We start from the raw sequence: 71,097 nt of genomic DNA, 5'->3' as shown, positions 1-71,097 counted from the left end.
CTAGGACAAACGGCCAAGTAGAGCGTACCAACGGCATGATCCTACAAGGCCTCAAGCCAAGAATATACAACTGGTTGAAGAAATTTGGCAAGAAATGGCTTGCCGAACTCCCATCGGTCATCTGGAGCCTGAGGAACACCCCAAGCCGAGCCACGAGGTTCACACCGTTCTTCCTGGTCTATGGAGCCGAGGCCATCCTCCCCACTGACTTGGAGTACGGTTCCCCGAGGCTACAGGCCTACAACGAGCAAAGCAACCGCACTGCCCGTGAAGATGCCCTCGACCAACTAGAGGAAGCCCGAGACGTCGCGCTGCTACACTTGGCTAGGTACCAGCAAGCCCTACGATGCTATCAAACCCAGCGCATTCGAAGCCAAGACCTGAAGGTGGGTGACCTGGTGCTGAGACTGAGGCAGAGCAACAAGGGCCACCACAAGCTGACCTCGCCATGGGAAGGGTCATACATCATCGCTCAAGTGCTAAAGCCCGGGACCTACAAGCTAGCCAACGAGAAGGGCGAAATCCTTACCAATGCTTGGAACATAGAATAGCTACATCGCTTCTACCCTTAAATTTCTAAGCATCGTATACATTGTTTCTCGAAATACAATAAAGAAGCATTCTTTAGTTGTTCTAATTTTTTGAGAAACCCCCTAAGCCCATCGTGGGGCTCAGCATTACGATAACACCATAGGGGCGACTCGGCTCTGCCTCTACAGAGGTACCCACCGCGGGACTCGAACAAGACTCAGCTCTGCCTCTACAGAACTGAGCCTCCCTCGGGGGCTAGAAGGGGGGACCCCCCAAGTCCCAGGCACCATTTTTTAATCATTTTTTAAATAAATTTCTATGACAAACTTTCTATCATGTTCTGACAAATCGATTGTAAAAAACCTAAGGACCGAAAGTCTGTCTCAGGGCCAAAAGGCCGACTGAGCCGCGAGACGGCCTACGCCTCTGGGCTACGGCACTCCCTCACCACCTTTTTTCCCGAGGGGCAGCTTAGGTTCCGAGGAAGTTTTTTGCAAGAGATATGTTTAGGAACGAGACAGAGGGCAGAGGCTCGGAAATACCATAAAAAACGATTAGAAAGCGTAGACGCATAAGTATTTTAAAAAAGGCCTCGACGGCCACAAACGTCACGGTACGATAATAATCTTGATCTGTTTACATGGCCCCTTTGGCCCAGGTCAAGGCTCAGGGTCTCCTGCATCGGTGGACGGCGTGGGAGCAACCACCTCCTCTTCGAACAGCTTGGCCAGAGCCGTGCTGGGGCCCTTAGCCGCCTCCATCAGCTTCGTGACCTCCTCATCGGCCTCCTCATCATCCTCAGCCAAGACGTAGCCGTCACTGATGGCCTCGAGGTCGACGCCGGCGTAGTGCGAGGAGACGATGGCCAGGGCGTGCTTGATGCCCGTGTGTAGCGCTCCCCGGAGTTGCTCGCGTACTTGGCCGCTCAACGCGGTCAAGCGGCTCCTAAGGGAGCTACTCAACTCGACCCCCTCAACCTCCAAGGCCTCGTAGACGGTACGGGCGGCACTCTGCAGCGCGTTGTGCTCCCCGATTTCAGCCTCGAGCATCGCCTGCACTGCGACAGAGGCCTCAACTGCCTGGGAGACCTCCTTCTCCAACCCTACGCCAAAACAAGTAGGATAGGGTTAAGCGCAAAAGAAAATAAGCTAAACAGGGGCAAAGGCCTACGGGACTCACCCTCGGCTTTCTCTTTCCAACGCTGGACCTCGACCCAAGAGGCCTCGGCTTTCTCTTTCCAGCGCTGAACCTCGGCCCGAGAGGCCTCGGCCGCCCTAGAAGCCCCTTTCTCCAGCTCTGCATCACACCAGGGAGTTAGGGGTCGAATACAACAAAAACAAATAAAACAAGTGAAACATGACTCACCCTCGGCCTTTCCCTTCCAAACCAAAGCCTCGGTCCGGGAGGCCTCGGCCACCTTGAGGGCCTCCGCCAGGGCGCCTTTCGTTAGCAGGTGCGCACCCTACTCCGCCCCCAGCTGCCCAGCGATGGCCCTGGCAGAGGCCGTCGCTTCTTCAGCCTAGGACCTGAAGGTGTCCCGCTCACCGGCCACCCGGGTCAGCTCCTTGATCCGCGCCGCCAAAGGGGCGGCCTGCTCCCGAGCCATGGCCGCCTCGGCCTTCATATCAGCACAGCGAAGGCGGAGGTCATCCACCTCTGCACTCCGCGCCGATAGAAGCTCGTTGGCATTGGCGAGCAGGTCCTTCTGCTGCCAAAGCTGGTCCCAGACGTCCCTCTCCTGCCGGAGGAACAACGACTTCCCAAGGGACCGGGCCTCGAGCTCCTGATATGCAAAACCGATGTCAAGCGCTGTGAGAAAACTCAGAAAAAAGACGACACCGCACGAGAAAAGAAGGCACGTACTTGGGTGACTCCGGGCAGATCGTCAGCCACAATGGACAGCACTGTCCGCAGTGACTGCTCCGCCAGACGGCGGTATTGCGCGAAGGTGTCCCAACGCCCCCCTCGGCCGCATCCTCGAGGGCGAACAGAGGCTCCCCCTCAGGGTCGTCCTAGCTCCGCCACAAGACACGTGGATGATCCCACCCGCGGGGCTTGGGTTGTACCCGCACGAGGGCCGAGCTTCCCTCGCCAGAGGTCGGAGCCAGCTGCTCCACGGAGCTGGTCGCCCTGGCATCCGCCCCCTCCTTCCCCCGGGAAGCATCGTCGGAGGAGATCGAATGGACCTCCACTTCCCGGGTGCTCTCCTACAATGGCGGCGGGCCTTGGACCGAGGGCGGTATTGAAGCTTGCCCCACCTCCATCTCGGCCCCATCTGACTCGCGGGCCTCGGCCTCGCAGGGCGTAGGCTCGTCCTCCTCCTCTGCTTGCTTCGTGGCCGCCTCGGTAGCCTCTCCCTGGACCACCGGCTCCTTTGGGTTAGCCCTCGCCAACGTCGCGCCATGTTGTATGGCGGCTTGCGCCTCCACCACCCATTGGGCGGTAGAGCTGGTGCTCACCTTGAGCGCCTTACGTGGCGCCAGGGCGAGCACTTTCGCCTGACGCTTTTGGCTGAAGGCAAAACATCGACAAGGTCAGCATATGACCAAGGAACGAATGGGAGATGCTGCCTACTCCACCAAAAAAACACTCACCTCGAACGGGGACACAACCGCTTCGGCACTGCGTCCCTCCTCTGCAACGGCGGTGGCGGCGGTGGTGGCATGGCCTCCATGTCCGCCGGTGCCGGCCGGCCCTCACCAGACTCCAGTGCCCCCCCCCCCCGACACTCTACGGGGGTAGATGCGCCGCCCCTACCACCGCCTGCTCCACCTCCATCGTTGAGCCCACCGGGCTGACAGCGCGCTTCCCTAACACCCATGCCTCGGGCGTGTCGGCCTCGACCTCGGGGCGGGCGATCACTGGCCCCGAGGTGTCCTCTCCTCCTCCTCCTAGAAATGCCAGGCTGCTCACTGACGCCCCAAGCGCCGTCCCCCTAACGTCAGGGAGATGGTCTAGGGGACCCTGCCCCGCCTCACTCTCGTCATCTTCGTCCGAAGAGTCCATCGGTAGTGATGGCGACGGAGACGCCTCCACCGGGAGACCGTCGTGCCTCTGCTGCCGGCGGCGTTTCTCTAGCTCCTCGCGCTCAAGGATCTTCCTCTTGCGTTTTGCCTTCTCGACGTCCTTTCGCTTCTTCTGCGCCTCGGCGTACGCCCGGTTCACCGCCCGCCGCTCTACGTCCTCAAGAACGGGCGGCAGGGAGGCTCGCACATCCCTCATGGGCTAGCCCGTACATGGACAAGGCCCGAGCAAGCAATCGCTTGGGATGCCCCAAGTCGTGTCTGAGACCAGCAGAGACGTCTCCGAATGGGATCCCACCGAAGCCAGGCATCGAGCCCCCAGGGCCAATCGAACGGCCCTGGGACCCACTAGAGAAGCCCTCTGGTACTTTTGGAGTGCGTCTCTGGACCATCAGCCGACCCCTATCGAATGGGGCACGGGCCTCCACTCGAACTTACCCGATAACAACTCACCGGAGGTGTCACTGCTCGCGCCCACCGAGGGTAGCCTGGCATACTCCACCCCTCCTTCTGAACAAAAAGGATGTGCGAGGGTCGCACAAAAAAGTCAGGGGAACTCCTGATCGCCCTCTTGCTCCGTGTAGAGGCTCGGGGGCTCCTCCTGCAACCAAGCCGAGACCCAGCGACCCAAATTCGCACTCGAGGGCTCAGCAAACAAACCCTCCTTCCGAACAAAAAGGATATGCGAGGGTCGCACAAAAAAGCCAGGGGAACTCCTAATCGCCCTCTCGCTCCTTGCAGAGGCTCGGGGGCTCCTCCTAGAACCAAGCCGAGACCCAGTGACCCAAATTCGCACTCGAGGGCTCAGCAAACAAACCCTCCTTCCGAACGAAAAGGATGCGCGAGGGTCGCACAAAAAAGCCAGGGGAACTCCTGATCGCCCTCTCGCTCCTTATAGAGGCTCGGGGGCTCCTCCTGCAACCAAGCCGAGACCCAGCGACCCAAATTCGCACTCGAGGGCTCAGCAAACAAACCCTTCTTCCGAACAAAAAGGATGCGCGAGGGTCGCACAAAAAAGCCAGGGGAACTCCTGATCGCCCTCTCGCTCCGTGCGGAGGCTCAGGGGCTCTTTTGGCAACCAAGTCGAATACCAGCGACCCGAGCTCGCACTCGAGGGCTCAGCAAACAACCCCTCCTTCCGAACAAAAAGGATGCGCGAGGGTCGCACAAAAAAGACAGGGAAACTCCTGATCGCCCTCCCGCTCCGTGCGGAGGCTCGGGGGCTCTTTCGGCAACCAAGTCAAATACCAGCGACCCGAGCTCGCACTCGGAGGCTCGGCAAAACGCGATAAAGGGCATCGAGCCCGTTACGGTCTAGGGGTTCGAAGGCTAGGCCCCCGAGGGTCTCGACAGTCGCCTCAGGACAACAGAGTTAGGGATGACTATGGGCGAGCCCGTACATGGACGAGGCCCGAGCAAGCGATCGCTTGGGATGCCCCAAGTCGTGTCTGAGACCAGCAGGGACATCTCTGAATGGGATCCCATCGAAGCGAGGCATTGAGCCCCTGGGGCCAATTGAACAGCCCTGGGACCCACTAGAGAAGCCCTCTGGTACTTTTGGAGTGCTTCTCTGGACCACCAGCCGACCCCTATCGAATGGGGCACAGGCCTCCACTCAGACTTACCTAATAACAGCTCACCGGATGTGTCACTGCTCGCGCCCGCCGAGGGTAGCCTGGCATACTCCACCCCTCCTTCCGAACGAAAAGGATGCACGAGGGTCGCATAAAAAAGTTAGGGGAACTCCTGATCGCACTCTCGCTCCGTGTAGAGGCTCAGGGGCTCCTCCTGCATCCAAGCCAAGACCCAGCAACCCAAATTCGCACTTGAGGGCTCGGCAAACAAACCCTCCTTCCGAACGAAAAGGATGCACGAGGGTCGCACAAAAAAGCCAGGAGAACTCCTGATCGCCCTCTCGCTCCTTGCAGAGGCTCGGGGGCTCCTCCTACAACCAAGCCGAGACCCAGCGACCCAAATTCGCACTCGAGGGCTCGGCAAACAAACCCTTCTTTTGAACAAAAAGGATGCATGAGGGTCGCACAAAAAAACCAGGGGAACTCCTGATCACCCTCTCGCTCCGTGCAGAGGCTCGGGGCCTCTTCCTGCAACCAAGTCGAATACCAGCGACCCGAGCTCACACTCGAGGGCTCGACAAACAACCCCTCCTTCCGAACAAAAAGGATGCGCGAGGGTCGCACAAAAAAGACAAGGAAACTCCTGATCGCCCTCCCGCTCCGTGCGGAGGCTCAGGGGCTCTTTTGGCAACCAAGTCGAATACCAGCGACCCGAGCTCGCACTCGGAGGCTCGGCAAAACGCGATAAAGGGCATCAAGCCTGTTACGGTCTAGGGGTTCGAAGGCTGGGCCCCCGAGGGTCTCAACAGCTGCCCTAGGAAAACAGAGTCAGGGATGACTATGGGCGAGCCCGTACATGGCCGAGGCCTGAGCAAGCGATCACTTGGGATGCCCCAAGTTGTGTCCGAGACCAGCAGGGAGGTCTCCGAATGGGATCCCACCGAAGGGAGGCATCGAGCCCCCGGGGCCAATCGAACGGCCCTGAGACCCACTAGAGAAGCACTCTGGTACTTTTGGAGTGCATCTCTGGACCACCAGACGACCCCTATCGAATGGGGCACGAGCCTCCACTCGGACTTACCCGATAACAGCTCACCGGAGGTGTCACTGCTCGCGCCCACTGAGGGTAGCCTGGCATACTCCACCCCTCCTTCCTAACGAAAAGGATGCGCGAGGGTCGCTCAAAAAAGTCAGGGGAACTCCTGATCGCCCTCTCGCTCCATGTAGAGGCTCGAGGGCTCCTCCTGTAACCAGGCCAAGTCCCAGCTACCCAAATTCGCACTCGAGGGCTCGGCAAACAAACCCTCCTTCCGAACGAAAAGGATGCGCGAGGGTCGCACAAAAAAGCTAGGGGAACTCCTGATTGCCCTCTCGCTCCTTGCAGAGGCTCGGGGGCTCCTCCTGCAACCAAGCCGAGACCCAGCGACCCAAATTCGCACTCGAGGGCTCGGCAAACAAACCCTCCTTCTGAACGAAAAGGATGCGCGAGGGTCGCACAAAAAAGCCAGGGGAACTCCTGATCGCCCTCTCGCTCCGTGTAGAGTCTCGGGGGCTCTTCCTGCAACCAAGCCGAGACCCAGCGACCCAAACTTGCACTTGAGGGCTCAGCAAACAACCCCTCCTTCCGAACAAAACGGATGCGCGAGGGTCGCACAAAAAAGATAGGGAAACTCCTGATCGCCCTCCCGCTCCGCGCAGAGGCTCGGGGGCCCTTCCTGCAACCAAGCCGAAGACCCAGTGACCCGAACTCGCACTCATGGGCTCGTTAAACACAATAAAACCCCTCGCATGACATTAGAAAAGCCCCTGAAGGAATAAATCCACTCCTCTAGGGCCTCGGGGGCTACACCCAGCGGGTGCGCTCGCATGCACCCACTGAGACCTCGAGTATGAAACACCATCCTGCCAGGAGCTGCCGCGAGCCAAGTCTCATCAAAACCTCAGGGAGAGCGCTCACACTCTCCCCAAGGCTCGGGGGCTACTGTCGGGTACCATAAAAAGGGGTCCCCTAAGTGAAAACCAAAAAACCGCTTAGACCCTGTCAAAATCAAAGCCAAGAGACAACTACTGACCAACCCCTGCCTTGTCCAAGGCTATCGATTCTCCGCCTCGCTCGAGGCCTCGCACGTAATGCCTCGGATGAGGTATCGATTCTCCGTCTCGCTCGAGGCCTCACGTGTAAGGCCTCGGACGACAAACCAATTCTCCATCTCACTCGAGGCCTCGCACGTAAGGCCTCGGACGGGGGACCGATTCTCCATCTTGCTCGAGGCCCTGCGCGTAAAGCCTCGGACGAGGTGCCGATTCTCTGCCTCGCTCGAGGCTGGCTCGACAACAACCCCGTCGCCTCCGCGTCGACCGATCTCCCTAACAGAACGTCACGTCCAACTAACGCGACCAACCACTCCCGCGATGTCAGCCGGACGATGGCTCGACACAGCGGAGTGACCGACGAGATGGGAAGTCGCATCAACACCATACCGTCCGGGACAGGGCGGGGTAGGGGTTACTGGCCGCTGTGCTCGGTACTGTGCCCACGACTGACGCCCGCGCTCAAAGAACAACGCGGTGTGGGGAGTCAAGTCTGGGTTACTGTAGCCTCGGAATCAGTGTACAGGACCAATTGCTCCCTTCGAGCCTCGGCAATCCACTTTAGGATCTCGGTAGCCTCGGGATTCGCGCCCGTCGAGCCCCCCACGATGGCTTGGCCTTGGTACCAACTGAGCCTTGGCTCTTTACGCTGTCGACATACAGCGACCGGCACGTCGTCCGCCATGCCCTGCGTTAAGCTATCACTGGAGCTCCCACGTCGCACAGGATCGGGCGTGACCGACGCGTCGCTCCAGTGCATCAAGGACAAAGACCGCTCCGTCGACCATGCCACCACAGTGACAAGCTATAGGGCTCAGAAACGCCACCTCCGCTCACAGGACACCACGTAGCGAATGCATGTATCACCCTATCCCCCTTCAACTATAAAAGGGAGAGACCGGGGCTGTTTCTAGGGGGGACAAACGGACAGAGGGTCACGGACAGAAGGTAGACTTAGACGCTCAGACGAACACACGCCCTACACTCTGTAACACGCACGCTTCCCCACTACCTGAGATCAACATCTCAAGCAATCCACACCGCTCCACGCAGAGACCAGGGACTAGCTCCCTCTCTTGCCCTGCTTGTACCCCCTACTACAAGCACTTCGGTGCAAGGAATACAAGATCGATCTCTCAGACTAGATATAGGGCATCTATCGCCTGAACCAGTATAAACCTTGTGTCTCTTTGCATCACCATTCAGGATTAGGGGCACGCAGTATATTTTCACTAGTTGGTTGAGGGCCCGCCGGTCCAAAACACCGACAAGTAGTCACTGAGTGACTCAAGCAGCGAATCGGTGGAGCGCTAGTGCCGTCGCCGGCCCCCTCGCTGGCGTGCGCGCTCCCTAGCGGGTAAGCGCGCCGCTGTCGAGTGGCCTGGCCACGGCGTCCTTTGGCTGGAGACCGGTGAGCTGCGCCCCGGCTCGGTCTTCTTTTCCCCACGCACCGGCGTAACAGCTGTGCTGCGCAGCGGCAAGGTAGGCCACCCCTTTCCCCTTCTTTCCCCTTTGGATTTTCTTCATTTGTTCAGATTCAACCGATTTGGGGATTAGGGATCGAAGTTAGGGTTAGGGTTTTACTATTTTGCTTCCCCGTTAGGGTTAGGGTTCAACCGAAACCCTCCTTTCTTTAACCCAATTAGGGTTAGGGCTCGGCTTTCTTTCGAGACCCCTACTTTTCTCAGATCCGAAAGGATCAAAGTTAGGGTTCAACCGAACCCTTTGTCGGCCAAAACCCTCCTTTCTTTTCTTAGACCCACACTAGATCTAATTTACTTTTTCCTTTTCTAATCGGTTTACTCGTTCTAGATCTAAGATCCTGGAAACCGATGGCTCTGGTACCATTGTTAGAACCATAGGATCAAAGGGATCATAGATCTAGCCATAGACTGACTCTATTCAGGATAAAAGACGTAGTACTTCCTAATGCATGTAGAACTAGAGAGAAGGGAGAGGTAGAAGATGGTTGTGTCAGACCTGAGACCACAGTGAAAGGAAATCCACTTGTGTCCGCCATGGGGTCGACGTCTGCGCTAAGGCAGCGACGGTCAGTGAAGATGTGTCGGAGATGTGGTGCCGGTGGTGAAGATGATGATGGCGTAGTGCTGTGGCGGAGGTACTTCCCGTCACTGGCTGTGCCCCTCACTTAGATCGGGTTTTGGGTTTGTCGGTGGGAAGGTCGGCTCAGGTCAACCTCGTGATTAGAGTCGTCGGCCCCCACCTCTTTTTATAGCGCAGGGTGACAGGGGCCGTCCAGCCATGGTGTGTTGGGCGCCCCCGATTAGGACGCAAATCAAAGGCCCAACTGGATCGTTGGGTCTAGTTAGGTTAGAGATCAATCTAACAGCATGGCCCTGAACACTCTCAGCGCATACTCTATGTTTCCACACCGTGAATACATATCAAGAACCCCATTCTCCACAACCAGGTCCACCAGTGCACGCGGGCTCATCTTGACCACACTGGCATGGATCTCCTTCCCGTGAACAAGTGCGCTCCTGCCAACACCGGCACAGGCTAGCAGTCCACCGGATAGGGAGTAGCCGTTGGGCTCGACACCAGACCCCACCATGCGCCGGAGCAGCGCGAGGGAGTCACGGTGTAGCCACTGGTGCGCGTGTCTGGTGACGAGGGATGTCCAGGAGACCACGTCCCGGCGGGGCATCTCGTCGAACAGCTCCCGCGCGTACCGCGGAAGCCCGCTCCGTAGTGCCATGTGCGCCACGGAGGTGGCGAGGATCACAGAGGCGAAGAGGCCGAGCTTGAGGAGCACGGCGTGGAGTGGCCCGACGTGGGCCGCGGAGCGGTGGGCGGCCGCGGCCTTCAGGGCAGAGGCGAGGGACGTGGCGTCCCACGCCATCGGGGTCGGGCTCTGCCATGAGGCGGCGCATGGAGGTGGCATGCCCGTGGCCATGTCCGTCTAGAAGATCCTCTTGTTCAGACAAGGAGGACAGGAAGGATGGGCGGCGCAATTGAGTTCGCTGGCGGCGGCGCTGTGAGAAATCGTGAACGCGGTGGCATGGAGATGGCAGGTTTTTACCGCTCTCCAAGAGTCTGTCACATTAGAATGTACTCCCCCGTTCTAAAATTACAGTTATTCCAAGAATCGTCAAAGCATTTCAAATTTAATCAAAATTATAGAGTGAATTATAAAGATTTGTAACATCAAATTGATATATAATGAAAATATAATTAACAAAGAATCTAATAATACTTAGTTAGCATCATAAATATTATTATGTTATCATATAAATTTGGTCAAACTTAAGATGCTTTGACTCTTCAAGATTCTTAAAATGACTTATAATCTAGGAAGGAGAGAGTTACTTTGGTTTTCATATCTGTTAAAGTTATCCAAATGGTACCATTAAGACGTCGAAAGGCTGGATGTCCCGCTCTACTCACTGCCGCACACGCTGTTCGTCTAAAAAATAAAATCAACTCCCACATAACTCGCTTCACTCCACTGCCACCCTTACCCCTTCCGCGCTCCTCATCCCCTACCGCAGCATACCAACGCCCTATGTCCCCCCCCCACCGGGAGCCCGCAACGCACGCAAATCCGATGGCCCTCTGCCCACTCCGGTGAGATTCACTCACCTCCAACAAAATCCATACAGGTGCGCGGTGGTGTTGCAGGGAAGTGGGCGGCTCTCCTTCACCTCGGCATGGCGCCCTCTCCACCCCCAGCGGTGCCCTCTCTCACCCCGACGACTGAACTCCTGAAAGGACCTAGGATGCCGCCTAGAGGGGGGTGAATAGGCGTTTCTAAAAAATCAACACCTTTAAAAGTGGAAACGATTAGTAATAGGAGTTTCCAAAATGGAAACTCCAAATCAGAGTAATACCACCCCTCACAAATTAGCCACAAAGTATATAAAAGATACTAGATAAACCTAGGGAGCCAAACAGCTGCAACCAAAGAGTTGAATCAAAATGCACTAGTCAGTTAATGTTGGAAGTCCCGATAGTTTGGGTCAGAACTTCTGACGTGTCAGAAGTCCCGACGTTTGGGTCAGAACTTCCGACGTGTTAGAAGTCCCGACAGTTTGGGTCAGAACTTCCGACGCAAACTGTCAGCACTTCCGACCCCTACGGGAAATGAACTACAAGTGCTAAAATGAACTTTGTGATGCCGATAACTTACAAACCCACTTCCTAGTGGTAAGGTAAGGTGTTGGGTCACTCTCTTGACGTTGATAAGCCACCACTCCGTAGATCGAGTCCCAAACCCTAAGAAATAGCTAGAGAGAGGGAGACAACCAAATATAAGTAATTTCGAGCAAATCACAACAACAACAAGCACGCGGGAGACAAGAATTTATCCCGAGGTTCGGCAGCCCCACAAAGGAGCTCCTATGTCCTCGTTGTTGAGGTGACCACTTTGGTCAGAGTCTCTTCCACCTCCTTGCCTCACTCAAGGATACCACAAAGGTCACTTGAGTTTCTTCACTAGAAATCAAGGGTAATACAAACTTCCCAAGGCTCTTACACAAGATGAAAGCTCTTGGGCGACGCCTAGCCAGCTAGGGGAAAATCCCCAAGAGTAACAAATGCAAATCAAACCGGCTTGACGAAGAAATCAAGTGCTCAAGCTTGCTCAAAGTGATTTTCTCACTCAATCCACTCTCCAACCACTCAAACTCTTTAGGAATCGAAGTTGGAAGCAAAGGAGAGAAGAGTGGCGAGCCTAGAATGCTTGGGGGCTATTTTGGCCGAGTGTTCGTCACAATGAAATGAGTGGGCCATGGTTAGAAGAAAGGAGAGGGGTATATATACTCCAAGGCAAAATCTAACCGTTCAGATCTACGTCGGGAGTTCCGACGCAGATCTTGGGACTTCCGACGTATGAAGAAAACACTGTTCATGCGAGGTCAAAGTCCACTCGAGACAGCCAACGTCGGAACTTCCGACGAACGTCGGGACTTCTGATGGGCACAGACAGCAGGTCAGTAGAACCATCGATGCCAGGACTCCCGGCTTGGGTCGGGACTTCCGACTGTCGGGAGTTCTGACTCACGTCGGGACTTCCGACGTCCACAGTCACCGCGTAGGCTGTGACTGGGAGTCAGCACTTCCGGCAAGAGTCATGACTTCCGACTGTCGGGAGTTCTAGCTTACGTCGGGACTTCTGACACCGAGAGTCACAGAAAATTATTCTATGTGCTCGTGAAGTGCTAGAATGTCTCTCTTTTGATTTAATTATTATGCTTGAGCACTCTATCTTCCTCAGACCACCTAAACTTGCATCCCCCTTAATAGTACAGCATACCTATTAACTCAAGATCAAAAGAAAAACAAAATTAAACCTTTTGAGTTGATCCATTTTTAAATTGATGCCGTGTCTTTCAATCTTCATCAAGTGAGGATGCCAACATGTCAATATTGATCTTGTCACTTGAGCATAGCCATCTTGAGCACATGACTTGATTCCATTCATCAAATATGAATAACTCCAAATACATCAAGTCACTTTAATCAACTTGTCCAATATAGATTTGATCATCCACATTAATATGACCATCATAGCTTGATTAGTACCTCAACTAAATGCAAGTACTTTCTTCTTCACCCTGGCTAGGTTCCTCGGCCATCAAGCCGTCGCTTGCCCTTCACCCTTGTTTAGTACCTCGAAGCCTTTTCTTGCTATCTTCACCATCTCAAGCCATCAAGTCACATCTTGTATTAAATCAACCATTCATTTGTATTGTTGCCTTTTTCATTTCAATTTAGCAAGCTTCAAATATGAGACCATTCCATATGCAATCCCTCATGTCTCATTAATTAACTCTTATCGTGCTTGCTTTCACATAGATCATTGAAATCCCACAATAAATAAGCCTTTGCATGAATTCCATTTGCATTGTTGTCTTGTGCTTGAACTAGATTGTTTATACAACAATACATCATTTTGGCTTTATACAATTTCATCAAGTATCTGTGAGATAATTAATTTCCTGTCTAACACTTAGCAAACATGTTAGTCCTTTAATCGTGTTGTCATTCAATCATCCAAAACTCACTAAAGGGCTAGATGCACTTTCAACTCCCCCCCCCCCCCACCCGGCGCCCATGGCGCTCCTCGTCCCCATCCCCCACCGCCGTCGTCGAGCCAAGCCAGGTACTGGTGGCGTTGGTGATGGTGGTGCTCATGTGCCGCCGCCCGCCGCTCACCACTGGCCCCGACTGAGACGGTTGGAATCGACCGGCCTAGGCTTCCCTTCTTCTATGTTGCAAATGTATGCTTAAGTGTTTTAGTCGTTTCAAATATATGTTGCAGTTATTTCTTATGGATGTTGCAAAATTAGACCGGTGGATGTCGCATACGTAGCAAGTGTTTCAGAAGCATGTTGCAAGCGTTTGTTCAAAATGTTTCATCTATTTCCAGACATATGTTGCAATCGTTTTTATCTAGATGTTGCATATGTTTTTACACATATGTTGCAACAGTATGTTTCAAATGTTTCAGCTGTTTCAATTTTATGTTGCAGTTAGTGTTTTTTTATGTTGCAGTTGTTTTATCTGAATGTCTCATATATCCTAAATGTTTCATCTGTTTCAAATATATGTTTCATTCGAGTGTTTCATGTTGCAAGTGCAGACCGCCGGCATCGGTGTCCATGAGGGCGGCAGGGCCAAGCCGCAGCCACCGATGCGCAGAGGAGGCGTAGGCCGCCACCGGCGGTGTGGGAAGTAGGCATAGGCTCCGCGGTGCTGTTGTGGAAGAGGCGGGGCGAGTCTTTCCGGCGGTCTAGAAGAGACAGGCGCCGCAACGGCGTGGGCTGTAGATCTGAAGCGGCCGGTTTAGATGCGAGCGCGGGAAACAGAGCTAACGCAAGCAACGTGCAAATCCGAGCGGATAGGGCGGAGCAGCCGCGGGTGTCCAGACGCTAGTGCTGCAGTTATCCAAATTTTACCAAATTTAAAGTAAATAGTATTCACATTTATGTCTCCAAACCAATATATTAAGAAAAGTATATTTCATAATAAATCTAATTATATTTATTTTGTATCATTAGTATTTATATTATTTGATATAAATTTGGTTAAATTTAAAAGCATCCGGGTTTATCGAAACACGAGAATTGCATTCGGATGGAGGGAGTAAGTAAAATATTGTGCAATGGTGAACCTTCCGCGGTGGCCCACGTCACAGTGACAGGGGTCTACGAACTCTTGGTCCACCCTCATGTACCATACTGTTCTTGGCGGTGTTATGTAATACGTATATCAGTATATCTGTATATATGTAGCCACTCCCTTCTCTTCCGTCAACTTCGAGAAGACAGGGGCAGCTTCACCTCGGAAGCTCAGACTCGCAGGATGCAACAAGAACATACCCAAGCTTCAGTAACCCTCTCTCTCTCTCTCTCTCTCTCTCTCTCTCTCTCTCTCTCTCTCTCTCTCTCTCTCTCTGCGTATAATCCTGCCAAATATGAGTGCTGTGACACTGACAGTGTTTGTGTGACTGCGTTTTGGCAGATGGTTGAGAAGGGGTGTGAGAGATGCAGGGAATGGAAGGAGCACTACTACTGGGAGCACATGGATGTGAGCAAGATCCGCTTCTTCAAGCTCATGACTGGGGATTTCGCCCGGGGCATTGTAAGTTTCTAAGCCCTTGTTTAGTTCCACCCTAACTTCTAAAAAGTTGCTACAGTACCTGTCACATCGAATGTTTGCGGCCCGTGCATGGAGCATTAAATATAGACGAAAAGAAAAACTAATTGCACAGTTTGGTGAAAAATTGCGAGACGAACGTTTTGAGCCTAATTAGTCCATGTTTGAACACTATTTGCTAAATAAAAACGAACGTGCTACAGTAGCCCCAAAATCCAAATTTCTCCGACTAAACAAGGGCTAACTGTCCAAAGCCCACTGTTCTTTGTTCTTTGTTCCGGCGAATATCCCACTGCCATGTGAAGTCAATACTAGTGTTCGTTTTCTATAAATGTTGGTCTAGAAAACATGCAGTTAAACTTTTACAAAAGTTTTGGTTGTGCTGAGCACTATTGAGCTATCCCTGTAAAAGTGTAAAGGAGATATGTTACAGCAAGGAGCTTAAGCAGGAAAAGGAGTAAAGGTCAAAGGACACAAGCTTTAAATCTCATGTCTGGATCTAAATATTAATCTTACATTCGCAAAAAAAAAAAAATATTAATCTTACCTAGGAGCACCTATTATGTGGCAGATATGCTGTAAGTAACATAAATGTGATCTTAATCTTATGTCCACTTGCCAAGTTTAAAGCTTCTTTATCAAAAAAAAAAAAAAATACTGGCAGGAACTCTACCGTGCATAATAACTGAAAGCAAATTCTCTTCTACTACTATGCATTATTATAGTACAAGAAAATTTGCTAAAGTTATTTTGAAGATATTTTGTTCTTCTTTAGGGATCAAGATTACTATTTTTAGCTGATTATGAAGCGATATTTGCCCTGTTACTACATTATCATCATCTGAAAATTAACTTTATAAGCAAAGAGTTGTCACTCATCTGCTTTCATCTTAGAGGATACCGGACAAGTTTGCAAAGAATTTCAAGGGACAGATCACAGAAGAGGTTCAGCTGAAATCACCTAGTAGTGCTGAAACATGGCACATCGGTGTAGAGAAGCATGGTGATGAGCTGTTCTTCATGTCAGGATGGAAGGATTTTGCCAAGGCTCATGAACTGCAGGAGAACGATCTCGTGCTCTTCACTTGCTGTGGAAACTCTTCCTTTGAGGTCCTAGTCTTCGAAGCGAGTGGCTGTGAGAAAGTGTCTTCCCTGTTTGGCAATGGAATTAGTCCTGATATGTGCAAACAATTCAATGATATAGTGGGTCAACATGGTGAGCATCACTCTGTGACTGTGAGCGATTCTGAGGATACCATTGCGCCGTCGCAGCTGGTTGGATCCCCTCACAACGCTTCTCCTTTGAAGGAACCCAGTGGGAAGGCTAGACCAAGTGAGTAAAAGTACTATAAGTTTGCAGTGCAACACTAGGCATTGTTAGTTCTGAATAAATTAGTACATGGCATGTCTTAATATGTTTATCTTTCAAGGTAGTATATAAATAATATACCTGAAACTATGCATCATCAATACTGTTGGAGTTGATCATTTTCAGTATATATAAAACAATATACATAATGTAGATCTTTCTTGTCAGGTGAATATGAATCACCAAACGCCAACAACTTTATTGTCAAGCATGTGGCAACTGGCGAAGAGGATAGTGATGATGGATATGCTAACTCTAACTACTACTCGAAGTTTGCCAATCGACTAAGAGATGAGGAAAAGGAGGAAATAATAGGTTTGGCTTCCATCCGACCAAACAATCCTGTATTTGTGACAGTTCTGATGAAAAACCATGTTCAGCGCAGAAACAACCATCTGGTGAGTTTATTCATATAGCTAAAGAAAATGAAAATGATTGAATATTTAATTTGTTTATTTACTTTTGAAACGAATTGAATATTTAATTTAGGCATGTGAGATCTTTGCAAGTTAGGTTTTGATTTGTTAATAGGTACTACAAAAAAGCTTTCCTCTTTCAAATGTTGCTATTATGGTGGAAATTTGCTGGCAGCCACTCAAATGGTGCTCTGTTTTTATATCTGAAGGTACCAAATGGTAGCTATTTCTGTAGTCTGTGTCCTGCCAATCTGGCAATGTCCAATGCTGAAAACACTCAGCTGCCTAAAAGCAGCTAACTGTATATACCAAGGAATGAATATAACCAACCCTAACATTCTGCTTTTAAGGAAAATTAAATCTCACAGTAGTGTTTATATTACCTCATATATTGATGGTGGTACCTTCATCTCCACAATAGAATTCAGTGAATATCAGATTCAAAAAAAAAAAGAATTATGTGAATATCTTCATATTATACTCTTTCCGATACAATGTTAAACTAGCTGATTTTATTGCACAGGTCATCCCAAGTAAATTTGCTGCTGATCATCTTGGGGAAAGAGCACATGATATCATACTTCGTAGGCCAAATAGGAAAGAGAAATGGCTTGTCAGCTACTATTACTCATGCCGCACCCGGTGTTTCCACAACTTACCGTTGTTTAAGTTTATGAGCGAAAACAAGCTTCGTGAGGGTGACATCTGCGTCTTTGAGCTGATGAAAGGCAAAAGCAGAGTGACGATGACTGTCCATGCCATCAGAAAGGCCAATGACCGGTTTATTCTGGTAGGCTAATCTGATGTAGTGCACTTGTACTGTTGTAGTTTCTGCAGTATGTACTATGCAGGGGTAGCATTGTGAACTGAAACTGGAAGTGCCTAGTGATGCTTGCAAGGAATGCAAGTGTAATTTTGTATCATGTCGTGATCAGCAGTCTGGCAACTAGAACAAGGTGTGGCCTATGTAATGTAAATGTTTCTAAGCAAATGTTACCCTTGGCTTATGCTTTTGTGCCTGGTTCAGATCTCCCATCTGGTACAGTGCTTTTTAGATCTTCACGTGTTGTTTCAGGGACGTCTCAAAAAAAATGTTGTTTCAGGGAGGGGGCAGTTTCTATGTTAAGGCCTTGTTTAGATCACCTTCAAATTTCAAGTTTTTTCACTCTCTTCGTCACATCAATTTTTAGCCGCTTGCATGGAGCATTAAATATAGGTAAAAAAAATAATTAATTGCACAGTTTAGTTGGAAATCACGAGATGAATCTTTTGAGCTTAGTTGGTCCACGGTAGGACAATATTTACCAAATAAGACGAAAGTGCTACTATTCATCGGGTTTGAAATTTTTTGCAATCTAAATATGGCCTTAGGCCTTGTTTAGATCACCTCTAAGGCCTCGTTTAGATTGCGAAAAAATTTCAACCCGATAAATAGTAGCATTTTCGTCTTATTTGACAAATATTATCTAATTGTGGACCAACTAGGCTCAAAAGATTCATCTGGTGATTTCGAACTAAACTGTGTAATTAGTTATTTTTTTTACCTACATTTAATACTCCATGCAAGTGGCTAAAAATTGATGTGATGGAGAGAGAGTGAAAAAACTTGGAATTTAGGCCTTGTTTAGATGCCATCCAAATTCCAAGTTTTTTCACTCTCTCTCCATCACATCAATTTTTAGCCGCTTGCATGGAGTATTAAATGTAGGTAAAAAAATAACTAATTGCACAGTTTAGTTGGAAATTACGAGATGAATCTTTTAAACTTAGTTGGTCCACGATTGGACAATATTTACCCAATAAGACAAAAATGCTATTATCCATCAGTTTGAAATTTTTTACAATCTAAACATGACCTAAGTGGAAGCTTGTATAGTAGCACTTGCAGAGTTGCAGTGATACGCCTCCCATGCATTGTTGTGGGCTTGTGGCCTCTGTTTCCTTCATATGATGAATTGTGATGTGATGTGTACAGCTGTTGAAGTTCTGAAACAGTGACATGGTATGTGCTGGCACTGTGAAGTTGCTGCTAAGGTAGTGGGTCTCGGCCCTTGTTTAGTTCCAGAAAGTTGGAATTTTGGACTACTGTAGCACCTTCGTTTTTATTTGGCAATTAGTGTTTAAACATAGACTAATTAGGTTCAAAACGTTCGTCTCGCAATTTCCCACCAAACTGTGTAATTAGTTTTTGTTTTCGTCTACATTTAATGCTCCATGCACGGGCCGCAAACATTCGATGTGACAAGTACTGTAGCACTTTTTGAAAATTTAGGGTGGAACTAAACAGGGGCTCAGCTCAGATTTTGGAAGTTGGAGCCTGATCTCTTCAGTAATGATGTGTGATAAATAAGCCAAATATAAGACTCCGATCATGCAATTATCTGAAATCATACTGATTTTGCTTGATTCTTGTTTGAGACAATCAGATTGTGACGACCTAGTTCTTGGAATAATTGTGTGCTGCATGCTAGCAGCTAAAACAGATGTTTTTCCCCTATATGAATTAGGGCCTGTTTAGATTCTAAAAATTTTCACCCTAAAATGTCACATCGAATCTTGCGGCACATATATGGAGTACTAAATGTAGACGAAAAACAAAACTAATTGCACAGTTGGGTGAGAAATTGCGAGACGAAACTTTCAAACCTAATTAGTTCATAATTAGACACTAATTACCAAATACAAACGAAAATGCTACAGTAGCCCAAACCAAAACTTTTTGCCAACTAAACGCGCCGTTAGCCAAGAAAACAAGTTTTCGTTCACTGCTCGCCTCACTCCCAAGTGCCAACTTTACCTTTCCCCAAGATGAGGCGAACAACATTCTAGTGTTCACCGCCCAAACAATAAAAAGAAAGGATCCTAGTGCATCAGCTACCCTGACCCCAGTTGGCAGTGACCAAGGTCCATGAACAACTGTTCTACCAGCCTCTAGCCAGGCATATGTCCAATCTCACAGTAAAAGCTAGTAAGGCCTTGTTTAAATTATCTTCAAATTTCAAGTTTTTTCACTCTTTCTCCATCACATCAATATTTGGACACATGCATGGAGCATTAAATATAGGTAAAAAAATAACTAATTGCACAGTTTGGTTATAAATCACGAGACGAATCTTTTGAGCCTAGTTAGTCCATGATCGGACAAAGTTTGTCAAATACAAACGAAACATATTACAGTATCTAGATTACAAAAAAAAAAAAAAAATTTACAATCTAAACAAGGCCTAACAACTCCACCGCTCAAAAACTAGTAACAGCTCCTCTCACCTCCATAGAAACACTCCCTCGTTAACATCAAGGTGAACGGAGCCACTATGCAGCTTACCAGAGATTGCAGGATGAACAAGGTAAGAACTCTCGCCATACTTCCTTCTATGATTTCCAACAGATATTTAGCCAGACAAACTTTGGAAGATGTATGCTGTGACAATGTTGTGTGGTTGCATGGCAGATGGCCCCCCATCTGAGGTGTAAGAGCTGCAGGAAATGGCAAGATCACTGCTACCAGGAGCACATGGCGAGGGAGAGGGTGAGTTTCTTCAAGCTCATGACCGGAGATTTTGCGCAGGGCATTGTAAGTATCCACTATCCTGCCAAATTCTTCATGGTTTCGTCATTTAGCTATGAAAGATTGTGGTTGTGTTGAGAGCTTGTGTGCTGGTTTGTTACTGGATAAGTGTTACAGAGAGGGAAAGTAGGCAATAGAAAGGACATACTACCTCTGTCCCAGAAAACGACTTGATGTTCTTGGATTGCCCAAGTCAAACTATCCTAAGTTTGACTATTTGAGAAATATGCACTTATGAGATGAAATAGGTATACTACGAAAATATATTCTATGACAAACCTAATGGTATGAATTTGGTATTATAAATACTGATACTTTTATAGTAAATTTGGTTAAACATACGAGTTATTACTCCCAAGGATATATGAGCCTTCTTATATAAGAAAAAAGGGGGATACATTTGTTTATATGACAGTTATCAATAGTTTGCATTTGTCACTGATTTTTTTTTTACTGAGATCATTTAAGCTACTGATTGCACGTGCAGTTCTTTATATCAGAGACACATAATCAAATCATCTGCACCATTATCCTCTAAAGGTAACAGTATGACATGTCTCCTGTTTTTATCTTATTAGAGCATACCAGAGAAGTTTGTGAGCAATTTAAATGGGCAGATCACCGAAGTGTTCAACCTGAAAGCACCCAGTGGCGAAACATGGCTTGTCGACGTCACAAAGAATGCGGATGAGCTGCTCTTAACGTCAGGATGGAATGATTTTGCCAGAGCACATGAGCTGCAAGAGAATGACCTTGTGATCTTCACATACAGTGGCAACTACTCCTTTGATGTCCTGATCTTGGACTCAAGTGGCTGCGAGAAGGTGTCTTGTTTCTTCACCACTAAGAAGGGTCCTTGCATGCACAAGCATTTCGATGGCAGAGTGTATCAACAAGCTGAACACCGCATGCTTAGTGATTCTGATGACTTAGGAATGCCGTTGCGCCTCGTTGCGTCCCCACACAGGACCTCGACTTCAAAGAAGGGTGGCAAGACTAAACCAAGTAAGTAGAGTACAAATTTGCTTCAGTTGTTAAATTCGTATACATATCTCATGTACAAATTACAATCAGTAATGTGTTTTGCTCGCCCATGCTCAAATGCAAGTTTATCAAGTTTATATAAATAACGCACACTTTTGACAGGGAAAGAGCCTGAATCTCCGATCAATAGCAATTACCATATCAAGCAAGAGGCGATGAGCGATGAAGAGCAGAGCGACGAAGACAGGCTTGCCGATTCCAGCTACTACTATTACTCAAAGTCTGCCAACATCCTAACTGGTGGTGAACGGGATCAAATATTCAGTTTGGCTTCAATTCAACCAGGCAATCCAGCATTTGTGGCTGTCCTGCTGAAGTCCCATGTTGGGTACAAGAACAACATGCTGGTCAGTTCACATATTTCTGTGTACCTTCTTCTCTGCTGATCTGAAGCTCCATACAAATTTCCGTGTAGTGTGGCCATTTGATTTGATAGGAAATAGAATAGTTTCCTTGGTCACTCATCTTATGACTGCCTACCCAAATATTACAAATAAGTGAAACTAATTTTGTCGTAAACCCTAATTTTTTACTTCCATTTACCAATCTGTAGTAGTAATTAGTAGCATTAATTGTGTGTGACAGTATGAGTAGTGTTTCCAATATTTGTTTCAGTGTTAACTATGCACTGTGCAGCAAGGGCTGACCTAGTTGTGCTTGGTGATTGCAATGCAGACCATCAACCATGGATTTGCAGCAGAGCACCTTGAGGGGAGATCCCATGAGATCCTGCTCCTCAGGCCAAACAGGAAAGAGAAGTGGTACGTCAAGTACTACCACGCCAGCCACACCAGAGGCTTCAACTGCTGCCGCTGGGTCAAGTTCGTCCGAGACAACAGGTTGCACAAGGACCACATCTGCGTCTTTGAGCTGATGAAACGCGCCAAGAGAACGACGATGGTTGTCCATGTCCTCAGGAAGGTTGATGGGAGGCTTATGCTGGTGGCCTAAGTTCATGTGTCTAGTTTGCTATGTATCATGTGATGCACAAGTGTTGTGCAGTTGCTATGTACCATGAAGCAAGTGTTGTGCTATATGTATCATGTATGTACACGTATGTGCCACTCACTGGAAAACCTGAACTCCAAGTAAGCACTGCTACCCTGCTATGAAGCTATATATATGGCTATGGCTACTAGAAATGTGAGATGTGTGGATGTTTCTAAGCAAATGGTGCCATAATTCGTCACTCATGCACAAAAATACTATATAGACATAAGAGACCATTACAGAGGCAGTAATCCATATGACGATATGAGACGGTAGGTGCATCTCTAACATTCAGGAGAAGTACAACACAGATTAAGGATTTGTGTCGTCACCAATGATTTCAAAAATGACAATGAAAATTAAGTTAACACCTCATGCAAGTCACCAAGGTAACACTATCATTTAACTCAGGTCAACTGAAATTTGACACCAAAGAATCTTTGCAGATGGTAGTATAATATCACTTACCAAAAAGGGGAAGATAAATCCATGTGCACAAACCATGCCATGTATTATTTCAGTCTATTCTAAGATCCTAACGAGGAAACTGGCTATTGCTGGGTGAATTCTTCTAACTTTGCAGTGGAAGAAATGCCATAATAGCTTTTCCCAAAAGACACATCTTTATCCTTTCCAAAGGATGGGATCAACGCAACAACTTCAAGTACCTGCAAAATAGCAACAGTATATGGTAAGCAAAGGCTTGGGAAATTTAAAGCTCACTGCAATATGAGACATCAAGAACAATGATCGGACAAATCTGGGAAAAAAACTTCCTGCCACAAATATTAAAAAAAAAGAAACATCAAGGGGAGCCTTGATCAGGGCACACAGCAAAGATAAGAAATGAAGATAACATGCTTGGTGGCCCCACATTTGACCAATCACAAAAAAGTACCGCACTGTCAAAATCAAATACTAATACTAACCCCAAATACACAGCAAATTAGAAAATGAACTTGTTATCCCCACATTTAACCAATCATGAAAAAGTACTACAATGACAAAATCAATACTAACCCCAAATAGACGGCAAGTTAGAAAATGAATCCAAGATAAGTTGAAACTATGAGAACTGAAACTCTGTAAGTAGTAAGTGTTATGTGACAGTCATAGAAAACATTTGGATTGGTAGTGCCAACTGCCAAGTGATCAAAAGTGTAAACAATGAACCACAGAAATTCTGAATACACTCATTATTCTTACTGATTGGGAAGTATGGAAACATAGGAACAATTGCATTTTTTTATGGAGCTGTCGCTAGTGTAGTTTGGTGGGGTGAGATCAGTGGAGTAGGAAGGCGCCCTGTGGCAAGCTGCAGGCTCTGGAAGCTGCTGCCTGGATACAAAAACTTGATGCATGGTGCAGTGCATCTGTTTTTTTTTTTCTACCATGTAATGTTTGAACTGATTCCTATGGGCTGGTGTTTTGTATTCCTTTTCTTGTACTATAATGAAATGAATCTTGTACTATAATGATATGAAGAAAATAGAGGGGGTAGGAAAGACCATTCTCTAGCTGGAAAAATGATTTTTTCAAACAAAAAGTAATTGATATCAAATCAAACAGATAATAAGAATCATAGATCATGTCAATTATATGGGGTTGATACTGCAGGAATATTTTCTAACATTAAAACCAGCTAAATGTTTCACAATGAATTACTAATAGGTCCAGTTCTGCTGAATTTCGGTTTAGGATGAATGAGAAAAAAATCAGTATTACCAAAGGAGTACATGCTTCAAACCAGCACCTTTGGCAGGCTCTACAATGGCCTCTCTTGCATCACCCATCTTTTCCGTTTCCTAACAAATCCCAACCGTACCCACAATCAACTAAAGTTTCAATATTGTGCAAAAATGTTTCTCTAGGTAGTGTATTTGAACAGTTGTACAATGTAGCCAATTTAGTTAAAGAAAATATAGCATTAAAAAAACTGACTATAGGTAAATGTACATCATTATACGATTTTCATGCTTCAAAAATGCTACGGCTGACAGCGAAGGCCAGACACTGCATATTTACAAGTTTACTTTCTTGTTCCGAAACAACTCCAAACTCACAACTAATCAATTATACTTGTGTAATTCAATATTCAAGGGGAAATGGGGAAAGAATGTGAAAAGGGGACCTACATCATTCTAGGACGGAAGGTCCCCATCAAGTTGTGCAGCCTCCAGCATCAACCATCTTTTCCACTCCCTATAAAATCCCAATTTTAAGCTCCACTCAACTTTGTTAAGAGTAGAAAATAAAGCGTACATCACATATAGCCCCTAGCGCTCCCCTCAACTTTGTTAAGAGTAGAAAATAAAGCGTGCATCACATATAGCCCCTAGCGCACCCTGCATTGCTTGAAATTGCACCTTTTTACAGCAGTAGGTAAGAGTTTGTACTAGGTACTGGTTTCATGATATACTAATACCTATTAATGAACAATAGAACTAGGCTCACTCGAAACTACAACCGCATTCCATTTACAAGCCTCACTTGTTTGAACCATGAAACGAGTGAATGGCAAAATGCATCTACGACATACATCCATTCAGTGTCCCAAGTGAACTTCGCAGGCGACACACATTCGCAACAACGATCACAAATCAGAATTATATTATATATAAAAAAACATTGGATGGCATCAGATGTAGCAGCACGACTTTAGATGGCACAAGAGCGGGGAAGTAACGTACCCTGGGAGAGCTCGCAGCACGCCCGCGCGCTGGCACCGGGGTGCGCCGTGAGACGCGCCATCACCGCGGCCACCGTCACCGGGGACCCCATCATCGCCGCCAGAGGCCTGCAAAAACCACACCCCGATCCCATCTACCGTGTCAGATCACCACCGTCCCTCATGGCTCCACAGGGAAGTAGGCACGTTGGATTGGATCGCTTACCGCGCGGAGGGGAGCGGGGAGGAGGAGGTGGCGAAGGCGGACGGGACGCGGCGGCGCGGGGCCGCGAACGGTCGCGGGGCGTGGAGGCGTGCGGCCGCGGGCACCGCGGCCGGGCGGCGGACGGCGGCGAGGACGGCCCGGGTGGCGGGGCCGCGCCACGCCATGGCTGGCTAGGGTTTCGTCGACGGAGGGGAAATGGGAGGAGGAGGAGGAGGAGATGGCGGCGGCGGCGGCGGGCAGGGTATAGGGTTTTTATTCAGCAGCTCTGCCTTGTTGAAGAGGAAGAGGAGAGAGGAGTCGTGGGCCGGATTCTGCGCCACTTGGGCCCGTCAGTGGTTAGAAATGGGCTTTTGCTAAAGAGACGAGCGGCGGTTTCGCCTTTCGCAACAAACTCCCTCTGAAGCTCAACGATATCGGTTCCTGCACTTCAGGATTTAGGAAACACAATAATCAAGATAGACACGAATTCTATCTTGATTGATTATCATCACAATCACAAATATAAATTTATATAAATTCACGTATAGGTACGTCATCAAACCATTTTTAACTTCAGCCATCGTTGTCCAAAAAAATTACTCCTTCAGTTCCAAATTATAAGTCGCTTTGATTTTTTACATATGATTTATTATGTATCTAGACATATATTATATTTATATCTAGATACATAGTAAAACAGATATACCAAAAATTTTAAGTGACATATAATTTGGAACGAATGGCGTATATAGATTGGCATTACCGTCGTTACGAAAAGTACTTTTGTAACATAGTATAGCTCTTTTCATGAAGAATAAAATGCATATTTCTTATAAATATTTTTTGAAAAATGAACTCGCACAAGGACACTCATATTTATGGTCATAAAAAGTACATGCTATAGTATAGTAGTTATTACTTCGATAATCCTAATTTGTCTCATTGTTTGCGCCAAATGGGGGAATAATAGGCTTGGATTACCCCAGTCCCCATGCCATGATCCATAACTTGTTTTGCGAGACCTAGTTTAGTCATAGACGCTCATATACACGAGCGCACACTTAAATCTATGAACGTACGCACGTACACCCTACTTCTATGAGCACCTTCGTAGAACTGAACTAGATCGGCAAATTTTGAGATTAACAATGGCCTAGCCTATTGTCCTTCCTGCTGGGAAATAAAACTCCTCACAATTTTAGTATGGTTCCAAAATCCAAATGGGAGGATTTTTTTTCTGATTCGTCCTTGAATTTTATATAGGTCTTACAGGTTATAGTTGGAGTAGTTCAACGAATATACTTATGTATCAAGTAAAATGCTTTGACTAGTAACGCACCAGCTAAACATCCCGATATGCATGTCTCATTACTACAAGCAAAATAATCCGAAGTAGTGCTGTAGAGAGAGAGAGAGAGAGAGAGAGAGAGAGAGAGAGAGAGAGAAGGCTCCAATTGTGCAGCTGTGATGCAATCCACGTCCATCCACAACATCAAAAGTGACAATTCATCACCACCAACAAGGCTCCAAGAGTATGCTTCCAATCAAGATGGAGCATCCTGTCTGGTGACATTGCATGCTCCCAAGGATTTATATGTTTAGCTTCGCTTTTGTTCATTCATTCACTACTAGTGATCTTGTTCCATTTGCAACCCTATGGTGAAGCCCTCCATTATATTCTCTATCTCTGTGAGTCAATTTCCACTTGTTGCAGCATGTCCCACCTGGGGGTTGGCACATCCCTTTCTTCTTTTATTCCTTGTATATATGCAAGAGACCAAAAGCCCCAGCTAGCTAGCTAAGATAGAGTGCCCTTTTCAATCAAACCAAGCATTATTTATTCACCAAATGCATAGTGCATCTCAAAACTTATCCCCTAGCTAGCTACTGCGTCCATGCTCAACTCCTAATTGTTAGATTTGTTTGTTTCTTCCTCCCAAATGTTACAGAAGCAACAAGAAACTAGAGCATTGCATTGCGCTTAGGTTGTTTAATAGTACTTGTTCTTCCTCCCTCCCATCCTAAATATAAATTAATCGTTTTCCCCTAAACGCACTTAATTAATAAGTCCATTTACAGCTTCAATGCACCCTTTTCTTTAGTTTTTCATGTCATTCCACCCCCATATAAATTTACCTTAATCAATGCAATGTACTTTTTTTTGAATTTGTAGTATAAATGCATACCCTCACGTAAATGTACACACACATTCTACCTCTATGATGAGCACTTTTGAAAGACTGAGATGGCAAATTTCGAAATTAACGAAGTCACCACTAGCACCTCATTTATTGATAGGCACATCGCCTAGCACTGAAAGAATAATGGATCTAGGAAAATACGAGCACCCGCATTAAGTCGAAGACTTAAACCCAGGTGCTTCAGGTTTCACCATAAGAAATCTAACCAGGTAAGCTAAGCTCACTTCACACTCAATGCAGTATACTCCCTCTGTCCCAAAATAATTGATATTTTTACCCCTTTATTACGTCTTGTTTTTACTCTAATATTGGGAGTTACTCTGCATATTGCTTGACATAAAACCAACAGTGAATTTGTTTCTGTCTTTTGTTGAATCTTTTTCATGGCTCAATAGAAAATTTGATAAGCCAATGATTTTTTCATGTTTCATAATACCATTTCTAGATAGTCGAATTTGGCCACATCCTTTGATAGTTTAGTGGTTAAAGAATGGTTTTAAAGTTACATATGGCCAAAAACGATCTCCAACAATAGTTGGAATGGTAAAAAAGTAAACATCTCTCCAACTAATATCATGGCCCATCTTTTAAAATTCTACCAACTACTACGCCTTACCATATTTAGAAATTACAAATGATGCATAGCAATGACATTTATTTAATTTATGTTTAGAAAAGATAACTACAAATAAACAACTTGCAAGTGGGAACATTTTATTTTCCCAAGAGAACGTGTCAATGGCCTATTCGGGAGACCATTCCACATGTCCTAGAGCTCAATTAGCTTAGATGCCTAGCAATTGGTGTTGGCATATGCAAGGTTCTATATAATAAAAAAATACAAGTCCCTCCATTTCAATCATGTGGAATATTCCTCTCTACGACTCTACATCACCGCATGCTCCTGTCCCACACAAAATGCAATCCCAGTTAGCGAGCTAAAATATAGTCCAAATGGCATCACTGTCGTCCTTGGAGAAGAATGAGAGAAATCTAGAAATATATTATGGATGTATAATGATTCTTTTGAAAGGTAGCTATCTCCGTGTCTACTTCCTTCTAGACACTTAGTCATGGACAGATATATATATATATATATATATATATATATATATATATATATATATATATATATATATATATATATATTCACCTTAATTATAACTTATATATAATTCAATTAGATTGGGTGGCCAAATTAAATTAAAGGAAGCTAATAAGATCGACAAAAAAACCTGAAGAAACAGTAAAAAACATTTTGCACCTCGCCATAAACATTCAGCTGAGCTGCTGCTGAAGGGAGGTAGCTAGCCAGAGAAGAATGAGTGAGAGAGAGTTTTTTTTTACAACAGAGAGAGAGAAAGTTGTGCCGTTTCAGAGAGATCTAGATAGACGTCTGAATAAGAAAGGAGCAAACATTTTGCCATCATGACATGTAGGAAGATTATATATTAGTACTGTATGTCCCAAAAAAGTTGAACTCCCAAGCTCGTTCGCAGGCTACACACATATACTCTATCATATCGTTTAGGAGTGTCAAGTTTATTTATCCATCAATAAGCTTGTCTTTTTTTCATTCTAGATAGGAATTATTAGATCGAATCATACTGCAGATTTCTTTTTTTTTATGGAACAGTAGGGGTCAAAGACCCCTACTGGAGATTTATTAAACAACAGTAAACTGTTTTACAAACAAGGCTCAAGAAATCATACTACAGCTTATTAGCACCGGGAAATGTTGGTTCCATCTGCCTGTCATTTCAGCATTTTCTTCTTGGCACACATTTATAGGGCTACAACACATGCAGTTGGGAAATATGCAGTTGCCAAAAAATGCGCTTCAGTGCGCTGATACTTAGCAGTAATACTAAGTGCAAGTTATGGTAGTAAGAGTTGTGATTAAGTTGAGGTCATCACCGATGGCTGAGCGCAAGCAGTTGCATGCGATTCCAAAGACATATGCATTGTCAGGTAGTAGTTATCCATGCATGCCATGGAGGCATGGACAGACACAGACCTGGCGTCTCTCCAATCTCTCTCCACGCATGATAGATAGATCGATGTTCCTTCTCGTTGTTGTTCTGCTCGTCGTCATGGCATGTTCGTTGTTGGGCCTTGTTTAGATTGCCTCAAAATTCTAAGTTTTTTTATTTTCTCTTCATCACATCAATTTTTGGACGTATGCATGGAGCATTAAATGTAGGTAAAAAAATAACTAATTACATAGTTTTGTTGTAAATCACGAGACGAATCTTTTAAGCCTAGTTAGTCCATGATCGAACAAAATTTATCAAATACAAACAAAACACGCTACAGTATCTATATTGAAGGATTGGATTGGATCTTCGTTCTCGATTCCTGCACCCCTTTTGCAGCTCAATAATTTTACCTCTCACGTCAAACCCCACTTCCCTAGCTACCTACAGTACTGCCGTAATAAATTGGCACGACCCAATGCAAGTCCCATCTCTGATCTATCTCTGATCGAGCTAGCAGCTAGCATGCAGTTGTGAACCCTCGCATGCTGCATGCAGCTCATCAATTCCACTGTACATATGCTAGGGCCTTGTTCTGATGGTAAGTTTTTTCACTATCTCTTCATCACATCAAATCTTTGGACACATGTATAGAGTATTAAATATAGATAAAAAAAAATAACTAATTACACAATTTGATTGTAAATTACGAGACGAATCTTTTGAGCCTAGTTAGGCCATGATTGGACAATAATTATCAAATACAAACGAAAGTACTACCATGCTAAATACTGATTTCTAACCTCAATCTAAACGTACTGTCTGTCTATCGGAGCAGAGCACACTGCTGCGGATACTGCTCGATCTCTCCATTGCTGCAAGTCTGGCAGCTTGATCAGCGTAAAATTGAATGCATGCACATTTAGCTGCTGTGCCACAGCTTGATTAGGGCACAAATTAATGCTGCAGCTATATATGCATGCATGCTTGCAGATGTGCTACACAGCTTGATTAGGGCACAAATTAATTCTGGTAGCATTTCATCACTTCACTTGCATTGGCTTGTTTCCCTTTGATTTCTCGTTTTTGCTCGTACGTATGCCAACCTTTTGGTCGACCACAATCACCTGATTGTAACACTCATGTCTCAAGTGTGTTACTTACTTGCAGCATAATGCAGCACTTTCCTTTGGTGCCTTTACAAGTTAGCTTATCAGCTATCTGCTGGCAAGATACCTGAACCCAATCCACATCTCGACAGCGAGCCCAGAAGTTTTAATTACTGCACAAGAAAGAGAGAATCTCGACGAGGACAATTCTAATAAGGGTCTGTTTGGTACAGCTCTGGTCGGCTTCAACTACACGTAAAAAGACACGTACCGACACTGATTGGCACTATAGCATGGACAAATTTTCCTCTCTGTAGCCTACAATCAACCAATGAGGAGGAGGATCAAAGCTATAGCGAAAACTATGTTCTAAGGATTTCACCACCTCCTGGAATCCCCACTAAACAAGGCTTAATACTACATACATAACTTTCTTTGAGGGAATATTTATGCCAAAAACTTAGGTCCCGTTGGGATACCCATAGATTTTAAGAATCCAGATAAAAAAAATCTCATAATCCTTGAGAATCTCTTCTAAACAGCATAGAATTTTAGAGGATTCTTACCCACAGACATGAGCATGTTCGCTTGCTCGTAAACGATCGTAAATTTCCAGCCGGGAACCGTGTTTTTCTCTCACACAAAACCAGCCAGCAGTAAATAATCCACGATACGATACGGTCTCCCGAACAGGCTGATGTAATTCGAGAAACCTTAGAGATTATTTTAATCTAGAATCTGGATTTTATAATCCCATCCAAACATGCCCTTAATAAGTTGATGAAGAACAACATCTACTAAAAATTAGCGATCCACTTATACTTGATAGAGGATAGAATATGTTTACGGAACTAATCTCAAGCATGTGTAACTATTCGCTCATATCATTCATAACATGGGGCCTATTTGGTAGAGTTGTTCATAGCTTCTTTGAGCGAGTTCTGTGGAGCTCTACTAGACAGCTAAAATGTAACTGAATCCTGGTAGGCAAAGAACACTTATGCGTTTACACTGAGCTAAAAAGACCACACTCTCCAACGTTCCCCATTCAACCACCACCAAAATCAGCTCAAGAATTATGAAGTCACTAGAGCTCTCTGTCAAACTGGCTCATGCATATATAGTTGCATTAATCAACTATACTAATAAGATACTAGAATCTAGTAAAAGGGGGAAACAAACTGTGCTTGCGAGGATCGGATGCCCCTTAGCTTGGTCAATTCAATGGAAAACGGGAAATAAATACTACACAGTGGGATGCATGGCGCTCACAGTCAGATCCGTTAGAGCCTGTCACACTCCCAACAGCTCTCTGTCTCCCCTTTCCCATTTCATGCAACCTGCAACCTGCAACCTGCTGAGCCATATCCTATATTCCTACTCTCTCTCTCTCTCTCTCTAGGCATTATTATTATTATTATTCCTCTTATATTTTTACCTAATTTTTTTTCTCTCTCTTTCATTTTATTACACTAGGGCCTTGTTTAGATTACCCCAAAATTCCAAGTTTTTTCACTCTCTCTCCATCACATCAATTTTTAGCCACTTGCATGGAGCATTAAATGTAGGTAAAAAAAAAAACTAATTGCACAGTTTAGTTGGAAATCACGAGATGAATCTTTTGAACTTAGTTGGTCCACGATTGAACAATATTTACCAAATAAGACGAAAGTGCTACTATTCATCAGATTGAAATTTTTCTCAATCTAAACAAGGCCTAGCTACCTGGGAGCTGGGAGACTGCCAATCCCATCTTCTCTCTCTAGCTATCACCATCCCTACCTTTACAGTACTCTGTACTCGTAGCTAGGATAGCAACAGCTATCTTTCTCTCTCTAGCTTTCCACTACACATATGTAACCTCTCCATCCCCTCCTCTCTTTCTCTCCTCATTCACACGCTCTAACGCAAACACCCATACAAGAATGATATGCCACTCATGACCTAATCACTCTACCCAGCCCACTACGCTACCACCTCTTCTGCAAGCTTTTCTTCCTTCCCTCCTCAGCTTGGAACGAACAACCAAGAAGCTCAGCTCAGCTCACCGTCGTCGTTACAACAAGATCCCAAGCCACCCACTGCTACCATGAGCACAACGACGACGACAGCTCCTGATCTCTCCCTCCACATAAGCCCTCCGTCACCACCGGCCGGCGGCGTCGAGAAGCCGCCGGAGCCGAGGCTGCAGCTGGGGCTGGAGCTCGACGACGACACCGTGGCGGCTGCCGCGGTGACGAAGAAGGTGGACGACGCCGCGGCGGCGGTGCAGGAGCACAACCTCCAGGTGCAGCGGCGCCAGCTGCACCAGCCGAGCCAGACGGCCCACGGGTTCAAGAAGAGCTCGTCTGGCACCGCCACCGGCGGCGGCGGCAGCGGCGGGAGGAGAAGCTCCAGAGCGCCGCGGATGCGGTGGACCACCGCGCTGCACGCGCACTTCGTGCACGCCGTCGAGCTCCTTGGTGGCCACGAGAGTATGTTAAATTCAGAGCACGGATTAATTAGCGCTACCATGAATTCTTTCATGGGATTGTCGTTGTTGATCTTGCCTTTGCTGTTAATTCTCTTGGAGTTCTTCTCATCGATCGGTGGTGCTTCCTTGAAGTTTTCCTGATCCCAAAAAAAAAGTTATACACTTTCCTTTTGCGAGGAAGGTTAATTAATATATTTTTATTGTAACTATATTTTACTATTGGGAATTAAAGGGTGACCATTGAATTGGAAATGAGTCTTTTTTACGGTTCTTCGAGATGTCCTCTTTTTTTTACCTAAGTGACAAAATCTAAGTTACATACAGTTTTGGTACGGTACCCATCTTAGCACCTTGCGAAGGACTATAACTAAATAAAGGATAAATAAAAATACTAAAGATAATTTAACCATCAAGCATTTTATTTTATTTTTTCTAGCTAATTTAAGGATTTCAAGGGATATTTTATATAGCACATAACTCAGATCTTCTAAAAACACTAGTAAAAAAAGGGCATCTATTCCCGGCTGTCAACCCCCTTTATTCCCGGTTACGCAGCCGGGAATAGGAGTTCAGGAATAAATGGTTAGTAGCCGGGAATAGAAGTGGACCATAGTCCTGGTTGGTGATACCAACCGGGACTAAAAAGGTAGCCACGCCAGCGCCTGGGCTAGCCCCTTTATTCCCGGTTGGTATTACCAACCGGGACTAAAGGTTTTTTTTTTCTTTTCCTGCTTATTTCAATTGATGATTCTTTTTTGTTTTAATTTGGTTTTCGAATACGCATTATTCGCTGCAAAGTAATATACGTATACGCGCGCGTACCGTAAAGTTTTCGCTCGATCAATGCACGCAAGCAACACAAGTAAAAGTAAACTAAAACATAATATTACATTTCATCGTCACATGTAAAGTTTGCATAATATGAGGAGCATTGTTATTTTTTTTCCATTCACGGGCATTGATCGGGAGCTTGTCCCTTACAAGGTACCCACAGTGGTACACGAATTTCTGTGCATATTGTCCTAGTGGTTCACCTGTAGCCACGTTGAATTCTGAGATGATGTAGCGGTCTTCCAACGGCTTTTTGGCCCCTCGAACATTCTTTGTGTTCCCCGTCGTCGTCGTCGATCCAGACGGCTATGTACGCATAGAAACACAAAAAGTATTATAAAACGAAGGTCGATCCAGTGGGCTACATGTATGCATAATAAATAAATGAGAGCTAGATATTGAGAAATATATACCTCGCCGGAATTATCTTCATGAACAACTTCCTCAACAATATGATCGAGATTCAAGTATTGACTCCCGTCGTCTTCCTGCTGGTCATTATCAACATCGGCACAATGTTCAGTGCCGGCATTGATAATATCCATCATTTCCACCTCCAGGTCATCGTCTCTCGGGTCGGCCATAGAGAGCCTAAACAATTATAAAACAATAATTATGCAATTAGGGTTTCATAGACATTTCATACACATTTCGGGGCGGTGGTGCCTGCGCGGGGCGGCCGGCCAGCGTCGGTGGCCGGGGAGGGTTTAGGGTGGTTTAGGGTTTATGGTTTAGGGTGGTTTATGGTTTAGGGTATAGGCCACATGGTATCAGAATATAACACAATTGATTTTTTTTCCTAAGGAAAAATTATACATGTATACATTAATTGATATATATACACATTTCATACATACATAATTTCATACATATATACATTAATTGATATATATATATACACATTTCATACATATATAATTTCATACATATATACATTAATACACATTTTGTCAATATAATTCATAAATATAATAAATATAATAAATATAATATATATATATACCGGCGGTTTAGAATGGAGTGTTGGCGACGGGCGGTGGTGGATAGCGGCCTGGATCGAGGCACGGGGGCTCCTGGCCGGGCGCGGCGTCGTCGGGGCTACTCCGGCGAGGTGTGGGTGGGCGTCGGGATGCCCTCCGGTGAGGAAGAAGGCGCGGCGTCGGGCTGGGGTGGCCCGGGAAAGCAAAACGGCGGCGGCGTGGCGCGCGCGCGGCGTCGGGGGCAACCAGGGGCTCCTCCTTGAGGGGCGCGGCGTCGGGGCTACTCCGGTGAGGTGGGCGGGCGTCGGGGTGCCCTCCTGTGAGGAAGGCGGCGTCGGGGGTGGCCGGGAAGGCGAAATCGGCGGCGGCGTGGCGCGTGCGTGGCGTCGGGGGTGGCCGGGGGCTCCTCGGTGAGGGGCGCGGCGTCGGGGCTACTCCGGCGAGGTGGGCGAGCCTCGGGGTGCCCTCCGGTGAGGAAGGCGGCGTTGGGGGTGGCCGGGGAGGTGAATCGGCGGCGGCGGAGCTCTGGGGACGCGCTGAAGACGAAGACGATCGATGAGGAGGAAGAGAGAAGAGAGGCGGCGGTATATAGGAGAGGGACCTTTAGTCCTGACTCCATCCACCGCCCGGGACTAAAGGATTTTTTGGCAGGCCGCCAAATGCAGCCCACCTTTTGTCCCGGCTGGTGGCAGGAGCTGGGACTAAGGCCTCGTTCGCTTGTCTTAAATTTGACTTGTTCGGCTTATTTTTTCAGCCGGAACAGTATTTTTCTCTCACGACAATTCAGCCGGAACAGTGTTTTTCAGCCAGTTTCAGCCAAAGTTCAGACCAGCGAACGGGGCCTAAAGGTGGGCTACATTTTCATTTCCAGCCAACTTTTAAGCAGATCAGTTTATTTTATATATGTTTTGTATTTAAATGTTTAAGTCTTATTATTTGCGCAGTAAATTCAATACTAGGCATAATTTTTTTTAGAAAAAGTAATAAACTTTATTTTCATTTACTGCACAAAAAAAAAATATGCGACCTAAACTATTGTGTTTTTATTATAAATGTTGAACATAATGCAACTAATACTCACTATTTTCGTTAATGCAAAAATGTAGACTTTAATTGAAATTATTAAATTTATTGGTTTTCGACAGGAAATTAGTTTTTACGTAATTGTAACGTAAATCTTTAGGTTCTTCATTAATCATTGTATAATTAATCGGTGAGTTCGGGCGAAAATTCAATTAAAGTTAAAAAAGTATCAAACCACCTCAGAAAAATCTCAAACTTGGTGGTGGCTACACATAAGGCATTTGAAGTCTTGAGAAAAAGTTTCAGCCCAATCCGGCACTAGAAAGCACATGGACCTCAGAATCCCAGAGAACCTAGGTGTATAGATAGGGTTCGACAAAAGGTTCTATATACTTCTGTGAAGCACGTCGACTCCACCTATGTCGAAATGGCTTAAATTTTTTTTGGCAGTCATTTACACCCAAAATATGGCCCCACACAAGATCTTAGGTTTTTCTAATAATTATTTTTATTATTACATTTTTCTTTGTGCCGCGTGAGACGAAATACGGCGAATTACATATTCAAAACAATATAATTTTGCATCAACCTCCACAAATATTTGTCTCCTAGGGCACAAGAGACCATTTGGCAAAGTTTGACACCATTCCGGGTCTTTTTGGGGGTGGACTCAGTTCAACGTATAATTAATCGGTGAAGTCGCGTGGAAATTCAATTAAAGTGAAAAAATTACCAAACCAATTCAGAAAAATCTCGAACTTGGTGGTGGCTTCACACTGGGCATTTGAAACCCTGATAAAAATTATGAGATCAATCAAGCACTAGAAAGCACATGGACCAGAAAATTCAAAGTATAGTTAACAAAAGAATATAATCAATTAATGGGTCTTTTCTCTTATTAAATAAATGTTTGGGTGCTTTCTTGTCGAGAAAGTGACTTAGTTCAGATGGCTAGCTAGTGCGCTGCGGTTTAGACCTTGGCTATGAGGTCGTGGGTTCAATGCCTGGCTGTCCCATTTTTTGTCCAGCGCGACTATATTATTTTATCAAAAAAGATTTTATCCCGGTTATAGCCCAGAGCCAGGACTAAAGGTCATCCTTTAGTCCCGGCTGGATCCTCAAGCCGGGAGTAAAGATTTATTCCCGGTTGGAGGGTCCAGCCGGGACTAAAGGATAACCTTTAGTCCCGGCTCTGGGCTATAACCGGGACTAATTGTTGCCTGCCGTCGCCACACACTTAGGGCAGGAACTTTGTATCCTTGTTTGAGGATAGAACCGGGACTAATAGTCCCTTTAGTCCCGAACACAAAAATACCGGGACTAAAGGCAAAAATAGAGGCGGGATGAAAGGTCTGTTTTCTAGTACTGAAAGTTTTCTTCTTTCCTTAATTTTTTTTATCTTCCACTCAATCCAAATAAAAATATAATATTATGCAATTAATCACATGGTTTTGTGCAAGCTGAGTTTATTCTGTTTGATTTTTGCCTCCATGCATGCATGTGATGTGCATATTCTTGGTTCTGAAACTTCCTTTGATTTGTTTTTTGCTCCATCTTCCAGGAGCAACACCAAAGTCAGTATTGGAACTGATGAACGTGAAGGATCTTACACTGGCACATGTCAAGAGCCACCTGCAGGCAAGTCTAGCTTCTCTCCTCTTTTACCATGCAGCATGATGTAAACATGTTAATCCAGTCACAAAACACTTTCACTGATAGTCATCTAGCTTGATCACCAATTGAGTAGTACTGAAAAAGAAACGTGACATGTACGGCTTGTTTTGATACCTTCTTGTTGCTACTAGCCGATATCAAGTAGCTATTGTCCTTTTGTTTTATCCTCCATATGTTTTAAACTATATGCATCACACGGCTATTTAACTTCATTATTACACATGCTCCGAGACTAAACCATATGGCACACAAGGAGTAAACATGCCATTCTTAATATATGTTTCTTTCTTTCTTTTTCCTGCAGATGTACAGAACAGTGAAGGGCACAGACATGCCTGTTCGCTTGCTCGTAAACGATCGTAAATTTCCAGCCGGGAACAGTGTTTTTCTCTCACACCAAACCAGCCAGCAGTAAATAATCCACGATACGTCCATCAGTTCAAGGTCTAGTCACAAACAGTGCTGAATTATTGGCGTGCACAGTAGTACTACTACATCTGTTCTAGAAAAAAACAATTCTAAATCCAATTAAAGTTAAACTACCTTAAATTTTACTAAATTTATAGAAAGTGGTATATATAACATGCATGACTTCGAAGATATATATTATAAAAATTATTTGTTATAACAAATCTAACGACACTTATTTAGTATGATGAAAATGTTAGTATTTTTATACATACATTTAGTCAAACTTCATATACTGGCTTGGTATTATACTAGAATTGTATCTTTTTTTTTAGAATGGAGGGAGTAGGTTTGTACCACAGAAGCTGTTTGTGATCCATATATGTGTTTTTGTAGTTTTGCAATGTGATGAGAGACATATGCATGTATCATGTGTACTGCAGGCCATGGCCATGCCAGAGACATGGTCCTTCTCAGAACAGGTGTTGTTGGTGAAGGGGATGGCTTTGATGTTTTCAACAGCAACAACTCAGTCAACACCATCCCTACCTTCAACAACAATACTGATAGGTTTGCACTGCTACATTTCTTCTCAGATTAATTTATTCTATTATATGTACCGATCATCAGTAAATAAGTACTTATAAATAGGTGTAAATCTGAGTATTTATATGGACGCATGTTTTCATTGTTTTGTTCCATCTCTCTTGGTCTTTGTGTCTGCATGTCTGCATCCAGCTACTTTGCTGCATTTGGAGGGTTCATATGGCCCCATTTGTTTGGCTGAAATTGGCTGAAAAACACTGTTCCGGCTGAATTGTTGTGAGAGAAAAACGTCTTGAGCGCATTCACGCCACTGTGATATTTTATTTTGTACTCCTGCATATGGATGCATGCCCTCTGTGTTATGGGGATTTGGATATATGGAAACTACTAGTCAATTGTGATGCCAGGATCTAGAGGAATTTGACTGCATTATTTTAGTTGATCGATGACAGTCGGTTTGGACTGTATGTGATCTAAGCATCTAGCTGCTGTGTGTCATTTGGTCTAAGGTTTTATTTTCATTACTAGTGGAGCGTGATAGTTTAGTAGCTAGTTCTTGCAATCTCCCCGTCCTCCTCAAATGGACGCAATTTTAGAATAGTATTCAGTCAAACATTTTTAAGTTTGATTGAATTTAAATAAAAATATACCAATATCTAACATATTAAATATACTGGTATATAAATTAGATTTATCATAGAATACATTTTCATAGTATATATATCCATATGAAGTCATAAATGTTGATACTATTTTTAACAAACTTACTCATAGTTATAGATTGACTTGGACTAGATCTAGAATTGCATCCTTCCTAGAGTGGAGGGAGTACTTCTAAGTCCAGGAAAGAAAATAGTAACAATCAAGCATCATGTGTTCGATCATTCCTAAAAATTAGGCAACATAATATAAAAACACAGACATTCCTCATCTTTTATTTTAGCCACTAGAAATTGGAATTTTCCAAACGGTCAAATAAAACACCTTAGAAATTTGGGAGAACATGACCTCGTTCGCTGGTCTGAATCTTGGCTGAAACTGGCTGAAAAACACTGTTCTGGCTGAATTGTTGTGAGAGAAAACACCGTTCCGGCTGAAAAAACAAACTGAACAAGCTGAATATGGGGTAAGCCGAACGGGGCCCATGTCTGGAAAATTCGTGGACACCAGGGCCAATCCAATTTCTTGGTAGTGAGCCACATTTGCGGGACACACAAACATATATATGGAGAGGGGGGGGGGGGGGGGGGGAGGGTGAAATACGCCCATGTGTAATTCATATGGAGATGTGTCCACCCTAACTAGCTTGCAATTCCCACGTGGCCGACATGACCCATGCCTCCTGAGCATGGTACAGATTGGTTGTAACACGGTTCCAACCACAGTCGTTACAACCTAGTTGAAAACCAACTGTGACCAAACCAGAGCACGCCATGTCACCACTCAAAACAGTTAGAACCAGTCCTGGCTATATCGATCCCCAGTTCCCAATCAGTTGGAACAAGCCCCAACAAGGCCCTAAACCCGATTCCACCGTCACAACTAGCTCCAAGAGCGCCCAAACCCCGGTTCTAACCAGTTGAAACCAGCCCTAGCAGCGCCCCAACCTCATCTCATCAGCACCTAGACCATGTTCCAACCAGTTGGAACCAGCCCAGCAATGCCTAGAACCTGTTCCATCCAACCCCAAGAAGCACCCAGACCTAGTTGCAACAGTTCTCGTTCGTCACAAACTCCAGTTTAATTTTTAGAGATGGTTCATGAGCTACAGTAATGCTTACCGTGCCCGTGCTAGTTAGAGACAGTTTCTTACGTGGGACCGTCTCTGAAGCCAACTGTAAAAAAAGAGCTGTGTACTAGTAGTGACTGTTCGAGCACTGTGGCTGCTAGAGCAGAGTCTTTGATCCATCTCTGGCATGTGTCAATTCATTAATTAAACTGAAGCAGCAGGCGAAGCCATGATAGATCGCTGTGTTTCTCTGGCTGTTGGGACTTGGGATCCCAATGCGCTAGCTGTGCAGCCTTTTCTGCTGCCATTGTATCGATCCATCGTCATGAGCTCCTTTTCAGATTGAAATGAAAATTTCCATCACATTTTGTCATCGATCACACTCATCAGCGCATTTCCTCTCTTTCTTTTCTTTTTTTATTTCATTTGTGCCCCTACCAGTACTAAACATCTCTCTGAAACTCTGAGAAAGAGCATGCATGCATGATGCATGCCTAGCCACGTCCGATGTGTGACGTTTTCTCCACGCCTGCCGTCGTCTGAAACTGGAAGTACGACCTCCCTCTCCTGCAACCATTTTCGTCAACATGCTCGTCATTTCAAGCTCCCATCTACCTCTCTCGGCAATGTTTCAAAAGGCGTTAGGGCGCTAGGCGTTAGTGTGATTGCTCTTGTTAGTGTGAATGACTTATTTATGTTGGCAGTTAGAGGAAATTTGGCAAAAGAAAAATCCATTCATTCCAAATTATAAGTCATTTTTATTTTTTCTAGGTACGTAGCATATTTAGACCTTGTTTGAATGCATGTGTATCCACTTCAATCCACATGTGTTGGAGTGGAATAGAATAGAATTTAGTTTAATTCCACTCCAATCCACTTCAACACATGGATCAAGACGAATACGTACGCATTCAAACAATGCCTTAGATGTTTTTTTTGAAGAGGCGTATTTATGTGTTTACGAGGCTGATCTAGACATATATACTAGAATGGGCATCCACTTCAATGACTACAAATTTATAGGGGCAACTTAGGAGGGGCTTCACACTTCAGAGTGTGGCGGTATATAGGAGGGACTCGAGCCCCGACCGCCCTACGAATAAAAGCTATGCATCAACAAAAGTTGAAACCGAGGGGCATATTACGTGCTTTATGTATCTTCATCTCTAATAATTTATCCGGTTTATATGTTTAAAAAAAATCTAACACCTTTTTATGTCGAAAAAAACCTAGACAAACGCCTAGGTGGTGTGTATTTGTGTAGCTCCGCCTATTGCGTAGCGGAAGTTAGTGATAAACAGTGTTAAAACTTGTCAAATAGTATTATTATACTGCCTTTCTTTATGGGGTAAATTTTGAATGTTATAAGGTCTTTCTTTATTCTTTATTACGGTATGGAGAGAGTACGAATAGAAAAGAAAAGGGTACTAGTGGTACTAGCTACTCCCTCCGTCCCATTGAGTTTGTCGCTCGGGAACCGGGATTGTGAGGGGGGCACGGTTTTCCAACGACAAACTCAATGGGACGGAGGGAGTAGCTTACAGCAGCATGCTTGCAAACAGTGTACTGCATGCAGTTGAGGAAGGGTCATGATGCAGATGGAGACTCTTTTCCGGGGCCGGCCTCCTCGCTCCGTCCTAGCTCCTGCTCCTAACCCTGCCAGCAGTGTTGAAGCCTCTGCACTGCACGCGTCCATGCCCGCCCGATGCTTTCGTTCCCTCGATATCCTCAGCCTTCATCACTCTCTGAGACCGAGAGAGTGGAGAGGCATGCATGCATGCATGCAGCAGGGCCCTCACAGGTACGTACGGTTAGGCATGCATCGTCTAGCAGCCGGCCTGCTTTGTTGTGGCTGGGGGGGCCTGGGGCTGGCCGACCGATCGATATGATCAGATTCAGATCAGGTGGCTAGCAGATAGACGACGATACCATCATATTCAGATCAGATCCACGCATGCATGAATGCATGCATACCGATCAATTGTCCCTCTGCCAGGCAGGCGGTGGCCGCCCCCGGGCCTACCGGCGGCGTGTTGCACCGGTGCCGGTGGAATCTCGCATGCGACGGGCGCAAGAGGACAAGGGGCGACTCCGTTAGCCTTGACCGCGGGGAAAGCCTGTGCAGCTGTGCTGCGCTGCGGCTCGATCGGCGTGGCGTGCCTCGCTCGTCCGTCCGTCGTCGTCTCCACGAATACTAGCTACTAGTTGCTGGTTGTAGTGGCGAGCATGGACAAGCCACTTGGCAGCACTAGCGCTGCAGCTTGCTAGTTATATTACCTGTAGCACCACACTAGTAGGACTGATCCACCATCCATCGATGGATGGATGGATGTGCTCATCAGGTTTCTGATGATGCTTGTCCCCCCGGCCGGCCCCGGCACCTAGCTAGCTAGATACCCTTCCTTTCTTTCTTTCTTTCTTTCTTTCTTTCTTACTTACTTACTTTCTCGTAAGTACTACAGTACTATATAATCAATCTATCTTATATTAGCTGCATGCATACATGTTTTTTCCCCTTTACCGTGATTAACATGGTCATAGAGCATAGCAACATGACTACATGAGACTGCATGTGTGTTTAAGTGGCGATGAAAAAGCAGATATATACACTCGTCCATGTTCTTCTGGTTTTACAAAATTTTCTCGAATACGAAAGAAAGCTGCGTATCTTTGTATTAATACTGTAGAGTAGAAAGAAGTACGTAACAAAGAAGTTACTTGCATTTACCAATATGCATGTTATTGTGATTAGCATCGCGTCACAAAGTAAAGTATACTCATGAGCGAGGCCCTGTGTGCAATTAACCGTGCAATTGCATATATGCAGGAGGTCACGGTCTCCAGGAGAGCAGCAGCAGCCGACGCCGGTGGATCATCAAGACGCCGCAGCAGCGCTTGTGCTTGGATCCAAGTCCAAGGGCAGGTCCAGCACCAGCAGGGCTGCAGCAACGAAATGACGATCATGCTCCAGGCATCGGCGCCATGCCACCACCTGCTGCCTGCAGCTGCTGCAGCTTACAGCGATGGCCTCATCACCATGCCTGCAGATGAGCCAGCAGCTGATCGCCTCTTGATGATGACGACGACGGAGCAAAGACAGCAGGTATAATACTGTATTCCGCTTGCATTCATGCATATGCATTGGAAGCTGCATGCAACACATCTTAAACACTCAGACATGCATGGAATTTATAACGCGGATCACGACCGCATGCACAGCACATTGAATTTTCTGATCGATCTATCTGGGGCGGTATGGTATGCACGCATGGTTTAATTTAGGTCAGGTGCTAGCTAGCTGCAAGGGCAGCTAATTCAATGGTGATGACATGTAGCACCCGGTTTTAAGGACAAAACCAGATGCACTTCATATATGAGTTCAGGAAGTCAAATCTTACATATATAGCTATAAATAAGGGTAATATCAATAGACAATGCTCAATATATAACGTACTTAGTATAAAGGATATAACCTTAAACAACAAACATTGGAAAAGACAACTCCGATCTTCGGGTGAAGACTCCAATTCCACAGGGACAACTGACTGATTGATCATAAGCCTAATTCCTCCAAACTCTAGCAATCTGGTACCCATCCGAGATTTTTCTAAAGATTTAAAAAGTAAAGTAAGCGTAAGTTCATGTCGTACTCAACAAATATAACATGGGATTCATGAGGCTCAAAAGACTGACACTGGTTTAACTGCAATAAGCTTTTAATGAGTCATGTTTCAGCAATTGGGTGGCAACAAGTTTATTCACAAGCCCACATAAACACATGATCAGGTAAACATGAATAATGAATAACATAAACAGTAATCATTAGTGAGCATCTTTATCATCCGTATCATCAGTGTTCATCATCTATTCCGTAAGGGTCCAAGGCTGCTCGTGACCGTGAGCACGGCTGATATACCGGTTTTACACTCTGCAGAGGTTGTACGCTTTCACTGTGAGTCGCGATTTACCCTTTCGCCCGAGGTAGCTAATCTCTTGACCCACTTCCAAGGAAGGTCGGCAGGGTTCACTATGAAGCCTTTCAAAGGTTTGTCTAACAAGTTAGGGCCATTAGATTCACTCGACAAACAGATATAGGAACCCCCTTATCGAATGACACAATGACACACAGCCTATACACATAAGAGTCACTACAGGAAACTGGCTTTTTGCCGACTGCAATTTTCTTTGCCAACTGTTTTTTTTCGACACTCGGCAAAGAGGTCCCTTTGCCAACTGGAATTTCCTGCAGTCGGCAAAGCAGGATTTGCCGACTGCCTGGCTTTGCCGACTGCCAGGCAGTTGGCAAAGAATTGCAGTCGGCAAAGGCAGGCCATGGTTGACGCCATCCACACCGTCACCTTTGCCGACTGCCACTCCGTCAGCAGTCGGCAAAGGCGCAGGCTTTGCCAACTGCCATCCTCCCTGGCAGTCGGCAAAGAATTTTTATTTTTTTTGATTTTCGATCCCAGTTTTTTGTGTTGCCTTGATACAGTAAGTACATGATATATTCCAAGTTTGGGATCATTTTGATTTATTTTGCTATATTCCGTAGATTTTTTCTGTTTCTTTGATTTTTTCCGGCAGCTCCAGATTTGAACTGCAGGTACATGAAATAATGGAATCCGGCCATTCAGAAAATGATATTCATGATGTTTGGAGCATGTTGAGGCTGTGTGCGGGGCCTCGCGTGAAATTTCGACCGTGTTGGTGTCGGAACACGCCGAGCCACGCGCGTGAAAAGTGTTTTTAAATTTTATAAAATCGAAACGGAGTCCGAAAATGACGAAACTTGACGACGTGTCTTGTCATCGCATGCGGAGGCTGTGGTAAAAATTTGAGAAAGTTTCGAGCAAGTGGCGACGTCGGGTGGCTAAAACCTGGTCCAGGTTTTAGCCACCCGACGTCGCCACTTGCTCGAAACTTTCTCAAATTTTTACCATAGCCTCCGCATGCGATGACAAGACACGTCGTCAAGTTTCGTCATTTTCGGACTCCGTTTCGATTTTATAAAATTTAAAAACACTTTTCACGCGCGTGGCTCGGCGTGTTCCGACACCAACACGGTCGAAATTTCACGCGAGGCCCCGCACACGGCCTCAACATGCTCCAAACATCATGAATATCATTTTCTGAATGGCCGGATTCCATTATTTCATGTACCTGCAGTTCAAATCTGGAGCTGCCGGAAAAAATCAAAGAAACAGAAAAAATCAATGGAATATAGCAAAATAAATCAAAATGACCCCAAACTTGGAATATATCATGTACTTACTGTAGCAAGGCAACACAAAAAAACTGGGATCGAAAATCGAAAAAAAAATTAATTCTTTGCCGACTGCCATCAGTGGCAGTTGGCAAAGAGCCTTTGCCGACTGCCAGGGAGGATGGCAGTCGGCAAAGAATTTCTGAGAAAAAAATCAAAAATAACCTTTGCCGACTGCCAGGGAGCAGAGCAGTCGGCAAAGTATTTTTAAAAAAAATTAAAAAAAAATAATTTTTTGAAAAAAAAATAATAGACCTTTGCCGACTGCATCACATGCTGGCAGTCGGCAAAGGGAAAAAAAGAAAAAAAAAAGAAAAACGTCGCCTTATCCACTCGGCCCGCCTCTCCCCCCTCCCCAAAATCCCGCCCGCCTGCCCCAAATAAAACCCGCTCGCCGCCGCCGCCACCCAGGCCGCCCCCGCCGTCGACGCCGTCGCCCTCCGCCGCCGGCGCATCCCCCCCGCCCCCCCCCCCCCCCGCGCCCCTCCCCTCCCTCTCTCCCGCGCCGGCGGATCCCTCCTCCTCCTCCCCCGGCAGCGCGCATCCCTCTCCCCCTCGGCCGCGCGCCCCTCCAGGCTGCGCCGGCGCCTCCCCGGCGGGCCGCCCTTGCGGCGGCCCCTCCCGCGCGCGGTCCCCCCCCGCGCTTGGTCCCTCCCCGGCGGCGCCCATCCCCGTGGCCCCCCTCCCCCCCCGCCCCCCCCACGCTGCCACCCCCGCGGCGCGTCCCCCCCCCACCCCCGCCTGGACCCCCCGCGCTGGGCCCCCCCGCCCCGCCCTCCCGTCGCCCCCTCCCCGCTCCCACCTCCTCCCGGGACCGCCCCCGATCCAGCCCCGGCAGGCCTCGCCGCCGCGTGCAGCTCCGGCGTTGGCCCCGCAGCGCTCGTGGTCTACCCCCCCGCCCCCGCCGCCGTCTGCCCGCCCCGATCCGGCGTTGCCCCGCTCCTCCCGCCTCGCCTCGTCCGCACGCCGTTCCGCCGTCCTCCGCCGTTCGCCGTCCGCTGGCCCTGCGTCGCCGTCCTCCCGCGCCGTCCTCGCCTCGCCAGCCGTCGCCCGTCCTCGCCTCCGCGTCCCCGCCTCGCCGTCCTCGCGCGCGCCTCTGCTCCACGCCCGGTGACGCCGTCCGTGACGACAGGTAGTAGTACTACTAGTAGTAGTAGTTTACTTTGTTATCCTGCTTATATTCTTCTGCATGGATTGGAAGTACATTTGTGGTTGTCGGCCATCGTGCCTGACATGTATATGTGTTTGTCGGCCATCGTGCCGTCTTTTCTTGCAGGTTTGGTAACCTTCCCGTACAGGGGAGGTGCTGCCGAAATTTTTCATTCTTACTAATTGTTTTTCTTTTTCAGGAGGGCTCCCATTGGAGGCTAGCCGGAGGAGCACGACTCGGCACTACCCCGCTAGCCTTTCTTCACCGGCACCTGCGGTATGACCCCTCTTTCCGCCACATGTAGTCGTAGGTCGCGTTACCCAGTTAGGCGTCTCCCGTCCAAAACGGATACGGTTGGAAGTATGCGTTCTTCGCATATGTATAACCGTATCCGTTTCGGATTGTCCACGTTATTTGGACAGCCCGAGGATGCGCAGACGAGGTTAGCTCCCATGTTCCGCTCCCGTCCGAGTCGGAGTTTCGGCAGGACCTCCCCGTTGTTCTCTGGATACACACTCTCCCCGCCGGGACGTGTATCGGGAGAACAGCGGGGAGGTGCTGCCGAAATTCCGTCTCGGACGGGAGCGGAGCATGGAAGCTAACCTCGTCTGCGCATGCTCGGGTGGGATTAGGACCTATCCTTCACCTATTAGATGGTAGGAGCGCGTTGTAGATGCACTTGCTGGTTTTATCACATGTTAACATTGCCGCATGACAGAGCATGGGTGACGAGACTTTAGCGCCGGTGGTATTCAAATGCCATTGGTTCGATCCTGATATCACGAGGAAAGACCTTACGATAGGTCAAGTCGAGATTCGACAGGACTCCAGCTATAAAGGAGACGATGTCTACATTGTGGCCAACCGAGACGCCACGCAAGTTTATCACGAGGGAAGCAGCACGGCCGCTACTACATGGCCCACAGCGCCCTCGACCCGTCCCAGGTTCCTACGCTGACCCAGGTTCGATCCATGCCCACGAGCTCCAGCGACATCCCCGTAGCGCCCCGGCGGCAGTCAGCGTCACAGGTAAGTGCCGTTTTGTTCGTCGTTCACTCGTTTCGCACCTGTACATACAATCAACACTGCGGATGTAATATTGCAGGCCCAGATGGAGGCCAAGATGGAGGAGAGGATCGCCACATTGCACGCGCAGATGATGGCGCAACAGATGGCTTACCAGCAAAGCCTGCAGCAGCACTACAACACTCAGATGCAGAACATGGCCAGCTTCTTCCAGTCCATGCAGACGCCCGGGGCGTCTACACCGCCTCCTCTTCCAATGTTCGCTCCACCGCCTCCTCCTCCAGAGTTTTTTCCTGTGCCTGCTCCTGTCGCTCCTGGAGGGACCCCGGTGAGTATATTGACTCTTGCTTTAACTTGTGCGTCCATGCTGCAGATACTAATGACATCACTTGGCGTTTAACTTGTGCAGGTACAGTCGGCGGGTTCGAACCCGTCTCCTGGAGGTCCCGGCCATCAGATGATGTCGTATCCACCACCTGCACCCTATCCACCGTATCCACCTCCGCGTGGCCCTCCTCCGACGTACTCGTGGCCGCCGGTGCGCGGAGGGTGGCAGTACGAGCAGGCGCCTCAGTTTGGTCCAAGGGGGTTTCCGTGGGCAAACCCTGGGGGCTCTGGGGGCGGAGCGGACGACGAGACCGGGGACGGCGCGACGAGCTAGGTACTTGTCGATTCTGTTATCATGTATCCACCGTATCGTCAAAGTTGTTGTCATGTATTTCTTTTCTTCGTTATGGACCTAGACTTGTTATGTTGAACTTCGTGTGATGGACGTCGACTTGTGGTGTTCGACGTGTTGGACTTCATGTGATGGTTGTAATGCACTTGTGTGGTTGTTATTGTGACATATATGTGAGATATATGTGATGTTGTGCGTTATTGTGATATATGTGGTGATGTTGGCGACAAATGTGATGAAATTGTGATATAAATGGTGCTACCGGTGCTTCTGGTGAAATTGGATTATAATTTGTGATTTTGCAGGGTTTTGATGCGAGAAAACAGAAAACAAAAGCAAAAAAAAAATTCCAGCTTTGCCGACTGTTTACAGTCGGCAAAGCTGGGCAAAAAAACCCCAGGACAGAGTCTTTGCCGACTGCAATGGGAGGCAGTCGGCAAAGAGGTCAAATCTTTGCCGACTGCAACTCCGAAAGCAGTCGGCAAAGAACATTACAAAAAAAAATATTTTCTTTCTTTGCCGACTGCCGAGCTGGCGGCCAGTCGGCAAACAATTTTTGAAAAAAAAATTCTTTGCCGACTGCCGAGGAACCAGCAGTCGGCAAAGCCTGCCGTCAGGGCTGACGGCGCCACGTGGCTATGCCAACTGCTGGCGTGGCAGTTGGCAAAGGATTTGCCGACTGTGTGCCACGTGGCAGTCGGCAAATCCGCCTTTGCCGACCCAGGCTTTGCCGACTGCTCTTTGCCGACTGCCACGTGGCTTTGCGGTCGGCAAAGCCTTTGCCGACTGGGTTTATGCCTTTGCCGACCGGGGCAAGCAGTCGGCAAAGAGGCGTTTTCCTGTAGTGAGTAGAGGCTATCCTATACCCGATTTGTTAAGCCATTCTTACGCCATAAAGGTAACCTCTAACAAGCTAGAAAATGTCCTCATACTGAGCTAAAGCCAGAGCCATGTAGCCCTCAGTCTTGGATGTTCGCTTACAGATAAGTCCTTAGGGAGAGGAATTTAGAGCACCATAAAATAGCCCAATGCTCTAGCCCCCTTAATTCCATGTTGCTAAAAAGCATCTTTTAATGTTTATTGCATATACCATTAGTCAAGTTACAAGATCATGATTGTAGTTGAGCACTAGCATCATACTACTCAATGCAATAACCCATAGGAATCAAGGAATCCAGGATATCAAATAGATAGGAAAATTACTACGGTTGCGGTAGACACATGCATATGATTAAAATGATATTAAGGTGAATAGGACAATAAGGATGATCCCATGCTATACTTGCCTTAAACTTAGATCATTCTTCTATTGAATTATAACCTACAAAGGACTTCTTCTGGATCACCAACTTCTTTTATATCACCAACGCAAAGCTCATCGACTCGACATGATCATAAAGCACCACACAAGCATCCATGCAATCATACACGAAGCAAACAATAGATCTAAATTAGAAAATACCCCAAACATAATAAACAATAGGTAAAAAGGTTTTAAAGATGTTCTACACGTTACTACGAACACACAGACGCGAAAAACACTCTAATCGGAGCTATAACGAAAAAGTTATGAATTAAACAAGATTTTCTTTAATAAAATAATAGATTAAATCTAATCTTGAATTTCAAAAGTTGAAAATATATTTAACAGTAGGATGAACATGTAGATTACTCAATTACAAATCTAACGCAACTTGAATGGATCAAAACGGAGTTAAAACGAAGATTTTATGGCCTAAATAAGACTAGTAGCAAAACTATAAATAGATGAAAGCGTATTTTGAATCTACTAGAAAGAAACTATGCTTTCAGAATAGCAAAACGTATTCTTGAAGTGCGCCATAGACTACAGGTTATATTACGTGAAACTGCAGGGGCTCTTTTGCAAATAAACCCGACGAAGGGGTACGGGTGATCTTGGACCGTTGGATTGAATCTAGATGACCCAAATTAGAAAGGAGGGGGAGAGAGAGTCACCGGCCGGAGAAGAAAACCGGCGCGGCAGAGCTCCATTACCGACGGCGAGAAGCTCCCCAGAGCGCTTGGTTTGGGTCCTAGACGCCACGGTTTGACGAGCCGAGAGCACTGGGAACAAGAGAAGACAGGGAACTCACCTAATGCCTTCTTGCGGTCGATGACGGATCTACGACGTCGGGCAGCGCGACGGCGACGACGACAGTGAGAGAAGAAGAAAAATCTAATTTACTACACGGGGGATTTCCTAAACTAAGGGCTCCCCTTATGGTAGTTTTGGTGTGCTTTGTCCAAGGGGTTGGTACATATTTATAGGAAAAAAATCCCACATCTACATCAACTAGCAATGTGATACTAATTGATGTTACACCCTCCACATTTACTAATGGGCCTAAATAATCATTAAATCCTATTAGTAAATAAATGCATAAGCCTTTAGGATTTATTAGGATTATTGCATATGAGCTTTGAGAGTTGGTTGGGAAATGAGATGTATTATTTATTTTCGGAATTAATTAATTTCATGAATAAAATAATTCTAGAAAAGTCCAGAATTGATGTTTAAGCCACGAAAAATACTCCGAGACCTCCGAAAATTTGAAAAAAATTCCCAGAGACACTTTGGAACATGATGAACCCAAATAAAGTATTTGGAACTCATGAAAAGATTATTGAGAACTTGGAACATAAAGATTAAGGTGAAGGAGCTAGGAATTAAATTCCAGAAAGAAGCTGAAAAATTCCTAGAGATAGATTTTCGTCTCCTAAACGTATTTAAAAAAAAATACATATTTTGCACATAGAAACACAAGGTGCGACCGACATGAATGTAACAAACATGTTTCTACCTTAAGAAAAATTTTAATCTAATGAAGATTTATTATTTCTCATGTTTTCATGAGCATAAAAATACAAAATTAAATCATTTTAGCTCTATTTCAAGAGAAGCAAATTTTAGTGTGTTACATGACAGTTGACAGCAGGTAGCACTGCATTTATCATCTTCTTTCGTTCGTGGTTCTTGATTCTTGAAGCCATGCAAAGAGGATGTCTTGAATGTTGCTACGACGTAGTGACGTACAGCTGCTTTACTGTTTAAGTATACCAAAATCGTTTTATTTAACATATTCTTCTCACATAAAAATCGATATACAGTCAAAGTTCCATCGTGTAGAGTCCGCTATGCCGAGATGCCCTAAAGACCTAAACTACTCAAATTGGATAATGATTTATTGTTATTACATGCAGGGATTGAAGGTAGGAGATGAACACGTCGACCGTCATCACGGGGAAGAAGATGCCGTCTCTGTTCATCATCTCGTGGACGAGGCTCATGACCACGCAGGAAGCGGCGGCGGCGTCCAACGACGGCGGCCGTCGCCGAACAACACGAGCGGCAGCAGCGGCGACACGGTCTCCAGCTCGGAGTGGCTCCATCAGCAGTACTGCAGCGACGGCGGCGTGAGCGTCAGGGTGCTGGGACTGGGTCTGGGAGTGGGACCGCAGCCTGCGACGCCGCCGCCTAGCGTCGAGATGAGCCTGGGCCTTCAGGGGTGGCATATGGTGGAGCAGTGCGGCGTCGGCGTCGGCGGCGAGTTCGAGTCCTCGCCGTCGGCGGTGGCCAAAGAGCTAACTCTGCTCAGGTGCTTGTGAAACGATAGATATAGTATGGTGTTCCTTTGTTGCTTGTTAATTAATCAGCTTCTAATCAAACAACAGTTAGCCGTGAGGATGCAAATCGAATCAAAGTGCCAGCTAATAATCATCTTCTTCCTTCTGTTTTTCAATTTCTCCTTGGAAAATCATTGTTTTTTTTAACTTGGAAATGACCAGCCATGTGGTGTTTACAAGCTAGCCCATTGCGTAAGCATGACTTGATCGATCGTCTCGTTTTAGCACTGAAACACAGAAAAGACGATCAGAGGGAGGCGAATAGGAGCCGATTAAAATTCTTATCTAAGAATTGGGCCTATATACTAAACTTTGCTAAAAGAAGAACAAGTCAAGGAAACAATATAGAATCTCTAGAAGATGAATTTTAGCCCAGCAAGCGTGGAAGTTCTGCGCATACTGTCTTTAGCAGGCCAAGAAAAAACAGGTTCTCCGACGGTAAGCTGGCTAAATGCTGAGGCGAGAGAGAGAGGAGAGGAGAGAGAAGAAGCGGGTTATAATCTTACAGCCGGCTTAGACATAAGAATCAAGAAACTCTACGAAGAAATACAAGTGGGACATGTATTAATAGTGAAGGACTAACTATTATATGAGTAGGCTAAGAGAAGGTTACGAGGAACCATACAGTCAGCAGCCAGCTGTAATTATTAGCCTGGCTCTTAGACCCTTGTCGAGGCTAAGGCTCCCAAGGCCTCAACACGATTACCGATGCAAAGCGATAAGTTAGTTGGCTGTCTCTTTACTGCTGGCCAAGCTCACTCTTTTATAGGATACGGGTATATATTTTCATACGTTCGGGAACAGAATACCCAATACCTACTATAGTATCTCTTGGAACATTCCCGAGTTCTTCCACTGTTACAGACTCTCACGGGCATACAGGGACATTCCCCCTCTAGAACGGCCTTACAACATGGCCTTCCTGCATGGGCGGTGCCAGGGGTATGCCCTTGTATTCCTTGGAATATCCAAGATTTTGTGACACAACAATAAATATATCTATATAGATTTACATGTATATTGGTACATCACGTTATATGTTGCAAATACGGTCGGCCCATAAGCCCAATACACCAATTAGTTCTGGCAGCCCACGAAGAAATGAAGCCCAAAAATGCAGAAACCCAACGACTCGTTGCATTGTCTACCTGTCTCGCTCTCCCTCCTCGGCTCCTGTCCATTGCTCTCGCTCACGAGAGGCAAAACCGCGCCACCCTTGCTCTCACCTCGCGGCACGCTGCCACCCGCGGCTAGGCCGGCCAGCGTTCAGCTGCCATCCGCCAGGCGCCAGCAACCACCGCGGTAGGCCGGCAGCCCACAGCCAACACCTCCCCCACCCCGGTCGCCCCTGTGAAAGCTCTAGTTTGGTTTTGGTTAATTGTGCTAACCTAGTTTATCAAAGTGATTATGAGATATGTAGCACTAATCCAAGTGAAGAAGCAATGACGAAGATCATGACAATGGTGATGGCATGGTGATGATAAAATGCTCAAACTTGGAAAAGAAGAAAGAGAAAAACAAAAGACTTAAGGCAAAGGTATAAAATGTAGGAGCCATTTTGTTTTAGTGATCAAGACACTTAGTGAGTGTGATCACATTTATGATAGATAGTCGTACTATTAAGAGGAGTGAAACTCGTATCGAAATGCGGTTATCAAAGTGCCACTAGATGCTCTAACTCATTGCATATGCATTTATAATCTAGTGGATCACTAACACCCTTGTAAATGTTTGTGAAAATATGCTAACACATGTGCACAAGGTGATACACTTAGTGGTTAGCACATTTGAGCAAGGGTGAAGAAGACAGAGGAGATGCCAGCGTCGATCAAGTGACCGGACGCTAGATCTGAATGCACCAGACGCTGACTGCCTGTGTCCGGTCGCGCTGACCTGGCGGTACAGTAGCTAGGGTATACCACCGGACGCTGGGCTATGTCCAATCGAGGTGGACCGGATGAGTCTGGTCGAGGAAAAACGGATTTGGACCCTTACTGTACTCGACCGGACGCTGAGGCTCCAGCGTCCGGTCAGTTTAGCCAGAGCGTCCGGTCAGCACTTAGCCGTTGTGATCTGACGGTTCAGTTTTAACTCAGAGTGACACGTGGCATAAATCAGTGGACTGGACGTTGAGTCCAGGGTCCGGTCAGTCTGACCGGAGCGTCCGGTCAGAGCGCGTTTTGCCCACTGAAGGGGTATAACGGCTCTATTTGATGGGGGCTTCTATTTAAAGCCCCTTGGCCGGCTGAAGCTCTAACTCTTGCACATTTTCATTGACATAGCAACCTTGTGAGCTAAGCCAAAGTCCTACTCATCTCCATCATTGATCCATCATCATTGTGAGATTGGGAGAGAATCCAAGTGCATTGCTTGAGTGATTGCATCTAGAGGCACTTGGTATTCGTGTTGCGCTGCGGATTTTGCTTGTTTCTCTTGGTGGTTGCCACCACCTAGACGGTTGGAGCAGTGGTGGAGGATCGGCATGAGTTGGTGATTGTTCGTGGCCTCCTTCGGTGATTGTGAGGGGAGTTATACCTTCCCCGGTGGAGTGCCGAAAGGTAACTCTAGTAAATTGCTCGTGCCATTGAGTTACCTCACTTGAGGGTCGGTTCTTGCGGTGTCCTATCGTGTGGACGAGGTTTGTGAAACACCTCTTAGCCGCCGAACCACCAAGTGTTGGTCAACACAACGAGGACTAGCGTGTTGGCAAGCACACGAACCTCGGAAGAAAAATCGATTGTCTCTTGTCATTTGCATTCTCCCAGTGATTGGCTTAATCTTCATCTTGTGATTGGTTCATCCCCTACACGGTGGTATAATCACCCTACCAACTTATTTACATTCTTGCAAACTAGTTGATACAAGCTCTTTAGTGTAATTAGAATTGAGAGCTTGCTTTATTATTTACATTCATCTAGTTGAGTTCTTTAGAGTAGCAAGTTTGTGTGCCTAAGTAATCATTGCAACTAGAATTGTTGGATAGGTGGCTTGCAACCCTTGTAGAGCTAGAGCAAGTTTGCATTACGCTATTTGTCATACTAATCAAATTGCTCTAGTTGATTTGAAGATTTTTAAATAGGCTATTCACCCCCCCTCTAGCCATATTAGGACCTTTCAAGTGGTATTGGAGCTGTGGTCACCATTTGATTAAAGGCTTAACAACCTCGATGTCAAATTATGGCTCAAGTTGTGTTCAACCATATGGGGGGCAACTTCTTTGATGGCACATGCTATGGTTATTGGAAGAGAAAGATGAGGATGTATCTTGGTTCAATCAATGATCAAGTATGGGAAGTGACCGAGAATGACTATGCTATCATTGATCCCGATGATCCAACCAATCAAGATAAGATCAATAAGCAATGCAATACAATGGCTCTCAACACCATATACAATGCCATTGATTCCAAGGTGTTTGAGCAAATCAAGGATTGTGATAGAGCAAATGAGGTGTGGAAGAGATTGGAGGAAACATATGAGGGCACACCGGCGGTGAAGAGTGCCAAGTTGTATATCCTCAAGGATAAATTGACAAGCTTCAAGATGAAGGAAGATGAGAGCATTCCGGAGATGTTCCATCGATTGCAAGTCATTGTCAACGACTTGAAGGTATTGGGAGAGAAGATCAAGGATGATGATGTCTCCCATCGATTCTTGATGTGCTTACCTCCAAGATTTGAGATGTTAAGATTGCTCATCATAAGAGGAGGATTGAAGGACATTACCCCCAACCAAGTACTAGGTGATGTCATGACACAAGAGACATACCATGTGGAAAGGGAGGGGGATGACAAGGATGACAAGAAGGAAGAAGAGGACAAGAAGAAGAAGAGTATAGCATTCAAGGCTAGCTCATCATCATCAAAGAACAAGGGCAAGTCCAAGAAAGAATCAAGTGACGATGATGATCTTAGTGACATTGATGATGAAGCCATAGCCCTATTTGTGCGCAAGATGGGCAAATTCATGAAGAAGAAGGGCTATGGTGCAAGAAAGAGAAGAGATCACACCAAGAGCAAAGAATATGTGAGAAGATGCTACAATTGCAAGAGCCCCGATCATGTTGTAGCAAATTATCCTTACAATAGTGACAATGATGAAGATGAGAAGAACAAACACAAGAAGGACAAGAAAGAAAAGAAGGAGAAGAAGGAGAAGAGAATGACCTTCCAAAAGAAGAAGAAGGGTGGAGGCTATGTGGTCACATGGGATAGTGATGGCTCATCGGATAGTGATGACTCTAGTGATGATGGCAAGAAGTCTATCAAGAGAGCACTAGCAAGCATCGCCATCAACGACAAGCCCTCCATCTTCGACACTCCATCAACATGCCTCATGGAAAAGCCTACCAAGGTAAAATATGATGAGAGTGATGATGATGAATGTGAAAGTGACTCTTGTAGGAATGATAATGATGATGATGATGATGATGATGATGATGAGGAGGAGTACTCCAAGGAGGAGCTCTTGGACATGTATGAGCAAGTGCACGCTTGCAATGAGATGAAGAGAAAGGAGTGCAAAGAATTGCGCAAGAAAGTAAAATTTCTTGAGCAATCCTTTGATGAGCTTAATGCCACTCATGAGGGGCTAATGGATGCCCATGAGAAGCTTGGCAAAGCTCACTCTAAGCTTGAAAAGGCTCACTCCTCTCTCATTGAGCAAGTCAAGAAGGAGGAAGCCAAGAAGGAGCAAGTGATAGTAACATGTGATGTGGGACTAACATGTGATCTTATTGATGAATCTTTTCATGAACCCATTATTGTTGCTCCTACTAACACTTCTTGTAGTACAACCATTACCACTCCACCTATGAATGATACATCACTAATGGTGGAAAATGAAACCCTCAAGAAGGAGGTGAATGAGCTCACTCGTGCCTTAGGCAATGCCTATGGTGGAGATGCCCGCTTGCTAAAGTGCTTGGGTAGCCAAAGGTTTTCTCTCAACAAAAAGGGATTAGGCTATACCCCCAAGAAAGGCAAGGTGGCCTTTGTCACTCCCAAAGCTAGCTTTATGAAGGGCAATGGTCGGTTTTGCAATAGATGCAAGCAAGTTGGGCATATAGAGCAAAATTGCAAGACTAACAAGAACAAGCTACCTAATGTATCCTCAATCAAATTTGATTCTTATTACATGCTTTATAAGGGTGCCAATGGTGTGAAGGCTAAGTTCATTGGTACACCAATTGTGGGCCCAAAGAAGAAGGCCATTTGGGTACCAAAGACCTTGGTGACTAACCTACAAGGACCCAAGCAAGTTTGGGTACCTAAAAAGAATTGATCTTCTTTTGTAGGTAAATTATAAAGCCGGAGGAAGGCATTGGGTGCTTGATAGTGGGTGCACACAACACATGACCGGTGATTCAAGAATGTTCAATTCAATCAATGAAAGCAAGAGCAATGGGATTGATAGTATCACATTTGGTGACAATGGCAAAGGCAAGGTCAAAGGGCTTGGCAAGATTGCAATATCCAATGACTTGAGCATTTCCAATATGCTACTAGTAGAGAGCTTGAACTTCAACCTATTGTCGGTGGCTCAATTGTGTGATCTTGGTTTCAAGTGCATATTTGGTGTGGATGATGTAGAGATCATAAGTGTAGATGGCTCTAACTTGATATTCAAAGGATTTAGATATGAGAATCTATACTTAGTTGATTTCAATGCTAGAGAAGCTCAATTGTCAACATGTTTGTCACTAAGTCTAGCATGGGTTGGTTATGGCATAGAAGGCTTGGTCATGTTGGAATGAAACAATTGAACAAATTGATTAAGCATGACTTAGTTAGAGGCTTGAAAGATGTCACATTTGAGAAGGATAAGCTATGTAGTGCATGTCAAGCCGGAAAGCAAGTTGGTAATACACATCCTAAGAAGAGCATATTGAGCACATCTAAGGCATTTGAGTTGATGCACATGGACTTGTTTGGACCAACCACATACACTAGCATTGGTGGAAACAAATATGGATTTATGATTGTGGATGATTTCACTAGATACACATGGGTGTTCTTTCTTGTTGATAAGAGTGATGTGTTTGCAACATTCAAATCATTTGTCAAAGGCATTCACAATGAGTTTGAAACCACAATCAAGAAAGTTAGAAGTGACAATGGTAGTGAATTCAAGAACACTAGAGTTGATGAGTTGTGTGATGAATTTGGAATTAGACATCAATTCTCGGCCAAGTATACTCCTCAATCAAATGGGCTAGTTGAAAGAAAGAATAGACCCTTGATTGATATGGCAAGATCAATGATTGAGTGAGTACAATGTGAGTCATTCATTTTGGGCCGAAGCAATCAACACGGCTTGCTATTATAGCAATCGACTCTATTGTCACCCCATGATGGAGAAGACACCTTATGAGCTATTGAATGGAGGAAAGCCCAACATAGCATACTTCTGGGTTTTTGGTTGTAAATGCTATATATTGAAGAAAGGCACTAGATTGAGCAAGTTTGAAAAGAAATGTGATGAAGGTTTCTTGCTTGGTTACACCACTACTAGTAAGGCTTATAGAGTTTGGAATTTGGCTAGTGGTATTCTTGAGGAGGCTCATGATGTGGAGTTTGATGAAACAAATGGTTCCCAAGAGGAAGATGAGAATCTAGATGATGTATGAGGCACTCAATTGGTCAATGCAATGAAGAACATGGACATTGGTGAGTTAAGGCCTAGAGAGGTGATTGATATTGAAGATGACAAGAATCAAGTGCTCTCTAATTCAAATGTGCAAGCTAGTGGTTCTCATGATCAAATCCAAGCAAGCACTAATGATGGCAATGTGCAAGATCAACAAATGGCTAGTTCATCATCTCAACCAAGTGATCAATCAAATGCTAGCAATCAAGTGCAAGTGCTTCAAGCAACCAATGTTGCAAGAGATCATCCATTGGACACTATCATTGGTGATATTTCAAGAGGTGTGCAAACAAGATCAAGATTGGCTTCATTTTGTGAACATTTCTCATTTGTGTCATCCATTGAACCTAAGATAGATGAAGCTTTGAGGGATGTTGATTGGATCAATGCTATGCATGAAGAGCTAAACAACTTCACAAGAAACCAAGTATGGGATTTAGTTGAGAGGCCTAAGGATCATAATGTGATTGGAACTAAGTGGGTCTTTCGGAACAAGCAAGATCAAGATGGAATAGTAATAAGGAACAAAGCAAGATTAGTGGCTCAAGGTTACACTCAAGTTGAAGGTCTTGACTTTGGAGAAACATATGCCCCGGTTGCAAGATTGGAAGCAATTAGGATCTTGTTAGCCTACGCTTGTGCCCACAACATCAAGTTATACCAAATGGATGTGAAAAGTGCATTTCTCAATGGGTACATCAATGAACTTGTGTATGTTGAGCAACCTCCCGGTTTTGAAGATGAAAATAAACCCAACTATGTGTTCAAGTTGAGAAAGGCTTTGTATGGATTAAAACAAGCACCTAGAGCATGGTATGAGAGATTGAGGGATTTCCTACTCTCTAAGGGATTCAAGATGGGAAAGGTTGACACCACTCTCTTCACCAAGAAGCTTGGAAATGACTTGTTTGTAATGCAAATTTATGTTGATGATATCATTTTTGGATCAACAAATCAAGAATTTTGTGAGGAGTTTAGCAAGATGATGGTAAGTGAGTTTGAGATGTCTATGATTGGAGAACTTAGTTACTTCCTTGGTCTTCAAATCAAGAAAATGAAGAATGGCACATTTGTGAGTCAAGGCAAGTATATCAAGGACATGCTCAAGAAGTTTGAAATGGATGAGAGTAAAGCTATAAGTACACCAATGGGGACAAGTGGAAGCTTGGAAAGTGATGCTAGTGGCAACATGGTGGATCAAAATATGTATCAGTCTATGATTGGAAGCCTACTCTATGTGACCGCATCAAGACCGGATGTGATGTTTAGTGTATGCATGTGTGCTAGATTTCAAGCCTCACCAAGAGAAAGTCACTTGAATGCAACAAAGAGAATATTGAGGTACTTGAAGCATACACAAAATGTTGGATTGTGGTATCCCAAAGGAGCAAGATTTGAGTTGATTGGATATTCGGACTCCGATTTTGCGGGATGCAAAGTTGAGAGAAAAAGCACATCGGGCACATGTCAACTATTGGGAAGATCACTTGTATCTTGGTCATCAAAGAAGCAAAATAGTGTAACACTTTCAACCGCCGAAGCGGAGTACATTTCGGCCGGTAGTTGTTGTGCTCAATTACTTTGGATGAAGGCTACCTTGAGTGACTTTGGAATCAAGTTCAAGCAAGTGCCATTGCTATGTGACAATGAAAGTGCCGTAAAGCTCACCAACAACCCGGTTCAACACTCAAGAACAAAGCATATAGATGTCCGTCATCACTTCATAAGAGATCACCAACAAAAAGGGGACATTTGCATAGAGAGTGTGGGCACCGAAGATCAACTTGCCGACATATTCACCAAGCCACTTGATGAGAAGAGGTTTTGCAAGCTAAGGAATGAATTGAATATACTTGACTTCTCCAATATGTGTTGATGCACCCCCACTATATGACATGCCTCTCCTTCGAGCAAAGCAAGATAAAGTTGATTGACATGTCATCCATCCATTGCTAAGGACTTGTTTAGTGCATCTAGTCATTCCTATCATGTACTAGGCTCATTCATGAAAATCAAATGAATTTGATGCTTGTATGGTACTACTATTGCTTGTATGCTTGAAATGATCTAGTGGTAGCATATGACATGTTTATGGGCTTGTAAACCTAGTGTTTGATTTAGAAAATGAGCTATAAGTGTTTAACTCAACATGGTACAAGATAACCCTTATTTGGAGGTGTGAAGAAGCTTGTCCTTGGATCAAACCAAGTTAAATATCTTTTGCAAGTAATCTAGATTGAACCAAATTGGAAAAATGATCCTCATTTCACATGGTTTCACTCCAACCTATCTATAATTCGAGCTCACCTTTTGTGCTAATGTTGACAAAGAGGGAGAGAAACAAAGATATGAGTGATAGGGGAGAGATATGATAAAGGAAAGGGATCAATTAAAATTTTGAGCACACAAGTAGGGGGAGCAAGCTCATAAACTTGTATGATGCATTTGAATGAACATTTCATATATTTGCTTGCATGTTACAAGTTCTTAATTTCAATATCCATGCTTGTGTGGTGTATGCTAGTTATAGGTTTGAATGATGAAATGAAAAACTAGCATGCATAGGCTAAAGTAACTAGACTCATGCTCACATTATGAACACTAGACCCTTGCTTTTAATGTTGATCTTATGGGGTATTCTAGTTTTTGTGTATATCTAGTTACTAATAGTGCTAAGGATGGTATATTGGTGCACTCCAATTGGTATCACGCTTCAAAGGTCCATCTCTTATACCTTAGCATCATTTGGTAGAAATTGACTCCTATATTTCCTATTTAAGCATATGTGCAAAGCTACAATCCAAACTCTTAGCACATATGTAGGGGGAGCAATTGCTACCATTTGGAGTTCATGAAACTTGTCCATATTCTTTTACACATGGTAGATATGCTTGGGCAAGCAACGTGAATTCAATTAAATCTAAATTCATATCTTTGTGAAAGGGTTGTCATCAATTACCAAAAAGGAGGAGATTGAAAGCTCTAGTTTGGTTTTGGTTAATTGATGAAACCCTAAGTGCTAACCTAGTTTATCAAAGTGATTATGAGATAGGTAGCACTAATCCAAGTGAAGAAGCAATGACGAAGATCATGACAATGGTGATGGCATGGTGATGATAAAATGCTCAAACTTGGAAAAGAAGAAAGAGAAAAACAAAAGGCTTAAGGCAAAGGTATAAAATGTAGGAGCCATTTTGTTTTAGTGATCAAGACACTTAGTGAGTGTGATCACATTTAGGATAGATAGCCGTACTATTAAGAGGAATGAAACTCGTATCAAAATGAGGTTATCAAAGTGCCACTAGATGCTCTAACTCATTGCATATGCATTTAGAATCTAGTGGATCACTAACACCCTTGTAAATGTTTGTGAAAATATGCTAACACATGTGCACAAGGTGATACACTTAGTGGTTAGCACATTTGAGCAAGGGTGAAGAAGACAGAGGAGATGCCAGCGTCGATCAAGTGACCGAACGATGGATCTGAATGCACCGAACGCTGACTGCCTACGTCCGATCGTGCTGACCTAGTGGTACAGTAGGTAGGGTATACCACCGAACGCTAGGCTGTGTCCGGTCGAGGTGGACCGGACGAGTCCGGTTGAGGAAAAACGGATTTGGACCCTTACTGTACTCGACCGGACGCTGAGGCTCTAGCGTCCGGTCAGTTTAGCCGAAGCATTCGGTCAGCACTTAGCCGTTGTGATCTGACGGTTCAGTTTTAACTCAGAGTGACACATGGCATAAATCAGTGGACCGGACGCTGAGTCTAGGGTCCGGTCAGTCTGACCGAAGCGTCCGGTCAGAGCGCGTTTTGCCCAGTGAAGGGGTATAACGGCTCTATTTGATGGGGGCTTCTATTTAAAGCCCCTTGGCCGGCTGAAGCTCTAACTCTTGCACATTTTCATTGACATATCAACCTTGTGAGCTAAGCCAAAGTCCTCCAACTCATCTCCATCATTGATCCATCATCATTGTGAGATTAGGAGAGAATCCAAGTGCATTGCTTGAGTGATTGCATCTAGAGGCACTTGGTATTCGTGTTGCGCTGTGGATTTCGCTTGTTTCTCTTGGTGGTTGCCACCACCTAGATGGTTGGAGCAGCGGTGGAGGATCGGCATGAGTTGGTGATTGTTCGTGGCCGCCTTCGGTGATTGTGAGGGGAGTTGTACCTTCCTCGACGGAGTGCCGAAAGGTAACTCTAGTAAATTGCTCGTGTCATTGAGTTACCTCACTTGAGGGTCGGTTCTTGCGGTGTCCTATCGTGTGGACGAGGTTTGTGAAACACCTCTTAGCCGCCAAACCACTAAGTGTTGGTCGACACAACGGGGACTAGCGTGTTGGCAAGCACGTGAACCTCGGGAGAAAAATCGATTGTCTCTTGTCATTTGCATTCTCCCGGTGATTGGCTTAATTTTCATCTTGTGATTGGCTACATGGCGGTATAATCACCCTACCAACTTATTTACATTCTTGCAAACTAGTTGATACAAGCTCTTTAGTGTAATTAGAATTGAGAGCTTGCTTTATTATTTACATTCATCTAGTTGAGCTCTTTAGAGTAGCAAGTTTGTGTGCCTAAGTAATCATTGCAACTAGAATTGTTGGATAGGTGGCTTGCAACCCTTGTAGAGCTAGAGCAAGTTTGCATTACGCTATTTGTCATACTAATCAAATTGCTCTAGTTGATTTGAAGATTTTTAAATAGGCTATTCACCCCCCTCTAGCCATATTAGGACCTTTCACCCTGCGGCCCTACCCCTTTCCCTGTTGCCTCCTCCTAGCGTGAAGGAACCGTCCACCGATGGCCAGGCGGCAGTGCCCCTTCGGTGTCTATGTCTGGCCCTCCGCCCTCCCCCTCGGTGGCTTGAAGTAAGGTGAGCAGAACACCCCCGATCGATTCTTCAGTGTATGAATTTGAACTATTGAAGATTTTTTTTGAGTGTATTCTTGTAATGTAGATGAAGTATCAAATTTACATTGTGGGAGAAAGCTGCAAAGGCAAAAAAACAGCCTCCACTTCCACACCAAATGCTACTTATTGTCCATTATATTACATATTTGCTTTGATTTTTTTATACTTGGCATACCCAGCTATAAATTTTTGGCTCCGCCACTACCTTCTTGGGCCCTTGATGGGCTTCCTTGGTCGTATGTTGTGGTCCCTCCTCGCCTACAAGAGCCTTCTACATGAAGGGTCGCTTGAGCCTCCGACAAGGTTCCCTTGAGGCTTCGTCGATCTTTAGAAGGTCTCCACGCTCGGCCTTCCTGTCTTTGGATAGTCCCTCCGAGGGATCCACGAAGGTTCTATCGAAAGTTGGGTAGCGACCGCAGCCCTCGGCTCCACCTGAAATCACATCATGTATATGAAGGAGGCGTTAGCTTAGGTGAACCCTCAGGGGCAGGGCACTGCCCCAACAGTTCCCCCTCGAGGGGCAAGGGTCGACTCGGACGGGCCTGAACCTCGCTGCTAGGTGCGGTTCTGGTCCGAGGGTCCCTTCCCCCTAAGCCCATTTGAGTCGTATGCTTGCACAACTTTTTATTCGCGCACTCACTAGCATAACAAGATAAACCCATAACTTGAGTGTCGCAAGAATCAATTCCTCAACAAACACTCGACTAGCCACGAGCAATTTACTAGAGTATCCATTCGCACTCCGTAGGGTGGGAACCTTTCACAATCAATCTTGATTGGGGTCGGAAACAATCACCAATTCCCCTCACAGACAAGTAATATTTGAAAGGGGACCGTGACGCCTAAGAGGGAGGGTGAATTAGGCAACTTAAAAATCTAACTCTAAACTATGGCCACTTTTTCTAACCTTAGCAAAACCTATGCGAAAGATAAACTATCTAAATGTGCAACTAGGGTTTTGCTAGTGTGTTGCTATCTCTACCGCAAAACGAGTTATGCAAACAATGTAAATGCGGAAGCTAAAGAGTAAGGTAGAGATATGCAAACTCCCATCGACGACTCTGGTATTTTTACCGAGGTATCGAGAAGCGTGCAAGCTTCCCCCTAGTCCTCGTTGGAGCCCCTCATAAGGAATCCCTTGTAAGGGCTAAGCTCCCGGTTGGGAAACTCCATGGATAGCCCTGAGCCTTCCCCAAGCGCAAGTGGGTCTCCAGTGTGCCTTCCGACAAGCCTCTCCCGGACCGCTCCCCGCCGTCTTCACTATCAAGCTTTTGATTGAAACGCCGCGAGCCTTGTTCCCTCTGGTACACGGTGGCGGCCACACCACAAACACAGTTGGTGTGATCTTGCAAGACTACAAGCCCCTCTGATGTACAACAATGGTGCGCACAAGCACCAAGTGGTAAGAGGTATGCAAACCTCACTAAACACTAGGCCTAAACCTAGAGCAAACACATAAGCGGTGGTCTAATCAACCTAAGCACTTCGCAAAGCACCTACGCTAATCACCTAATGAATCACTAAGCACTATGCAAGTGGAGATCACTAAAATAGTGTACCAACACCCTTGGTATGTTTCCTTAGCTCCACTCCTCTCAAATGGCTGGTTGGGGGTCTATTTATAAGCTCCACTGAGAAAGTAGCCATTGGGGACAAAACCTGCTTTTGTGCTACTGACCGGACGCTGATCACGTCCTGACCGGACATGTCCGGTCATTCACAACGGTCATTTGGTCTTCGGCATGATCAACTGATCGGACGCTGATGGCGTCCGGTCACATGCCACCGGACGTGTCCGGTCGCAACTGTGCCGCTCTGAAACCTCTCTAGAAACGATCGGACGCTGCACCTCGTGCGTCCGGTCGTCCAGCCTGCTATGTCCGGTCACGCTGAAAACACTGCTATGACGATGAACAGTGTCACCGGTGCGTCCAGTCACTGTTTCACTTAGCGTCCGATCACTGCTGCTCAGCGTCCAGTCAAAGCTGCCGATGTCTGCTGTTGCCTGGCATCGGTGCGTTTGGTCATTCATAGGGTTCCAGTCTGCTGTGTCCGGTCATGCTGAAAACACTGCCGTGATGATGAATAGTGTCACCAGTGCATACGGTCACTGTTTCGCTCAGCGTCCGGTCATGGCTGCCGACGTGTGCTGTTGCCTGGCACCGGTGCGTCCGGTAATTCATAGGGCTACGTCCGGTCACCTCTGTCGAGCTCATTTCTTCGTGATCTTGCTTCCGGCTTGATTCCAATCTTTGTGCTTGGACTTTGCTTGACCTTGTATGTCTTCTATGCATCTTCACATGTCTTTCTTGAGGTGTTGATCATCGGATCATCACCTCGCCTTCGTCCAAGTCACGTTTTTTATCCTATTGAACTACAAAACAATTACTTGCAAATTCATTAGTCTAATTTGGTTGTGTTGGTCATCAAACACCAAAATCCAAAGTAAATGGGCCTAGGGTCCATTTTCCTTACAATCTCCCCCTTTTTGGTGATTTATGACAACACGACCAAAACAAGCAAATAATAAAAATTTTGGAATTTAAAAAAACTATTTACTTGCTTGGATGCAATGCAAAGGGCAAGGTTATATGATGCTAAAAGATACCACATGTAAACATCTTTGAAAACTTATCTTGCCCTTGCAAATGTCCCCATGTGGCATTGTGAATTTAAGCCTCCCCTTAACTCCATAATCTATTATCCTCCCTTTCTCGGACCATTACCACTTGTAAATTATTATTATCGGGCTTGTTTTTGGTACTACAAATTCTCTCCCTTTGGAATCAAACACCGAAAAGGAAGACATTAGTAGCACAAGGGAGGGTCAAACTTTGTGATCCTTTGTATGAGAGTGGAATAGGTCATAAAATTTGACTCTCCAATTACATAGACTAAGCTCCCTCTAAATATATGCATACATATGATGGAGAATGTAGTTTATGCATAATTAGCAAATTAATGTTCAAGGAAGTTTAATCCATATAATGCATGGAGAAAACATATAAATACCAAAGTGAAATCAACATGATGATATCGGTTTAGAAATACAACATGTGGAAACCAATTTAATTTACACCACTTGCAATAGGTGGTGGATATTTGAAGTATGATGCTTAATTCCGAGGACTCCATTTTCCTTGCAATGAGACTACTACACACAAGATAAGCTTAAAAAGGTGTTATTATCAAAGCATCCAACTTGTAGAGTAACCTCCCCCTAAATTTGTGCACACAAGTATGGAATACTTGTAGGAGACATGCACATTGATTTTAGAATAAAAAATACCACTTGAAAGATGACATCACATGAATGTGAGAATCATTTTCGAAAGTGATATTTGGGAGAAATTATCTACAATTTGGACTTTGGCACATATTAGATGAACAATTGTAAAACAAGCCATGTGTCGTGCTCCTAAACAATTTAAACCATGTAGGTTTGCTCCAAGGGTTAAGAATGAAACCGAGCAAGCCTACCATAAGATATACCTAGTGTATGCAAGACAAAAGATTAAACATGCAAATGTAAACCTAGGCATGAAAAGGAACTAGATGCTCATTGAAATTACAATAAATTAAATCTAGTTACCTAACATGGGAAGGGGAATTTGGGTCCATAGTATTCACTAACCCACATGACAATTTCCTTGTCCATAATGATGCACCCCATGAAAGGCACCCATACTTTGCCAAGTCTCTAAATTCTCTGAAGTCCATCGAACTTCTCACTTCCCCTTAGGGATCCAAACCTTCTTGGTGCTCTTCATGTTGGAAATGATATCCTTTGGCACCCAAATACATTTGGCCCCATTGTTGGCTTGCTTGTTCACCTTGATGGCCACCACCTTGTCATTTTTCTTCTTCTTCAAGAGAAAAGGTGTGGAGGCCTTTTTGTCCACCTTGTTGGTGTAGGTGTTGGAGAGCTTGCTTGTTTCCTTTTTGTTTTTTTCTTTCTTCTTAGCTCCTCCCCCATTCTTCACCTTGCACTCATAGGACTTGTGGCCTTTCTTGTGGCATACGTAGCAAACCACAGTTTGTTCTTCATCAAGCTTCTTCACTCCCTTGACGGTGTTATCTTGATGAAGTTGGCCTTGCTCCGTCTTGCCTTTCACTTGAGTCAAGTCCTTGGTGAGGCGAGCCACTTCTTGCTTGAGTTGCTCATTCTCCTTTGCGACCTCTTGTGTGCATGTTTCTACAACAATTTTCTCAACACAAACTTGGTTGCACAAGGGTGAGTCTAAACATAAATCATTACAAGAAGTAGAGGCATCCTTTTTAGGCATGTCAAAAGTAGAACCTTTCTTTTGAGGTGCCTCGGTGGGGGTAGTACCGATGGCTTCAAGATTAGCAACTTTATTAGTTAGCTCATCACAATGTTCGCATATAGTTTCCATTTTAGCAAGCAAACTTTTATAAGCATCTTGTGAGCAGGCTAACTTTTTCTTTAATTTTTTATTTTTGTTTACAAGTTGCCCATCATTGATTGTGTAATTATTTGTGTTTGCACTAGTCTCAAGTTGCTCAATTTTAGTAGATAGCTCCATATTAAGATTGGCAAAAGTTTCATATTATTCAAGCAAAGTAGCATAAGCTTGTTGTGAGCTATCTAGTTTTTCTTTTAATTTTTCAAGCTTCTTTAGTTGACCAGTGTAAACTTTAGCAAAGTTAAGATTTTCTTGCACAATTTCATCATAAGAAAGGTAGCTCATCATCACTATCATTGTCACTATCACTAGGGATAGGCTTTTTGTTACCTCATGCCATAAGGCACACATGTGAGGTGCTTGATGATGAGTGCTTGTGCCCTCACCTCTTGTGATGGTCTTCTTCTTTACGTGAAGAATCATCCCATGACCTTATTGATGTGAGGGTTTTGTCCTTGCACGTCTTCTTCTTTGTCTTGGGTGTGGGCTTATTTGGACAAACTTCCACAAAGTGCCCCAACTCACCGCATCCATAGCATCATTTCTTTCTTTGCTCATTTCTTTGATTGGTGAAGATGAAATCTTGAATTCGGATGGGCACACCCTTGACATTGAGCCTTTGGATCATCTTCTCTACCTTATTGATAAGTTTGATTGATTTTTCATCAAGGTTGGAGGTGGAGGAGGAAGATTGATCATCATCACTTGAGGAGCTTGAGCTTGAGCTTGTCTCAACTTGCTTGCCCTTCATCTTTTTTTTTCTCACTACATGTGAGAGCTTTGCCTTTGCTTGATGAAGAGGCTTCTTATTGACCCATCTTGCGTGACATTTCAAATGCCACTATCTTGCCAATGAGTTTGGTCGGAGTCATGGTGCTCAAGTCCTCCATATTGTGAAGGATGGTGATGATGCTTGTATATTTCTTTTGTGGTAGCACAGAGATGATCTTCCTCATGATGTCCGCATCATCTAGCTTTGTTAATCCTATTGAATGGACCTCATTGATAATTAGATTCAAACGTGAATACGTATCATGAACAAGCTCATCATCATTCATTTTAAAGGAATTATAATTTTGTTTAGCTAGACAATGTTTTTGCTCACGGACATTAGTTAAGCCGTCATGGAGCTCTTGGATTTTTAACCAAATTTCATGAGCCGTATTTAAAGTGAACACTTGGTTAAACACATCCATGCTAAAAGATTTAAATAAGCAATTTTTAGCTCTAGCATTGAAATGAATTTCTTTTTCTTCGCTCTTTATGGATTTATTGGGATTCTTAATGGTTTTCATCCCGTCATGAGTGACTCTCTAAACACCCAAATCTACCGCCTCAAGGTGACAAGCCATTCTAGCTTTATAGTAGGGGAAGTTAGTGCCGTCAAAGTGCAGAGGCCTAGAGGTATCCATCCCAACCACTCTAAATAGCGTCGGCTCTACGGCGGTGAAGCCAAAGGTCCAAATTGAGCCAACCGTCTTCGACACCAATTGAAAGGGGACTGTGACGCCTAAGAGGGGGGTGAATTAGGCAACTTAAAAATCTAACTCTAAACTATGGCCTCTTTTTCTAACCTTAGCAAAACCTATGCGAAAGATAAACTATCTAAATATTCAACTACGGTTTTGCTAGTGTGTTGCTATCTCTACCGCAAAAGGAGTTATGCAAACAATGTAAATGTGGAAGCTAAAGAGTAAGGTAGAGATATGCAAACTGCCATCGATGACTCTGGTATTTTTACCAAGGTATCGAGAAGCGGACAAGCTCCCCCCGAGTCCTCGTTGGAGCCCCTTGCAAGGAATCCCTCTCAAGGACCAAGCTCCCGATCGGGCAACTCCGTGGATAGCCCCAAGACTTCCCCATGTGCAAGTGGGTCTCCGGTGAGCCTTCTAACAAGCATTTCCCGGACCGCTCCCTACCGTCTTTGCTATCAAGCTTCTGGCCAAAATGCCATGGGCCTTGTTTCCTCCGGTACACGGTGGCGGCCACACCACAAACATGGTTGATGTGATCTCGCAAGACTACAAGCCCCTCCGATGTACAATAATGGTGTGTGCAAGCACCAAGTGGTAAGAGGTATGCAAACCTCACTAAACACTAGGCCTCAACCAAGAGCAAGCGCATAAGCGGTGGTCTAATCAACCTAAGCATTTCACAAAGCACCTATGCTAATCACCTAATGAATCACTAAGCACTATGCAAGTGGAGTTTACTAAAATTGTGTACCAACATCCTTGGTATGTTTTCTTAGCTCCACTCCTCTCAAATGGCCAGTTGGGGAGTCTATTTATAAGCCCCACTGAGAAAGTAACCATTGGGGACGAAACCCACTTTTCTGCTACTGACCGGACATTGATTACGTCCTGACCGGATGCGTCCGGTCACTCACAGCGGTCACTTGGTCTTCAGCGTGATCAACTGATCGGACGTTGATGGCGTCCGGTCACATGCCACCGGACGTGTCCGGTCGCAACTACGCCACTCTAGAATCTCTCTAGAAACGATCGGACGTTGCACCTCGTGCGTCTGATCATCCAGTCTGCTGCGTCCGGTCACGCTGAAAACACTGCCGTGATGATGAACAGTGTCACCAGTGCATCCGGTCACTGTTTCGCTCAGCATCTGATCACGGCTGCCGACGCCTGCTGTTGCATGGCACCAGTGCGTCCAGTCATTCATAGGGCAACGTCCGGTCACCTCTGTCTGGCTTGTTTCTTCACGATCTTGCTTCTGGCTTGATTCCAATCTTTGTGCTTGGACTTTGCTTGACCTTGTATGTCTTCTATGCATCTTCACATGTCTTTCTTGAGGTGTTGATCATTGGATCATCACGTCACCTTCATCCAAGTCACGTTTTTCATCCTATTGAACTACAAAACAATTACTTGCAAATTCATTTGTCCAATTTGGTTGTGTTGGTCATCAAACACCAAAATCCAAAGTAAATGGGCCTAGGGTCCATTTTCCTTACAATATTGTAAGTCTCTTTTATGGCTATATTTCAAAATATTTGTATTCCATTTGAATTTAAGGCTTTCATGTTATTTAATGCATGTGGCTTTACTAATTTAGAATATGATTTATCGAATTGCATAAGTTTTTTCACATACCATATGGTAAAATTCTAGATCCGCCACTGCTAGGTAGTACCATATATCCTACTGCTAGTTGTACGATAATAGTGAAGTCTTTTTATGTAGATAGATATATATTTATAAATATATATGTATCTTTTATGTGAAATGAAATTATAATTTATGATAAAAGTAGTACAATTACTAATTACTAAAATG

General features: G+C 45.4%; 4 protein-coding genes and 2 pseudogenes across 6 annotated transcripts; 4 read left to right on the top strand and 2 right to left on the bottom strand.

The window, feature by feature from the left end:
* Positions 1-10,124, bottom strand: part of LOC136504216 (pentatricopeptide repeat-containing protein At2g13600-like) — a 23,634-nt pseudogene extending 13,510 nt beyond the window's left edge.
* Positions 10,125-14,518: 4,394 nt separating this feature from the next.
* Positions 14,519-17,580, top strand: LOC136506198 (B3 domain-containing protein Os12g0592300-like). Its single transcript, XM_066501314.1, has 5 exons — positions 14,519-14,572; positions 14,705-14,824; positions 15,734-16,172; positions 16,377-16,606; positions 17,148-17,580. The coding sequence occupies exons 1-5, from the start codon at positions 14,546-14,548 to the stop codon at positions 17,421-17,423; spliced, it is 1,092 nt and encodes a 363-aa protein (XP_066357411.1). The 5' UTR covers positions 14,519-14,545; the 3' UTR covers positions 17,424-17,580.
* A 2,358-nt stretch (positions 17,581-19,938) lies between these two features.
* LOC136502715 (B3 domain-containing protein Os12g0592300-like) lies at positions 19,939-22,187 on the top strand. The gene is made up of 5 exons (XM_066497957.1): positions 19,939-19,971; positions 20,076-20,198; positions 20,771-21,197; positions 21,339-21,583; positions 21,912-22,187. Exons 1-5 carry the CDS (start codon positions 19,939-19,941, stop codon positions 22,185-22,187), a joined length of 1,104 nt encoding a protein of 367 aa, XP_066354054.1.
* A 418-nt stretch (positions 22,188-22,605) lies between these two features.
* Positions 22,606-25,393, bottom strand: LOC136505803 (uncharacterized). 3 transcript variants are annotated; one of them, XR_010771322.1, is made up of 4 exons: positions 25,121-25,393; positions 24,917-25,023; positions 23,952-24,031; positions 22,606-22,894 (listed from the first exon to the last, which is right to left on the bottom strand). XR_010771322.1 is itself a non-coding variant. In XM_066500950.1 (4 exons), the coding sequence occupies exons 1-3, from the start codon at positions 25,282-25,284 to the stop codon at positions 24,409-24,411; spliced, it is 291 nt and encodes a 96-aa protein (XP_066357047.1). In that variant the 5' UTR covers positions 25,285-25,391; the 3' UTR covers positions 22,606-22,894; positions 24,362-24,408. The 3 variants fall into 3 exon arrangements, 2 of the variants coding, with proteins under 2 accessions (XP_066357047.1, XP_066357048.1); XM_066500950.1 differs by lacking the exon at positions 23,952-24,031 and adding an exon at positions 24,362-24,428 and having other exon boundaries at positions 25,121-25,391; XM_066500951.1 differs by lacking the exon at positions 23,952-24,031 and having other exon boundaries at positions 25,121-25,390.
* A 6,898-nt stretch (positions 25,394-32,291) lies between these two features.
* LOC136505923 (uncharacterized) lies at positions 32,292-51,794 on the top strand (annotated as a pseudogene).
* LOC136502588 (U1 small nuclear ribonucleoprotein C-like) lies at positions 46,659-48,441 on the top strand. Its single transcript, XM_066497837.1, has 4 exons — positions 46,659-46,738; positions 47,181-47,491; positions 47,568-47,816; positions 47,898-48,441. The coding sequence occupies exons 2-4, from the start codon at positions 47,378-47,380 to the stop codon at positions 48,147-48,149; spliced, it is 615 nt and encodes a 204-aa protein (XP_066353934.1). The 5' UTR covers positions 46,659-46,738; positions 47,181-47,377; the 3' UTR covers positions 48,150-48,441.
* Positions 51,795-71,097: the final 19,303 nt, after the last annotated feature.

Source organism: Miscanthus floridulus, chromosome 14 (genome assembly GCF_019320115.1).
Source record: "Miscanthus floridulus cultivar M001 chromosome 14, ASM1932011v1, whole genome shotgun sequence".
Classification (NCBI taxonomy): Eukaryota; Viridiplantae; Streptophyta; class Magnoliopsida; order Poales; family Poaceae; genus Miscanthus; species Miscanthus floridulus.
This window is presented reverse-complemented; position numbering and strand designations above follow the sequence as displayed.

Coding starts and splice junctions, on each gene's coding strand:
- LOC136502588 (XM_066497837.1), top strand. CDS start 47,378: ATGGCCCACAGCGCCCTCGACCCGTCCCAGGTTCCTACGCTGACCCAG. Junction 47,492..47,567: donor GGCGGCAGTCAGCGTCACAG/GTAAGTGCCGTT, acceptor GTAATATTGCAG/GCCCAGATGGAGGCCAAGAT. Junction 47,817..47,897: donor TCGCTCCTGGAGGGACCCCG/GTGAGTATATTG, acceptor TAACTTGTGCAG/GTACAGTCGGCGGGTTCGAA.
- LOC136506198 (XM_066501314.1), top strand. CDS start 14,546: ATGCAACAAGAACATACCCAAGCTTCA. Junction 14,573..14,704: donor AAGAACATACCCAAGCTTCA/GTAACCCTCTCT, acceptor GCGTTTTGGCAG/ATGGTTGAGAAGGGGTGTGA. Junction 16,607..17,147: donor AGCGCAGAAACAACCATCTG/GTGAGTTTATTC, acceptor TTTATTGCACAG/GTCATCCCAAGTAAATTTGC.
- LOC136502715 (XM_066497957.1), top strand. CDS start 19,939: ATGCAGCTTACCAGAGATTGCAGGATGAACAAG. Junction 19,972..20,075: donor GAGATTGCAGGATGAACAAG/GTAAGAACTCTC, acceptor GTTGCATGGCAG/ATGGCCCCCCATCTGAGGTG. Junction 20,199..20,770: donor GAGATTTTGCGCAGGGCATT/GTAAGTATCCAC, acceptor TTATCTTATTAG/AGCATACCAGAGAAGTTTGT.
- LOC136505803 (XM_066500950.1), bottom strand. CDS start 25,284: ATGGCGTGGCGCGGCCCCGCCACCCGGGCCGTCCTCGCCGCCGTCCGC. Junction 25,024..25,120: donor TCCCCGCTCCCCTCCGCGCG/GTAAGCGATCCA, acceptor TGGTTTTTGCAG/GCCTCTGGCGGCGATGATGG. Junction 24,429..24,916: donor GTGCTGCGAGCTCTCCCAGG/GTACGTTACTTC, acceptor GGGATTTTATAG/GGAGTGGAAAAGATGGTTGA.